Source organism: Erigeron canadensis, chromosome 1 (genome assembly GCF_010389155.1).
Source record: "Erigeron canadensis isolate Cc75 chromosome 1, C_canadensis_v1, whole genome shotgun sequence".
Taxonomy (NCBI): domain Eukaryota; kingdom Viridiplantae; phylum Streptophyta; class Magnoliopsida; order Asterales; family Asteraceae; genus Erigeron; species Erigeron canadensis.
Genome location: NC_057761.1, coordinates 28644212 through 28716300, shown reverse-complemented (window position 1 = coordinate 28716300; position 72089 = coordinate 28644212). Strand labels below are relative to the sequence as shown.

The 72089-nt window shown below is 32.2% G+C and overlaps 6 protein-coding genes across 8 annotated transcripts; 4 read left to right on the top strand and 2 right to left on the bottom strand.

Moving 5' to 3' along the window:
• The first annotated feature begins 6480 nt into the window (after nt 1–6480).
• Nucleotides 6481–8486, top strand: LOC122600868 (zinc finger CCCH domain-containing protein 29-like). Its single transcript, XM_043773650.1, has one exon. The coding sequence runs from the start codon at nt 6576–6578 to the stop codon at nt 8319–8321; it is 1746 nt and encodes a 581-aa protein (XP_043629585.1). The 5' UTR covers nt 6481–6575; the 3' UTR covers nt 8322–8486.
• A 6457-nt stretch (nt 8487–14943) lies between these two features.
• On the top strand, nt 14944–21015 carry LOC122600888 (N-(5'-phosphoribosyl)anthranilate isomerase 1, chloroplastic-like). Of its 3 annotated transcripts, none has more exons than XM_043773677.1 (6): nt 14944–15081; nt 15343–15405; nt 15853–16217; nt 16627–16790; nt 17268–17486; nt 20855–21015. In XM_043773677.1, exons 1-6 carry the CDS (start codon nt 15072–15074, stop codon nt 20871–20873), a joined length of 840 nt encoding a protein of 279 aa, XP_043629612.1. In that variant the 5' UTR covers nt 14944–15071; the 3' UTR covers nt 20874–21015. The 3 variants fall into 3 exon arrangements, with proteins under 3 accessions (XP_043629612.1, XP_043629604.1, XP_043629619.1); XM_043773669.1 differs by lacking the exon at nt 20855–21015 and adding an exon at nt 20515–20739; XM_043773684.1 differs by lacking the exon at nt 20855–21015 and having other exon boundaries at nt 17268–17703.
• On the bottom strand, nt 17874–20484 carry LOC122600878 (omega-3 fatty acid desaturase, chloroplastic-like). The gene is made up of 8 exons (XM_043773658.1): nt 19973–20484; nt 19793–19882; nt 19645–19711; nt 19443–19535; nt 19113–19298; nt 18873–18953; nt 18389–18526; nt 17874–18277 (listed from the first exon to the last, which is right to left on the bottom strand). Exons 1-8 carry the CDS (start codon nt 20458–20460, stop codon nt 18098–18100), a joined length of 1323 nt encoding a protein of 440 aa, XP_043629593.1. The 5' UTR covers nt 20461–20484; the 3' UTR covers nt 17874–18097.
• A 15376-nt stretch (nt 21016–36391) lies between the features above and the next one.
• Nucleotides 36392–49919, bottom strand: LOC122607576. The gene is made up of 24 exons (XM_043780587.1): nt 49623–49919; nt 47639–47754; nt 46919–47003; nt 46594–46647; nt 46420–46511; nt 46208–46311; nt 45096–45171; nt 44532–44988; nt 43521–43853; nt 42633–42842; nt 41847–41945; nt 41447–41519; nt 41195–41322; nt 40819–41104; nt 39879–40114; nt 39679–39803; nt 39381–39498; nt 38877–38932; nt 38666–38759; nt 38399–38591; nt 37936–38007; nt 37744–37853; nt 37589–37651; nt 36392–36859 (listed from the first exon to the last, which is right to left on the bottom strand). The coding sequence occupies exons 1-24, from the start codon at nt 49683–49685 to the stop codon at nt 36752–36754; spliced, it is 3351 nt and encodes a 1116-aa protein (XP_043636522.1). The 5' UTR covers nt 49686–49919; the 3' UTR covers nt 36392–36751.
• Nucleotides 49920–54050: 4131 nt separating this feature from the next.
• On the top strand, nt 54051–57311 carry LOC122585464 (gibberellin 2-beta-dioxygenase 3). The gene is made up of 2 exons (XM_043757592.1): nt 54051–54935; nt 56834–57311. The coding sequence occupies exons 1-2, from the start codon at nt 54141–54143 to the stop codon at nt 57161–57163; spliced, it is 1125 nt and encodes a 374-aa protein (XP_043613527.1). The 5' UTR covers nt 54051–54140; the 3' UTR covers nt 57164–57311.
• Nucleotides 57312–59253: 1942 nt separating this feature from the next.
• LOC122581956 (FBD-associated F-box protein At5g22730-like) lies at nt 59254–64113 on the top strand. The gene is made up of 4 exons (XM_043754291.1): nt 59254–59456; nt 60177–61091; nt 61509–61652; nt 63663–64113. The coding sequence occupies exons 1-4, from the start codon at nt 59424–59426 to the stop codon at nt 63966–63968; spliced, it is 1398 nt and encodes a 465-aa protein (XP_043610226.1). The 5' UTR covers nt 59254–59423; the 3' UTR covers nt 63969–64113.
• The last annotated feature ends 7976 nt before the right edge of the window (nt 64114–72089 follow it).

The following is a 72089-nucleotide window of genomic DNA, read 5'->3' as shown; positions in this document are numbered from 1 at the left end:
TTTAGCATGGTGAAACATTTCATCATTTTAGTTTGAGTATGACAGATTTACTTCAGATCATATGAAAAACATGATATCAATTTTAAATAATATCTTTAGATAAAACTCTTTGATACACTTTATGTTTAGCATTTAACACAACAAGAGATGGCTTTGCAAGGTTTTTTGCTCGACTCTTTTTTTTATGAAGAATTTCTTTCCCTATCTTACTTGCATTAGCCGATAAAATCATTTGATCGACGTTTGGAATGTCCTTGGTTGGGTTCCCTTTTTATCCTGAATAATTTTCTTGGATCTATATGCAAAGATGTTTATTCGATTCTTATGGTTAATTTGTTTGGGGTTTACTTTTTAAATTTGGATTAAATACATAGAAACACACTAAGAGAACTTACCATTTTTTTTCCATGTTTTTGTTTGCTATTTGCATGGCACTATTAGACATGGTTCGGTTAATGGTTAATGGGCAGAAAACTTTAGGAGTAATTTGACCGATGGAATGGCTATTCAGCTTGCAAATTTTCAAGTTGATTTCGGTAAATCTATTTAATATATTTGAATCCTAATTTTTTAACTTTGATTAATATATTTTGAGACTACCCGTCCATTGGACGGGACTGAACACTAGTATTGTATAGATTTGGAGGGGATAATTAGTTTAATTTTTTTCCATATAATACGGAAGATTTGAGAGATAGAATTTGACTAATATGTGTTTTATATAGAATTTGACTAATATGTGTTTTATATAGCGAATAATTAGTTTTTAATATATATAAATTAGAAGTTAATATGTAATAAAGTAGCAATTATCATTTCCCGCTATTTAATAAGGGGTGTTTCATCGTACGACAAAGAATAAAATTCATTAAATAAAACAACTATAATATTTACTTTAGGTAAATTAATATCTAAATATATAGCTACTGAAATGTATAACATGTTTGTCAAAAATTATAGTTATACTTTACATAGACTAAATAACACTACAAATAATGTTGCATTTGTTCATACTTTTAGGTAGTGTGAACAAATTAAAATTTGTATTGTAACACCTCATTTGTTCAAGCTATCTTTTTAATTAGCGTGAACAAATGGAGTATTAAAAAATAATTATGAATGTTCACACTAAAAAGTGTGAACTTTTAAATCTATACAATTTTTAGTGTTAAGAAATTTTTACACACCTTTATTTCTACATATTTTTATACACATAAAAGCGTGACAAAATTTTAAATTTGTTCACATTAATTAAAAGTGTGGATAAATGCAAAATTATTTGTAGTGTAAATTTTATATAAGTAGACATTTCTAAAAAAAGGCAGGGACTGAATAGAGACCTCGAATATTGACCGAAGATAAGTGTTGAAGGTAGTCAAAGTTCAAAATGGTCATCACTCGTTAAAAGTCCAAATGTTTGGTCTTTTGACCTTAATATCCGAGTGAGTGGCGACATTGTTGACTAAATCCAGTAGACACTTACCAATCCTCTATTTTCTTTCGTTTTTGTAATTTTGTGTGTGAAGTAATTTGTGAACTAATCTGATTTGAACGAGGGAGTGAGGGACATCATTAGCTTATAATAAACTTGTTATTAATTTGTTTTACATGAATTGTATAGTACGTAAAAGATGTGAATATATGATCTTACTATACAAATATGAATATTATCCGGACCTATATGGTGACTAGTCATGACAAGTAGCAACCCCACAATGACTAAAATGTTACCATATACATAAGAAGTTATGGTATTTAATGTTTATAGAGTAAAAAGTTAGTATTTTTTTTTTACATATATAACAAATTTACAACAAACTAAAAAGTTGTGATTTATGTTTACGTATCAATCACATAACACGACCGAATCGGTATAAGCTAACACACGGTACAACAACCGATATGGCAAAGTTATGAATGGGGTTATTTTTGGTACAAAAAACCGATATGGCAAAGTTATGAATGGGGTTATTTTTGGTCAATGCTTCTAGACTTCTAGTAGGATTTTTTTCCCCCTCAGTCGTCCTACTTGAACTACATCACTAAATATAAATTCGACCAAAAATACTTACCCTTTTAAAGTTTTATATGTGCCATCAATGAAATTATTTGTGATTTTAGTAATTAAGAGTTGAATTAAAGCTTAAAATAACACTAGAACTAAGAAGCTTCATTTTATTATTATTATTAACTCGATTTCAATACTACTAATGGAATTATTGGCCCAACCTAATTAACCTACTTTCTGGGTAATATTAGTAACTGGGAATCTATTGCACATATATAATACGGAGTAATCACGGAGTAATCAAGTATAATTAGGCATATGTATAATTGGTTTGGATTTAACTTAAAGTACATCCAAGTGATGATACTAAATTTTAAGCAAAAAAGAAAACGTGTTGATAGCTAGCTTCATCACACTCCGAGTAGACCACTTCCTTCTAGAATATATAGATATATATATATATAGATAATCCAATATATCACTCAACATATTGACCTTCTCAAGAATTATAAATAACAAACTGAAACTAATCATCGGACACAAGATCGATTTGATACGGGTTGATAGTTTTCAACTAAAAATCGATATCTAAAATTGATCAAATATAAAGAGCTTCCATTCAACTATGAATACAAACTGAAGTTGGAAGGAAACGATCGATCATATTAATTACCTATTAATTTCATAAATGTAACAAAGTCGCACTGTTTTGGTAAATTCCATGGGATGCAATCTAGCTACTAGGCCACTTTGTTGTGCAAAATAATGATAAAATAATTATATGTGGCATTGATCAATATTTTTCAAATAGCTTTTCATCATTGTTCAATAATTATATTGATTAATAATATGTGTGTGCGGCAACATTATTAGACCATTTCTACAAAGGTTTCATGGTGTATCGATTATTATAGAAACACCATTATAAATTGAACATCATTCAGATATACTCAATATCGTTAGAAATAATGTCGCGTAATCGTATGGGTTGTAATTAATCCAAATGAATATGAATGAGACCTTTTTATTTTTGTTCGATTAACTAAAAAATAGTTCACATACATATGGGCAAACATAAAACTTCATCACGAACACAAACAAGTCCCATATTCAACTAATATATAATAATAATGTAATGGGGATATGATTAGTATTATTGTTGTTCTTGTTTCATACCGAGTTGTTTGATTAATCACATTGAGAAAAATGGAGAGGATGTGTGAAATCATTTCCCCTGATATAATACTCTCCCGTCCCAATTTAAATGTCACGTTGACTAACTTTAACCGTAAATAACTTTGTTTGTACTATATAGTAGTTGATGAAACTTATATGAACGAAAAATACATTAAAAACTCAATCCATTCATATATTTTATATCAAGTGTTATATGACACAAACAAAGTTATTTACGGTCAAAGTTAGTCAACGTGACATTTAAATTGAGACGGAGAAAGTATATAGTAGAAACTTTATAACGTAAATTAATCATAATCAGATATCCACTAATAAAAGTTTTAAAATAGTAATAGTTTACAAAGAAGGACAAATATTTACGAACAAATAATTGAATGTTCAAATATTTAACCAACAAGCATTTTCGTATTTCATCTTTTTTGTTACATTTGTTCATTTGGTAATAGTTTGTACGTGAACGAGATGGGTACCCGCATAATGCGGTGGCGGTGGCGGCAACGGGTGGTGCTAGTGGCAGTAGTGGTAACAATGTGGTTATCTATACTCTATATTAAAGAAAATACCCCCCATGTTGAAAGTTACATGGGGGAAATGTCTAAAATGTCCTCCTATGTAATATTTTCACCTACAAGGCTACAACATCTCCATTAACCTTTTAAATCAATTACTTTTATATGAATTATCTACGGCACTCGACGTCGCATCCACCACCAACACTCGCCTCCACCACCACACCGCCGCATCGCGCGGGTACGATGCTAGTTAATCTAAAAGTAATTGACGTAAATGGTAGTATAGTTATTTTATGGTTAAAAAATGTATCTTTTGTAAATAACTTTATTATGAATATTATAGAGATATTAGGTGAAAATATTTAATTAATTAATAAAAGAGATATATAGTTTGGATAAATATGGATGTTAAATATTTTAAGGATATATTGGGTAGATTTAGTATGTGTGTGTTAGGAATGTATTGAAAATTAAGGGTATTTAGGGTATTTTAAAGGTATAAAATTGAAAAGATGGGAGGATAGTTTGTTTATTAATATAGTATAGATATAGATGATTCCTTGAATGTTCGATGCATTTATACCCTATTTGGCTATTTGTCACTCTATTTTTAAAAGTTGGTGATGAGTGATAGGTCATAGTGTGATAGGTCATAGAGGGTGATAGGTCATAGGGGGTGATCGCTGATGGGTGTTCTACCTATCGGGCTACTCCTTAGCCGCTATGGCTCCACCATGGACTGACGGGCCCCGCCTTTGGCTACCATGGCTCCGCCATGGATTGACGGGCTTCGCCCTTAACCTTTATTGTTGTGTATATATGTTCTTTTACTAATTTACATGTGAAAACAATGATCCTACACATGTGTAGGTACACAAGTACAAGAGGAAAAAAAATGAAAATTAAAAAGTCGTCAAAAGTATATCGAATTGGATCTCTAATGAAAGAGAACGAAATTTTAAGACTACCCATGATTTTTGTTTCGTCTAACGATTTACGTTTTATGAGATAAAGCATTTTGAATGATTTTGGTAAATTTTATTATTTAATTAAGAGAAAAAAAAAGAAAAAAATGTATGATACAAAATAATTATTAAGTTTTTTTTATTTGTGACTTTTTAAATAACCCTTCCTATGATGCGTATTTTATGTTTCCATATCATGTTCTTTATGTTGAGGTAACTTACTCCAACGTTGATTTCTTTTCGTTCATATTTGAATTTGAGGTTTAAATGGATAAGCATGGCATAGGGAGCATAACTTATGCGGAAAGTTAGAAGACTGTGGTCGCATTTGGTTCACAGAATTTGATGGAATCTGATAGAATTGGAATTGAATTTTATTTCTTAGTGTGTTTGGTTGGTTAAAGATGAAGGAATCACATTCCGTTGGAATGTTAACATTCCCTCATTTGATGAAATCTCCATTCCTTGGGGATGGGGGAAGGAATCTCATTCCGTCCCTCACTTGAATTTTCAAAAAATCAAAAACATTCCGTCAAATTCCATTCCTTCAGATTCCAATTCCTTTGAAAGATTCAATTCCTTCTAAAAACATTTCACGAACCAAACGCGCCATGAATGAAAGTTACAATTTTCTTAAACTTAAGTTCATTGACATATTTTTTCATATACCAAATTATAATTCTAGAAAAAAACTTATTTTGGAAACTCTCTATTTTTGAAAACATTTGGACTATTTTAAGATTTAAACTTAAGCCTTTATGTTGTTAAAGTTTATCCATATATCAATCCATTTAAGCAAACGTAGGCTTGGCCTCGAAAGCAAGAAGCAACGACGTTCGTGCTTGATGATAGTTTGAAGAAGAGATACTTTGGAGAATTTAGCTTTTAAAATACTAGAAAAGATAAATTGATATGAAGAATTTTATTTGAAGAATTTTTTTTCCTAACTTATCTAAAGATTGTTTCAATCTTCATATGAAATGAAGATTTCTATATTATCTATGTTCCATATTAAAAAATTATAACTTTGATTAAATCTTTTATATTTTCAGAAATGAGACATTATCTATTTATTCTTTCACTACCTATCCATTATCTTTTTTCTCACGTCTATCACTTATTTACTACTCACATGGTTGATCTATTACTTATCAATTACATCCGCTACACGGTGAGGATATTATGTTAGTTCATGTAAAAACAATTTCATCTGTCTCATCTATTTAAACAATGTCGCACTAATTAATTATTAAGCTACAGATCATTGACACGAGTGATCAATAATAAGTGAAATACCAAAACATATATAGTAAACCGGTCTAATCTAACCCCGAACCATTGTACCCAAAATTGATAACAACTCGATCATTGTACCTGAACCGCGTGGGGTTTCAAAGGATATCACAGCCAGATCCACCAAGCTAACTCTCTCTATTGACCTTGACCCACTACTCACCCATTAATTTAATTAATTGATCAATATCCACTCAAATGTTTTTTTTTTTTCTTTTAACAATAATATCCACTCAAATGTTACTAGAAAGAATCAAAGAAACCAACGCGCACTCCACCTTCCACTTTTTTGCATTTTAATTTCATTTGCATTTGCATTTGCATTTCAAGTTATTTAATTTGTAGTTTGGAAGTGGGTGATCCTCACTTCCACCATAGTTGAATGCTTTGACTTTTGACCAAAAAAAGGATACGTCACACGTTCCTTCCCCCCTCGTGTACTTCTTTTTTCATTATTAATTTATTCCTATTTCCACCATCATATATAAATATCAATCATTCCATTTCATTATTCTCATATCATACTTCACCTTAATTTCAACATTATTTTCTACAAATACTCATAAGTTCCATATATATAGTTGTAGAATATTTTAAATCATGGAGGGAGATATGTTACAAAGAAATAAATATAAAGTCCTAATGAAGTGTTCCAATTTGCTCGAATTAGCTGCTATTGATGACGTGTCCGGATTCGTAAAAGAAGTAGAAGGAAAAGGGATTGAGGTTGATGAAGCTGGTTTCTGGTATGGACGAAACGGCTCGTCCAAACCGAAAATGGGGTTTGAAGAACGAACCCCATTAATGATTGCTTCTATTTATGGAAGCAGTCTGGTTTTAAAGTATATACTCGGTACTAAAAAAGTAGACGTGAACAAGACGTCTAGTACCGATGGTGCTACTGCCCTCCACTGTACTGCAGCTGGAGGGTCAGTGACGTCAGTTGAAATAGTCAAAATGTTAGTTGATGGTGGTGCTGATGTGAAGATAACCGATTTTAACGGGAACAAACCTGGCGACTTGATTGCTCGTGGCATAAAATCGTCGATACGAAAGGGGTTAGAGATGATGTTGAAAGGTTTTGTAATCGATGATATCGTTGAGGCGAAAAAGGAGTACCCAACTGATATATCATTGCCGGATATAAACAGTGAATTGTATGGTTCGGATGAGTTTAGAATGTATACTTTTAAAGTGAAGTTATGTTCGAGAGCTTACACACACGATTGGACCGAGTGTCCGTTTGTTCATCCGGGCGAGAACGCACGAAGACGCGACTTGAAAAAGTACAACTATACTTGTGTCCCGTGTCCTGAGTTTCGCAAAGGAAGTTGTGCAAATGGTGATTCTTGTGAGTATGCTCATGGGGTGTTTGAGTCTTGGCTACATCCGGCTCAATACAAAACTCGTTTGTGTAAAGATGAAACTGGATGTGCGCGAAAAGTATGTTTTTTCGCGCACAAGGTAGAGGAATTAAGACCTTTGTATGCATTGACCGGGTCTGCAATTCCTTCACCAAAATCAGAGTTGGTTAATGAAACGGGGTTAATGAGCCCAGGAACGGGATCTGGTATGGGCTCTATTCAGAGCCCAAGTTTGATGGGTCGTAGTTCCACCCCACCCATGTCGCCTACTATTTCTCAGGTGAATGGGTGGCAGAACAAAATGAACCATTTGACCCCGCCCGTGCTTCAACTCTCCGGTAGTCGTTTAAGAACGTCTATAAATGCCCGAGATGTGAGGCAACAAATGATCAACGACTTGTCCGCAAATCTCTACACTAAAAGCTTTGGAGAAATGAATAGTTCTAACGCGGAAGACGTTTTTGGATCTTTTGATCCATCTTTATTGTCCACATTACAATCTCCAAATAGGCACCAAGAAATCCGAAATAACTCAAATCAGCTCCACGGAAACTACTCAAAACTCGCTTTTGACTCATCTTCCGTGGTTGCTCAAGCAGTAATGAATTCGAGGTCGAATGCATTTTCAAAACAACGTAGTCAAAGTTTCATCGACCGTGGCGCTACAAGAGCAACTAGTCCACCATTTTCGCAATGGGGGTCACCTAATGGGAAACTCGAGTGGGGGTTTAATAGCGAAGACGCTAATAAATTAAAAAAATCAGCCTCATTTGGGGTCAAAAATGGTATGCCTAAAAATGTAAGTTATGAACCTGATGTTTCATGGGTGAATACATTGGTAAAAGATGTTTCCTCAGTCGGAGTTGGGTTGTATAGCTCGTCGGAAAAGCAGAGATACGGCGGCTATGTTGGTGGTCGTGGAGAGAACATGCCACCGTGGGTCGAACAAATGTTTATAGAGCAAGAACATTTGGTGGCATAAAATCAAACCTAATAGTTTTGTTACCATATAACCTAAGTAGATTTGTGTCTATATTCTTTTATGACTTTTTCTAATATTATGTGTTCTTCTCTCCATACCTTAAAAATGGGGATTTTAATACTGAATTTTCTTGAGCTATATATAGTTTGATATATTTCATGACAATTTCTTACAAAGTTACAAGTAGATTCATTTGTTCACCAATCTTTTTGTGTTATTCTAAGCTCTAACCTTATTATCAGACAAAGAAGATAATACTATACAAAGAACATATATAAGTGACACACCTAACAAAAATCAAAGGAACTCAAGGGCTATACTGATATAAATAACCAGTATCAAACAAATGTCATATATAGACTACTTCAACCTATATACACATATAATTGATAAAGGAGCTAATTCTTGAGAGCATACTTTTGTCATAGTTGTACAGTCTCTTATCGCCATGGCAGCGTTAAACCAACTGAAGTAAAAAATGTCTCAGATAGTGATACAGAAAACATGTTTCTCTATTGATGATAGACACACGGATACGGCTAGCCGGGGAGGACAACTAGCTTGAATCTTGAAGGGAGAAAACCCAAAAGCATGTATGGGTTGCTAAAATTAATGGTAACTAGTGGGATTAGGCCCCACGCTGTTGGGTTTCATTTGTTGTGTTAATACAGTATTGTTATGTGGAAAAATCGGAATAACGATACAGGATATGATCACAAGAAATTGAATGGAAGTTTCGATATTTTATTTGAAAACCCAAAATGGGAAAAAGTGTGAAAAAAACCAAGAAATAATCTAAAAATTAAATCAATCGGGGATGCAACGTGGTGGAATACGAATATTGTTACTGTGAGTGACCAAGATAACTGGAAGTTTTCAATATATTAGTTGAAAATCGTAAAGTAAGAAAGTGTTAAAAAAAATCGAATGAAAAAACCTAATTGGGATGCGAAAGGGCTAATCGAAATCCGACATATGAGGCGGGTTACTATTCATAGCGCATGAATAAAAATTTCAATATAGGACAAAAATAAGAGATGAAAATAGCCAAAATCAAAACTATGCATTTACTATGTCAGAAATAAATTGATGAAGTTTATATCTTTTAAAAGTATATAGTATATTAACTTGTGTCCCAAACAAATAACTAATTTTTGTACGGATACGTAGTTTTTCGAATCATGTGGTGTATATACGAACTTTTGATTTGAATTTTGTAAAACTACGAAAATCGGTATCTGAGACGCCGGTCTTGCATTTTTGGGGTTAAAGCCGGTGTTTAAGAAACCGATTTATGTCGACGTGGCGCTGTAGAAACCTAAAGTCGGTGTCTAAGACACCGGTCTTCATTATTTTCAGGCAAAACCGGTGTCTCGGGTGCCGATCTTCTGCTTCACCATCAAGCTTGTTCGGAGGATGACTAAAATGGAGTTAGCGGCTGAGAATTTTTTCAGGGTTGTGTTGAAGAAGATGACATAACTTCTGATATTTGTTCTTTTAAGTTCTTTAGAGTTATTTATAGTTTCAATTTTAGTCCCTGGACTTTTAGAGTTATTACTTATTAGAAATAAAATTCATACTATTACTATTACGTATTAACTTGTTGGTTTTAAAGTTCAAATATTTAATTATATTCCTTTCTTAAAAATTCATACTATATGTTGTACCAGTATATTAAAAAAAATCTTTAGAGTTGTATAAAACTAAAATGGTCATTTAAATCTGTAACACATCTTGTACTTATTAATTTAATTTATAGAATTTAGTAATTAAAACTACAAATTTTGTATATATTACTGAATTGTTAAGTGTATTTTACCATAAAAGTAATTCATAATAAGGATTTACATCCTATTATTTAATAGTATTGTTAATTTTTTTTTTAAAAAAAAAAAAACAAGACAAAAAATAGCTTCTTATGCTCGATATATGGGAATTAGGAAAATACGGAGTAGCTTATTATAATTTACATATAGAGAATCACTTGGTGAGGTGTTCTACCAAAACTATTTAATACCATTATTCTTGTTTTTCCAAAAAACATTACCTGTATTAATTTGATTTTCTATAAATCAAATATGTAAACTTTAGATAAGTACCTTTGTCATCAATCAAATAAAAACAATAAACAGTAAAATTTCAAATATTCACGCGACTTGATTTGATAATACACCACTTTTGTAGCCTTGTAGGTATATTATAGGTATATTATAGAGATCTCTATATTATAATATTTATATTTTATATAGGGGCATACAGCCACTATTTGATATCCTATAGACTTTTTAATTGAAAACAACTACTCGTATTCCATACCTTATCTTTTTCTTTTTATTTCCCATTTTGCTCTTGTCTTCTCCATTCGACCCCCTGCACATAACCGGAGTTCTTCCCACCTCAAATACCAATAAAATTAAATGAAGACCGGCATCCGAGACGCCGGTTTTGCCAGAAGATAATGAAGACCGGTGTCTTAGACACCGGCTTTAGGTTCTAGCAGTGCCACGTCGACATAAACCGGTTTCTTAAACACCGGCTTTAACCCCAATAACGCAAGACCGGCGTCTCGAATACCAATTTTCGTAGTTTTACAAAATTCAAATCAAAAGTTCGTATATACACCACATGGTTCGAAAAACTTCGTATCCGTACAAAAAATTCGAAATATAACTATGAAATATAAGTACAACAATTTATTTCTATCTCAGATTCTCAAAGTCCCTAACCAATGGTAAATGAATTTCCAAAAGAAACTGCAATTTCAAATAAATATAATACTATAAAATATATGTGATGCCGTAAAAAGTAAAATGAGAATAACTGAATATATAATTGCAAAATATAAAAGTGGCCATAAAAATGAACAATGGATATTGATGGTGGGAATCGAACTCATCACGTCGACTAATAATCTTAAAAACTAATGAAATTATCAAAACCACTTACTCTATCATGAATTTTTAATTTATGCCGCGTAGTATATAGATAACCTGCAACGCTAATTTTTTCCAAGCAGCCAATCAAAAGGAAACACTGTTCACGCATATGTTTAAATTTGTGTTAATTATAATATGAATATGAATATGAATTTGGAATAGCTTTTGATAGAATAATCTAAAAAATGTTTCTAACAATTCTAGTGTATAGGTTGTTACTTTGTATTGGAATAGTTGGATGTTAGATATACTTAAATTATGGGTATAAGACCCTTTATATATTTTAGTATCTTATTTTAATCTATAAAACAGATATCTATACTATATTATTAGATTTAGACTCGTGTCCAACACTGTATACGGGGTTTACGATATCATCAATATTAGATTTTTATACATTTAAGTCACAAAGCTTATAATTTTAAAAATATATGTTTCTACGGCCTTTTACCGAAAAAAAATAATAAAGATATACGGTTCTAAGTGTTATATTTAAGTTGTAGTACTATAATCACATGTTCGTCACTGTAATTATTAGCTGAGACATATTAATAAAATTGTTTATCGTAGTCATTCCACAATGCACATGCTATAATAATTTCTCTATTATAAATTTTCTTGAAACCAGTACTCATAATGTGATATTATTATAAAAGATAATTAAAAATTAAAATATAAACATACTTGTGATGTTGTGCTTGACATTTAAGTATATGTATTTGATCATGAAACAAACTCATAACACGAATAAGTTTATTTTTAATCACATGTCCTAAGATAATTAGATAACAATTAGTATTGTTTTTCATATTCTTTGATAACAATTAGGACTCTTGATTTGAGTGATCATTGTAACTTTAAACATTTATACGCAAAACTAATATACAAAAAAGGAAAAAATTTATGTACCTTTTTTATTGAGCGATAGAATGGATATTGAATGAAGTTCTTATTGATTTGGATTTAGTATTCAAGAAACCCTCTGTTGTAAATTGTGATTTGTTCTGTGATCGGCCCATATTGAGATTGATTCCTATTTTGAAATTGAGCGGGGCGATTTCATTAGTTAATAAATCATTAGGTTTTGAAATATTTGTTTGTAGACAATATTTCATATGTTGAAATTATTTTATTTAATTAATTAAATGATTGTAAATTTTAAAAAACTCTTCTCAAGTTGATGCCTTAAAATAAATATAAATTAAGTGTTTAGGGCTAAAAAGTGTAAAGTATTCATGAAAAACAAAAAAATGTAAATTAATGAGACTTTTTCTACAAATTTATATAAATACTAATATAATAATATATTTGGATAATGATTATTAGGATTTTTAATTTATAGTTAATCTAAATGATGACATAAGCGAAATCAATTTGATGAAATTGAGCGATTTGATTGGTCAATAAGTCATTAGTTCAACTGTCTTATAGTATATAGTAATATATAAAATAAATAGGGTTTCAACTTTCAATTTCAACATTATTGTACATCTATATCTGTATGTATACTTATATCTTTATCTTTACTCTCTTATAAAAGAAATAACCTCTTTTTATTTTAGGTAATTCTATCTTTGAATTACCAGAATTATCCTTGACTTTTTATGTTTTGCTCTTAATGAATTATAATTTACACTCTAAACCTTTATTTTAATAATTAACACTTTAAGCCCTATCTTCTAAAAATTTTCACTATCACAATTACATCAACCTACACCACTTGACACTGTCACCAATAGTACCATCACTGACACCACTAGACCGCATTCCCCACCACCGCCTCCGCATTGCGTGGGTACCATGCTCGTACTATCTATACTATATTATTATTATTATTATTATTATTATTATTATTATTATTATTATTATAAAGCAAATGGGGTTTCAACTTTCAATTTCAACAATGTACACATGATGATACATGATGTACCATACATCAATGCTTACAACTTTCTCTCTACTCCATAAATCATTTTATTCCTCTAATTTTTTCAAAATCTTTTATCTCAAAAACCGTACATTGATAAATTATATGGGTGTTCTTAAAATTTCAAGCTCTTTCATTAGAGATGTCACTTCGATATAATTTCGACGAATTTCTAAATCTGAGGTCGGAGCCCGTACGGCTAAGGGATTTGGCTATGACACGACATATCACTTCCTATGACCTATCACACTCACCATCTCACCGTCGCAACGTGCGGGTACTTGCTCTCGTATAAATTAATGGGAAAATGATTAATCAACTTAACTCATATGCCTAAAAATCAACCTAAAACCTTAAGAAATGGCCAATTGAAATAAATAAGGTTTCAACCTAAAACCTAAAAATCAACCTAAAATAAATAGGGTTTCAACTTTCAATTTCAACATTGTACATCTATATCTGTATCTATACTTTTATCTTTATTTTTACTCTCTTATAAAAGAAATAACCTCTTTTTATTTTAGGTAATTCTATCTTTAAATTACTAGAATTACCCTTAACTTTTTATGTTTTGCTCTTAATGAATTGTAATTTACACTCTAAACATTTATTTTAATAATCAACACTTTAAGCCCTATCTTCTAAAATTTTTCACTATCACAATTACATCAACCTACACCACTTGACACCGCCACCACCACCAATAGTACCATCACTGACACCACTAGACCGCATTATCCACCACCGCCTCCGCATTGCGTGAGTACCATGCTCGTACTATCTTTATTATTATTATTATTATTATTATTATTATTATTATTATTATTATTATTATTATTATTATTAAGCAAATGGGGTTTCAATTTTCAATTTCAACAATGTACACATGATAATACATGATGTACCATACATCAATGCTTACAACTTTCTCTCTCCTCCATAAATCATTTTATTCCTCTAATTCTTTCAAAATCTTTTATCTAAATAACCGTACATTGATAAATTATAAAATTTATATGGGTGTTCTTAAAATTTCAAGCTCTTTCATTAGAGATGTCACTTCGATATAATTTCAACAAATTTCTAAATATGAGGTCGGAGCCCGTACGGCTAAGGGATTTGGCTATGACACGACATATCACACTCTATGACCTATCACACTCACCATCTCACTGTCGCAACGTACGTGTACTTGCTCACGTATAAATTAATGGAAAAATGATTAATCAACTTAACTCATATGCCTAAAAATCAACCTAAAACTTTAAAAATTTGACATGTGGATTTCACTAATTCTCTTTCCTAATCTTGCTCCATGATTTTTCCACATGTCATCATCTTGCTATTAGACATATCTTTAGACACATCAATTAGGTTCATTTATCATTATTCAAATTAATGTATCAGAGATAAACCAATTATTGTAATGAATCTCATAATTTATTAGTATTCAAAGATGAAATGATTTTTAGTTAAAAGAAAGAACAATTGTTCTATTTGCTTGTTTTACATTGGACTAAGAAATATTTGATTTCCAAAAACTAATTTAATACTGGGCCGCTTAAACCACATAGAATATGGGCTTCTCAATAAAAGGTTACTCTAAATTAGCTGTCACTTTCTTTATTCGAATATGGGCCGCTTAATATCGGGCCGCCTAGACCCGTATTATTTATCGATTCTAGAATTTGATTGAATGATTTCATGAAAAGTGTTGTGCAGTCAATACTTCAGGGACCATAATTGTCAACCACAAGAAAATGATATTACTCCACAATTTGAACCAAGCCAACGGCTTATTTTATCCCTTTTCACAAAATTTCTGATACCAAATTCCAAAAATTCAAAATACAAAATTTAATCTTCATTTGGGATTCAAAACATAATATGCTACCAGGTGAGTCTATATTTTGTATATTGAAGTTTTTTTATGGGTTGCATATCAAGTGTTTGATCAAATGCCTAAGAGAACATTCATTTTTTATTCAGTATAACCCATTGTTGTATTTTATCTTCTAGCACTTATATTGATTTAATAATGTGTAATGTGATCATTTGGTAGTAATGTGATGCGGGTTTATTGCCAAGCGATTATCTTTGACACTAATGTAAGCAGTAAGCTGATAGATGTAATTATCGTTGCGAATGTCGATTTCAGGGGCTAATGTGGGATGCCATTATCGACCTAACGGGATTCTGTTGCACAAATGGCATAACCCAGGTACGTTCAAATGATTATCGCGATGAATGTACTTACATACGCTAAAAGAAATGTTGGTGTGAAGTAGCAATAAAATGAATATGAAACTGAAGTTTTGAACTTGTTAATTGCCAGTATAGAAATTTGCAACCAAAGTTGCACAGATACTGTTTGAAATAAGTTCACAATATGAAGAAACGAAGAAAAAACAAAGACAAGTATTGTTAACATCTATCTTTTTTCACATAAAATAGATGGTGTTTCTTATCACTTTGTTAGTTTGTAGCTAACCATTTATTAGTATTTGAAATCTTTTTTTTTTTAAAGAACACGCTAAATCCATTGTACTTGTGGGTCAGTTAACTTCCTTATCTCTCAAGTGGCGTTTTATTAGGGTTTTAAAAGCACTTCAATGTTAGAAAGACTTAGCCAAAGTCGTAACTAATGTATTATTTTGTTTATTTGTAGGTTTACTGAACACAAAATTTCAGACATTACGCCTAAAGTGTCTGGAAAAGAAGTCAATAAGTTGTATGATAGACCAACCAACGGAAACCTCTCCTGTTACTAAGAGCGATGGAGATGGTAGACCGTTAGTTAAAATGTGTGGAATTACATCAGCTAAAGATGCTGCTCTAGCAGCAGAAGCTGGTGCCGACTTTATTGGAATGATCCTTTGGCCTAATTCTAAACGCTCAGTTTCAGTTTCCACTGCAAAAGAAATTTCTAAAGTTGCACGTGAATATGGTGCAAAGCCAGTTGGGGTGTTTGTTGATGATGACTCCAACTCAATGCTAAAGGCTTCTGATGATGCTGACCTCGAATTTGTGCAGGTAAACTTCTGAGCTTAAATGATTATGCATCATGATAGGTGGTTTAGGCCGAATGGACAGGACCAATCCGATATCTTTTCGTGCGGGTCAGGTTGATTTGGGTTGACATTCAAACCTTTTTTCTTCATCTCACAAAAAAAGGACAAGATTAATGAATTAGAAAAACATGATTAAAACTGCATCAATGTAACGTTTCAAATGAACAATTTAGGGATTGCTTCATTGCTTGTATCAAAAATTCTTTTGGCGACAATTGACCCGTTTCATATTTAGTTAATTAATTTTTATTTTACCCGGTTGAGATTACGCATAACCTGACTCAACCCATTCATAAGTGAATAGTACTAATGTACCACCTTTATATAGGATTTTTTTAAATCCAATTGATAACATGGTTAAAGTATAACAGCTTCATGGAGATGGATCACGGTCTGCATTTTCTGTTGTAGTGAAGGAGAAGAAAATAATTTATGTTCTTCATGCAAATGAGGATGGTGAGCTTCTGAACCACATATCAGATGGAGATTGTTCTTTGGTTGATTGGATTCTCGTTGATAGTGCAAAAGGTGGCAGGTAATCACACATATTGGCATTGTACTATACTGCTATTTAAGGGTAGCAAAATTATGGGGTCAGTTTAGGTCATAATTAGTAATCTGCTTTACGGGTTGAAACTGGTAGCCTCACTTTCTTTTGTCAAGATTTTATTAACATATTATAGATTTATGTTTAACATGTCATTGTGTTGAATATGTTAACCGAGCTTTAAAAGATTGTATATTGTGAATGTTTTTACAAACTAGTAACCTTTATAGACGTTTAGCAAACAAGTAACGTTGTGAATAAAACAATGTAGGACGCTGTATGCATTAAAAATATATCTTATGCAACTTTCGACCTGTTTGACCTATTCTCTTCCTCTATAATTGATTTTGATATAACCGTATTGATACAAAACATAGCCCAAATCTACTCATTTTGAACCAAGTAGAAAGGAATTAACGCCTCAACTTCTATACAATTAACAAGTGGTTTGGCGTAATTATTCAGTGGTAAAGGATTTAACTGGGCCCAGTTCAAGCTACCACCACTCGGGAGCAAAAACGGATGGCTATTGGCTGGTGGAATGAAATCCGAGAATGTAACTGAAGCCATTTCTATACTAAGACCCGATGGAGTTGATGTCAGTAGTGGTATTTGTGCTTCAGATGGGATTCAGAAAGATATATCACGCATATCCTCTTTTATTGCGGCCGTAAACTCTGTTCGGTATTAATCTTTATCCAGCAACTAAAAAGTATAACTGATTAACTGATAATGCTTATGTTCTTGATATTAGATTTCCTATTCATATTAAATCAAATTTGTAGGAGCATAGTGTACCAAGTTTGATATTAGTCAACTGTATGATAGAAATGACATTGCACCTTTTATCATTTGTCCTTTTACTCAACCTATTACAAAAAACATGGTTCAAATTGTTTCATTCTATTGGGTCCCCTTAAAATGTGTATTTGAATGTATATGCATTTTCATGAAAAGATAGATGGTTCATGTTGTATGCTTCCGATGGGTCCCATAACATGTGTATGTGAATGTTATGTAATTTATATCTAAGGATGGACAATTTTTAATGGTCACTTAATCATCAAAGGATAGACAATTCATGGTCCTTTAAGGTTGAGATATATGTGGAAAACAATAATTGTACTTATTTCTCTGCCTCTATAAAAAAAAGAAAAAAAAACCCTTAGGCCTTAACTATCAGTTACCCATGTTACAGTATAACCCATACTATTAACATATAAATTACTTTCTCCAATTTTACGGAGAAATGACCAAGAATGTTTTCTAGCATCCGTATCTTCTTTTTTTGAATCTTATTTTGACTCGCCTATGAGCTTTGAGTCCGTTTTGTAGTATACAATGTCCCCTTCATCACTCACATAATGATCTCTTTTCATGCTGCTAGCAAGAACTCCAAGTAGGTGGAACGGAAGTGGCCATGATTTCTTTGGCTCCCGGTAATATTTCCCGAGCACTGGCTTAGCAGCTTCAGTCTATATAATACAGAATTTTGAATCATTAAAACTCGGTTATAGTTGCTACTTGCTACGAAGTATATGAATATAAATCATGTATAGTTAAGACTTTCTACTGAAAATACTTACTGCCTCTATTAAGTGGTAGTGTGGGATTTGAGGGAAAAGATGATGTATCACATGGGTTCCTATGTCATGATGGATGTTATTTATCCATCCGTAGTCACGGTCAAGCGTAGTTAGCCCTCCTCTTAGATAACTCCATTCCTGTTGGTTCCATCGAAAATGATATCAGATAATTAATAGTTTTATCTTACGGAATGAGATATAGTGTGATCCTGATTAGCACCAAAGAGCTTCACCTAAAAGTTTGTGGAAAACAAACTACAGGTGGGCAAAATGTGTTCGTCGGACAGGTTAGGTCACAGGCCAAAGCAGGTTTCGGTTAACCCGAACAAAGGAGGTTTTATTTGTCAAAAAACACTTGCGTGACTTTTGACCTGTTTCCTTTTTTATTTCCAGATTCACTTACTTGACCCGTGAGAGAATACTATATAGTTGTATATTTTACATAACTACAAGTGAGATAAAAGCTAAAAAGTCGGTTTCGAACCTTGCCACGGTACCATGGGAGTTTATCTTCATGGCCATGATGATGCAAGTAAGTTACAAAATCGAGCCACATGACAAAACCCTGCATTCAAATGTAGAATTTAACAAACATGAACATAAATTTCAATTTAAATTTATTAAAACCGAGATTGGTTTTAGGAAGTTAACTAACCCAATACATGAACATAAGTTTCAATTTAAATTTATTAAAACCGAGATTGGTTTTAGGAAGTTAACTAACCCAATAGGGGATGCCGTAGAGTTTAAGTACTTGAAGAGGACCCATTACAAAGGACAAACCCACAAGCAGGGCAGCCATGGCTGACCAACAAACCGTCGAGGTAATCACATCTTTCTTTTCATTTGGCAGAAACAAATCGCTGTCTGGGTGAAAATGAGACCCTTTCTTCCCAGGACTTCGACCCCACTGTCATTTGAAACGCGAAACAAACATCAGGAAAGTTACAATAGTATACTAATACACACACACACACACACACACACGATCATTTGACTAGTTAATCACTCAGAATCACAACCCAAATCACAATAGAATCAAACGAACACTCACCAGATAGAAAGGGTATGCAAGCATGGGGAAAGGCACAGTGAACCTCAACAACCGAGTAACCGTGTCCAAACTTTTATAAATCTTTTCAGATAACTAGAAACAAAAATTTGTAGAAAGTTAGAACCCCTGTTAAATAAAGCTTAAACAAATTACTTGATTTCATGAACCATAATTATCCGGCTAAAACCGCATATAGACTTACTGGATGCCAAGATTCATCCTTCTCAACATGCCCATGGTTCTGATGATGAGTTCTATGGCTAATTCTCCTATAATCATAATCATTATATTAACAATTTTGACTTTATTTACAAGAATAATAAAATAGACTAGGAACATAGCCAACATACCATCCATGATAAGGCACAAGTATAGAAGAATGAAGAATATGCCCAACTGCACTATTAAGATTTGCATTATTAGAAAAGCTTCCATGTCCACTGCCAATTATTAAAAGAAAAAATCAAATTATAATCACAACAATCATCTACACAAACAAAAAAAGTTATATATAGAAAAAGTTGAATTACCAATCATGACCAAGAACAAATAAGGCCCAAAACATTGTTCCTTGAGCAAACCAATACAAAGGCCAAACCACCATATTATTGAAATAAGCAGCCACAGCTGCTAACCCAAAAACCACCACAACATCTCTCAACACATAGCTCATGGACCGCCACGGGTCCTTAACCCAACAATGTTTCGGTATCGCGGCCCGAATATCAGCCAATGTGAAGGGAGGTGGTGCACCAGGGTTGAACTCACTTTCTTCCTCTAGCTTAACATCATTCACTTTCTTTTCATCTTCATTTACATATTGAACACCAACTGGTGCACTGACTTTGAGTCCCCATTTTCTATCTCTAGATATCGAAAATTTCGAACAAGGTAAACTCTTTGATGGGAATGTTGTAATTGAACTAGGAAAACTTGAGACAGAACATCTTGTTCTTGGGTTAGAATATAGTTTAGGAAGTGGTCTTAAACCACATTCTGATATGACCCAAGTAGCCATTGGTTAATTCCTAGATTATCTAACTCACAAAGTTTGTGTGTGTTTTGTGTATAGATTTGAAGGCTTATGGAAAGTGTTGTTTTAAGGCTTATGAAAGCATGAGGAGATAGAATGACCACGTCCTCTATATGTTATAGATTTTTTTGGCCTTGTAGACTTTTTGTATTTTTTTCTACCTCTATTCTATATTTCTATAGATCTCATTTGCTTGTAGTTTAGATCTTATAATGATGTATATATATACACACATATAAGTCTATGTGTGTATCTATTGGTCTATTTGGTCTATATGTATGGTCTTATATAATACGGTATATGTTGTAGGTTCTCTATTTCGTACCACTTTCCTTATTGCATTAGATGTGATAGTGATAATTCCTTTTTCTTTTTGTAGGTGTGGGAATCAAAAGTAAAAACGTGATTTCTATGTGTGAAATAGAAGAAAATGCTAAATATGATTCTTGGTATGATAAAAGGAGTAATTGTTTTTATAATTCGTATACTCTGTTAGATTAGCGTGTGATTATAATATAATATTGTGCACTTTTTGAAGTTTATCTTATCATGGCATCAGAATTTGTAACACATGGGACACTGGTGACTAAAAAATGATGATACAAAAAACGGATAAGAGGATAGTTTTTTTTCTTTTTAAATCAAGTTTTACCAATATTCTATAAAGTCCTGCTTGAATCTAGTAAGATTCCGAAACAGGTAAGATGGATTTATATAAAAATACCTGATATTTTTTTAAAACTTATACAGAAGTCAATCAAGAATTTTATAAAAATAAAAAATAAAAAAGATCCACAAACATGTCATTTTAAAGAATCGAATCTAAAACCTATGAACAATATAACATTATCGTTTAAACAATATGATTAGTGACTTAGTGTAACAATAACACAATGGAGGAGGAACTTAGTACTTTCATAAGTCTTTTGAGTGATGATATATTGATATATGTCAATATCTTTATTATAATTCTATACTATATAATAAAGAGAATAGTCCCTATGTTAAAAGCTACATGGAAAGAAATGACTAAAATACCCTTAATGAGTATATAACATTATCAGCCTCTTTTCTTTTAAAATATTCACATTAACCCTTTACATCAATTACTTTTACACCAATTATCTAACATCACTCGACGCCTCACTACTAACAACAGCCGTCCCCCACCACCACACCGTCGCCGCTACGAAAACCACCTCATCGCGCGGATAACGTGCTGGTATAATAAAAAAGTCTTAATGAATTATTTTTAGAAAAAAAATTATGATATGGCATGTCTATAATTTTTTTCAAAAGGTTTTTATTTTGCTTACGATGTCATTTATCATATTTAATTAATAACATTTTTAAAATAAAATACTCATTAAATGTTTATTTTAAATTTATATACTTTTATTATGAACAAAGTAAGTTGTTTTATTATATAATATAATGTAATGTCCTTTTATGTTTTGTTAATGCGATAAGTACTACTCATATAAATTTATTGTGTTAGTCAATTTAATATCTCCAAATCGAGTTATAATATATAAATAACAGAATGTATGTACACACACACACACACATATATCTTAGATTTTTTCTCTTTAAAACTTTAATTAAAATGTCTGGGTTGAACCGGGTTGATGATATATGTCAATATATATGTACATATAACTAAAAATATTCATTGAGAGATTTCATAGTTAAAGCGTCAGTAACCCACATCAAGAATGTATGTGGGAAGAATGGGGTGATGTGAAGGTTGTTTGTAAAGATGGTGATGTGGATAGTGAGATACGTTATCCTGGTTCGTCTCCAATTTAGTGAAACTCTTCCTCAAGCAAGAGAGGATGTTTATCTTGTATATAGGGAAAGATGTGAAAGGATGGAGAGAGATAGTGTGTTTGTGTGTGTATGCATCTTAATTTTACATATATAGTAATTTGGTATTTGTGGTTAGGATGAATATATTATTATTGTGGTTAAGCAAATATTTGTGAGAAGGATGTATGGAAAACTAAAATAACATATTGATTAGGATATTTGTGGAAAAAAACAAGCTCAACCGTTACGAATAATTTGTCGAACCACATACCAACTCATTTCCAAAAGGTTGTCGTGTTAGACTGAAAGGAGTGGCTAACAAAAAAAGACAAACCACCCTCCACCTCAGATTAGGTAACCCCTTTCTGCTCCGAACACCACCCCCAAGGGGCGAACCACCCTCTAGGGGATCCTTTAGCATCGCCCTTTGTTACTTTGAATTCGCGTGGACCGAGATAAAAGTATTGGAATCTGACTTTTTTAATATATTTTTTTTCTTTTCTCCTTTGTATATATACAACACTTCCCTACCCCACATGACATATGGCAGAAGTCGTTTCACTCTCCAAAATTCACTCATTTCCACCTTTTTTCAAGGGCAACTATTTTTATCACACATGCCACATGGCGCAAGTCTCCCCTCCCTCATTCCATCACCACTCCTCATAGACTTAGAAACCACATTACACTGGCGATAATTATACTGAAACTAGACCGTACATAATACCTCATAATACTAAGTTAATGTTCAATAACGACAAAATTTTATTTAAATAAGAAAAATAGAAAAAATCAATCACATACAAACCCAACATAGATGTATCCATGGCGGCACCTCCACTGAGCAACCACGACTTCGACGTAGTGCTACATATCAATGGCCGGCGTGGTGTGAGGACCACAAGCCTAACCTCTTTGGCAATTAGCTAGTGATCCTCTTATCAATATTTAGTTATATCAGATTTGGTAACTGAAAGTCCAATATACAAACCTTGACTAGTAAATAAAATAATTAAATTTGGCAACTCTCAAGTAGTGATGTATCAAATAAATTAGTGTAAATATACTTTGTTTACCAAATGTTTAACTTATGATTTTCGGTAATCTTTTATATCTCTAATTTTCTATTCATACTTCAATTCTATTCTGACTTTTCATAAATAAACAATAGATTGAAAAGAAAAAGAACCTACTGGATTTAAATTTTAACTTTCCGAGATTAGTTGTAGAGAAACTTTAGTCTTTTAAAGTTAGGCACTACTTCATTTTCCTGTAGTCATCATCATGTACAATCTCATAAGATTATTTTGACCCTTATGATTTCTTTTATATATATATATATATTTTTTTTAACTAGCATGGTACCCGCGCATTGCGGCGGGATACCATGGTAAAGCCTTCTCATGTCGTGAGTAGTTTCTCTAAATGGTTCTTCACTCAGACTCCCAAATCGCATATTCCTCACCGGGGTCGGTTTCATAACCTTCGGCCCAACTCGGGACTTGTGGTGTAAGTCGGGGTTCCTCAGGGGGGTTGGTTTCGTAACCATCATCACTCAGTATTTCCATGTTATTCTGGTTGGCCTTCCGACCACGATCGCCCCCTCAATTTCTAGTCTTTCTAGGAGTTGTTGAACAAGGTAAATATCATAGGCCAGATTCAACTCTTCATATGTAAACTCGTCAAGTAGAGACGGGTTTGTGAGAGATGGTACGTTTGTCATGATTGGAGACATAGTGTATGTCAGTGTAGGGTTGGAAGGTCTTGTTGTATTTTTTTGGTAATGGATATTCAACGTGAAGAGATTCCCTCAAGTTATTTTCCCAACTTGACTCAAGTTGGGAAGATCTTGTCCTTTGATTTTCAATCAAGGGTCAAGATTACTCTAACATGACTAATCATGTTATAGTAACTTGAGGAAATCCTCTCCCATATTCAACACCCATGGGCAGAGAAGTGCAAATAAAAATACTATCATTTTCAAGCACAAGAATATGTAAACAACTAAAGTGGTGTCCGCGCGTTGCAGCGGCAACGGTCTATAACGTTTTAGACACCGTAACGGTTAATAGGTTCAGTTTACTTTCATGAGATGCGTCAATGCGGTATCTAACCATATATATCATTTTAAAAATAAGTCGCGTATTAGGTACAAAAAATAATGAAGTGCAAACACTAACCATGAAAAATAACCACTTATAATTGTAGGGGAGAAGACCAAGGCAATTAAAAAAATAAATAGTCAAAGATTAAAATTCAATACGAATATACAAAGGACATAATTGGTTCGTAATCTCGTGAGTTATAAAAAGGTAACTATTGTTTAAACATTTTGTAATATAATCTATGACAATAAAGATATGTTTTCTTATCCGTAGCAATACCTTCAGCAATAATTTTAGAGTTAATGGAGATTTTATAACAATAGGGGTTTTAGGTAATTGTGAGGTTTTTTTTTATTAAGGTTAATTTCGGAATTTCAGAGATAAGGTGTGTGGAGATAGTTTAAATGTAGAGGATATATTAGGTAATTCAAAGGTAAAGAATTGAATGGAGGAAGGGTAGATTGTTTATATAGATAGTATATCAAATGACATCTCTAATGAAAGAGCATGAAAGTTTAGGAACACCCATATAAGTTTATAATTTATCGATGTACGGTTTTTGAGATAAAAGATTTTGAATAAATTAAAGGAATAAAACGAGTTATGAAAGAGAGATAAAAAATGAGTGGTTGAGATTTGAGAAGAGACTAAAGAGATGAAAGTTGAAAGTTGTGGGGCATTGATATGATACATCATGAATTATCATGTGTACATTCTTGAAATTGAAAATTGAAAGTTGAAACCTTATTTGCTTAACATTTGTATATTTTATTAAATGCACTGATTTTAGCATTGAAAAATTCTTAATTTTGTTTACTATCTATATATTCAACTATATATATATGGATTTTGGTTAATGTTTCCATTTAGCTAAACATTCATTAGTGCTATAAGTATTTTTAAAAGAAGAAATATATGTGATTTTAAATTACTCTTGTTTGCCATGAAATGATTGTGCTTCCTCTATGCAGAATTTCCATTCTCAAAATATCTACAGTTTGATTTAATAATATCTTAGATTTAGAGTTAACTTTCTATTTATTAAAATTATTACAATGATAATTGTTAGGGTGGATGGAGTATGTCGATGACTAAACCGGCACCGGGTGGTCACCGGACGTAATACCGCTCCGTGATAACCGTACCTAAGAGGCGGGGAAGAGGGTGGGGAAGGCTGTCCCCGGGTCTGTCTCCACCCTTGTATTTTTTTTTAAAAATCTTTTGTTGTCTTTTGTTTTTATTAGAATGAGGAGAAATGGAGAGGTACTCTGAGCAAGTAGGGGAAAAGCAGGCAGGAGAAGAAAAAATGGGGATGGGGTGGAGATATTTTTTAATAATTAGTTTTCTTTAAGTTAGTAAAAAAATTATAAAAATTAAAAATAAATAAATGTTAATATCTTGATTTAAACAGCTTGATATGGTGACTTCTTTAGATTCATAATAATTTATCATTTTACATTACAACTTAATCAGCAGGTTATATCTAATATCATATACTATCTCATTGTAAACACACTTTCTTTGAAAAAAAAAAACCTATCATTTTCGTCTCAAATTAAACTTGCACTATTATTTCGTACGAGGTATAAACGCTACCAATGTTTTGAAAACCGGTAATTTAGTTATACCGGTGTGAAAAAAATTTCCCGGTATTACCGGTATCATCGGAAATACCGCCCGATACGACTATTTTAATTTACTTTTTTTTTTAAATTCTACAAAATTTGTTACAATTCCACGAAAATAGTCAAATTACAATTATAGTCCACTTAGAAATAATACCAAATAAGTACTCATAACAAAATATAAGTTTTAATGTTCACAACTAATAACAAAAAATAACATTAGAGTATCATAAAAATAATTTTAAAAAGAAACAATTTCTTTTTTTTTGAGAATACCGAAAATACTTGATAATAATACCGAAAAATACTGAGAATATCAAAAATACCGGTTGTTATTGAATAGTGAAAATACCGTAAAATACCGAGTTTAAAGTATCAGAATATCCTCTGATACCGATAATACCAGCTTGTATATATTGGTATTTAAAACATTGATCATTACGAGCTCAAAGCAATAAATAAAATTGAACAAAGAATGCTTTATGACCTTTATGCTGACTCTTAAAAATATGAAAGGGAAATACAAATTGTGTATCAAGATATTTTTAATCTTATCTTATTATTTTAATATTTTTATAATAACTAACTATTACTATCTAATTAACTCGAATTTAACGTTAGAGTCTATATATACAGTTAAAAAATTTTAAAACAAAATATTAAAGGTTTCTCAAATTTTGTATATATATTGTTTTAATTCATGTAACATTGGACAAAACATATCTCCTTCCTTTTGTTCATAAGCTTTGGTATCATTGTTTTTTCTTTAAGAAAATATATATATAGACAAACATGAGTTACAAATTGATCCACAGTCACCGTTTTTTTAGGTCTTTCATGTAAAAATTTTAAATGAGGGTTCGAATAATCTTGCTAGTCTCATACATTGGAAATTTATGGTAAATATGTATTTCACAATCATAATAACAATGCGGGTTAGTGAGTGGATACAGTAGAGATTAGAGGGTTCCCATTAACCTACTTTTTTTTTGCTAGACATGTATGAGCCGGGATCCTTTCGAGTTAGAATGCATCGAGATGATCTTATAACTAATCAAAATGTTTAAGCAAAAATAAAATAACATGGTCCAACGATCAAAAAGAAGATCCATTATTTTTTCTTTCTTTACAAAATCTCAATTTGAGAGACATAGAAATTGAAAGGATCTCGATCCGAAGAGTATTAATATTAATATTAATATAGCTATATACTTCTTTATGAACCAAAATTAAACAGACATTCTCAGTTGAATCACTTTACATATTTAATTTAATGAAGTATTTAAATTCTAATAAAACAAATAGTTCCGGTGTACCAAATCCACTCGCATCATTCACTTACCACCCCCTTTAACATATCATTTTGGAAAGGGATGATTTTTTATGCAGCTTTTATTTGGTTATATATAAACATGGGTTTTGCTAATGAAGTCTTAAATCTTTCGTTAATATGCATTATACTATAAAATGCTATACTTTTGATATGAAAAGATACATTTTTTTATGTACATTAAGTGAAGTTTAAGGACTTTATTTAATGTTTTTTAATATGGTAAATCTTTTTATATGGTAAATCTTTTTGTGTAGAGATCATTAATATTTTAGAAATGAAGATTTTAAATCATCCAATAGATTATGTTACGTTTCCAAACGTTTGAAAAAAAAGACAGATGAATATAATTTTTCGGGTTTTGTCTAAGGGTTTTCATCAAGGTGCATTAATTAGTTGTACACTTACCATAAAATTCAGAGGCCGACATTTAATACGGAAATGTACAATCTTTTTATGCACGTTAAATGAAGCCCTAATGGCGCGTTTGGTTCACAGAATGTTTTTAGAAGGAATGAAATCTTTCAAAGGAATTGAAATCTAAAGGAATAGAATTTAACGGAATGTTTTTTATTTTTTGAGAATTCAAGTGACGGAAGGAATCAAATTCCTTCCTCCATCCCCAAGGAATGGAGATTCCATCAAATGATGGAATGCTTATATTCATACGGAATGAGATTCCTCCTTCTTTGAACAACCAAACGCACTAAGCAATGAATTCAATTCCAATTCCATCAAATTTTATGAAACAAACACGACCTAAGGGTTTCCTTTAGCATTTTCCTTTATAAAAACACAACCCGCAAAAGGAAACAAAAGTAGTAAAATTAAATAAAAAGATGTTGCTTCAAGATTAGATATGCGTGTTAGTCAACTATTTTGGAGAGAAAATCCAAAATTCAACAAGACCACAATTTACATTTTCCTCCTGTGTTAGCGGCTGCTATACTGAATGGATCCAAACCGTGTGGAAGATCGAAGACCATCTCATTGAATCCTCTAATCTATAATATAATTAAAAGAGAGGGTTGGAGGTACACTTGGCACTCCTAATTCACCTTTTTGAGTCTAATCCTCTATCCTTATTAATCCTTTAAATTTTTAATATTAATCTAATTTAATTTACACTTTTTGGTTTTCCATCACCAATTTACACTTTAACCCCACTAGATTAATTTACATTTTTTGGTTTTGCATCACTAATTTACACTTTAACCACAATCTAAAACAATTGATTTACACTTTTTGGTTTTCCATCACTAATTTACACTTTAACCCAATTTAAAATAATTAACTTACACTCCTTGATTTTTCATCACCAATTTACACTTTAACCTAATTTATATTTAATTACACTTTTATATAATTTACACTTTTAAAATATAAGAAACTGTAAATTTTATATTTAACTAAAGTTGAAAAAAAAAGGTAAACTCGAATCAATATTTATATTGAGTTAATTTTCATATGTTTCTTCTTTGGGCGGATAATTTTTGGAGTATTTTGACCGATGGAGTACCTATTTAACTAGCAAATTTTCAAGTTAATTTCGGTATATCTATTTAATATATTTGAATTCTAATTTGTTAGCTTTGATTAATATATTTTGAGACTACCCGTCCATTGAACGAGTCTGAACACTAGTTAAATATATATGTAGACTGTAGACATACATCCCCTCCCTCCCTTGGTCAAATACATTAAATTAAATTATGATATAAAACATTGTTTATGATATTTGATTTAATTTGGAAGTCAATATTTAGAATCCATGCTTTCCTTGCATGGAATTCTTTCATGTCGTAGCTAATTTTGAATCGGTCACATAACTAACATGAAACAAGTTACTTCAAGAAAAGTAAAATAGTAAACACTTGATATTTAAATACTAATTAATATATTATCATATTATGTCATATTATTAAGTTTCCACTCTTGTGATGCATCATCATGTATGTCATGCCAATATTTTTAATAGAAAGATAAATAATTTGTCGTATATTTTGTCAATAAACTGGTATAGTGACGAATCTTGAGAACCAAGTTGTGGTGGAAGGCTTTAAACATTTAAACGCGGAAAAAGAAAGGCTCTAACTAAGCTTCATCCTTGAACCGATATACAATCTACTGATGATTATAATTATTTTAATTTTTGATGTAGTATGATCTTTTATATAAAACTGTAAATAATGATAAATATATTTAAAAAAATGGTGGTATTGATATCATTTCTTTTTTCTCTTAAAATATGTACATATTTTTTGGATATATAATTTGGCGCATTGCTTGAACTTAAAAGAAAGAAAGTTCAATTTACAATTACGTGATGTTAAACATTATTTTTAAGGCGTATGATTATATAATTCATCGTTTATAAGTCAAGATTTTCACCAATCTTGTAACTTACATTAAACTTCTAACTTATCCATTCGGGTATGCATTTTTGGTCATAAATTAAGAAATTTCTTTTAAAATATACAATATGTATGTTGTATCGAAATACATTTCCTCTTTTAAAAAATCGACTTTAGTACTTTTTGGGGAAAAAATGATCTATTTTTTTTCATTTTAGTTCATTAAGTTACAAATATGAGTTTCTTTCCGCCATTGACCTTAACCGCTAAAATACCACTTTTTTATAAAAAAAAAAAACAATTGTTCAATAGTTAAAGATACTTCATTTGATACAAAATTGAATGAATTGTTGTATCTTATGTTTCACTAAATTAAACAGATATGTTTTATTATCTTCGTTGTATTGTGCAGAAATCTGTAAATTTAATTTAGTATCAATTTAATTTAGTATAATGATAAAGAGGAAAAGAATTATCTCATTCTTTCATCTTTGAGTAGGACGGAGGAGGGTATCTAACCTATATGAAGAAAACGTTTTATTTATTTATTTATCTAAAAAGTAGTGTAACAAGAAGTCAACCAAGGATTAAGACCCAAAAGGTATAGAGTAGAGAATGATGGTTGCTTTGACTGAGATTAGAGAAAGAAATTCCGGTTTCTCATTGGATCTGTCAACATCACCGTCCACTCCCGCCAAATCTTACACCGTCCATTATTTTCAGTTATAAAGACATTTTACATTTTTACGAACTATACTATCACTCTCGCGTAAATACGTGTTTATGTAAGTCAATAATTTATACCTACAACATTGGTATTATATATATATCGTTAAATTTCTATTTTAATTTATGTTTCATCTTTTTTAAAGTATAAAAATTACTCCTTCCATTTCATTTTAAGTATTTTAGTTTGATTTTCAATTTTATTTTAAAAACTTTGACTGTAAACTTTTGGTTATGTTATGTAATAATTGATTTGTGTTAGATGATACATAATATAAATATATAAATAAATTGGATTTTTAATATATTTTTCAATGATATAAATTTGATTGACTTTTGTATAATACATATAAATATATTTATGTTTAAAATTTAAATTAAAAAAAAAACTTTAAAAGTGACACTTAAAATGGAACGGATAAAATATATCATTAAAAGATAAAATTACATTAAAAATGTATATAATTTCATTTTATTGACTCATAATAGCATTAGACCACTCAAGAATTTAATAAAAGCTATTGCCACCATTGCATCTCGTAAATATAATGTTTTATCATAAAATTTCTACGGATATCCAAATTTTGACTCTTATACAATCCAAAGTCCAAACCATACCAAGACCAGAACTTGGATAGTTGGATACTTGGATAGACCGACATGTACATATGTAACCACTACGTAAATACCCAAATTCAGTTTGTTCGATTCAATAAAAATACTAAAATATTTGTATCTAACCTACGTATTCAAAAAATCACCAAGTATTGTATTGACTAATACATCTCAAAATTTCAGGTGGTTGGTAGAGTCAGAAAAAGTACTATTATTACGTAATGAAACAACATTGCTAATCAATTAATGGCAGATTAGAAATTTTCAAGGATAACGAAGCACTAATATAGAATGTTAAGAAATGTAAAACTCATTTTGAAATAAGGTAAGCTAATGAAGACGTTTTAGGTTCTAACTTTAAGAATGTCGTTGTTACTTAAAGAAAGATCTTAGATACGATACATAACTCGTTTATAGTTAACCCACGCTAATAAGCAAGATAATCTTTGACTCGATTTCTTTTGTTTGTTTTGTTTCATGTAGGTCTGTTTTCAACGAAACCAAAAGAATATTAACTTGATAGATCAGCCAAACTTTTCTATAAATTGAAAGAAGTACACAACAAAAACGCTCGGTTCAAACTAGCAACTTGCTACCTAAAACACTCGGTTCAAACTTGGCCCAGCAAGTTTGAGCCACATAATTCAAAGTTGCCACCACATTCGATTCTCCATTTGCTTTGCAAGCTTGCCTGCCAATTAATGATGCAAAGTTTTCGGACTCACTTGCCAGTTCTTCTGAGTTTTCTTTCAGTTTCTATAACAAACTAAAAGGATATTTTAACAAGTAAAAACATTAGGAAAAAAGAAAGTATCAACGGTACATGGTCCTTGCTAATAAAACTTTGTTAATATTGTGATGTGAATTGTTCTTAATATTATTGATACAATTAAAGACTTTATAGCCAATGTACAACTTGTTTATCAAGTAAAGACAACTAATTATTAGGAAACTATAATCTACTAAATAAATAAAAGATATTAATCTACTAAATATAATATACTTGTAGTTAGGAAACTATAATTAAACTAGGTAATATCCTTCATAGTTAGCAAATATACCGCCCCAGAAAAATCCAATTTAATAAGAGAGACAAACTGTCATCCTAATTATATCTATATGACTATATATATTGACTGTCATACATAGTGCAAAATCGGTCTCCACATCCAGCATACAATTCTGTTATACTTATACCAAATAAATTCTGTTATTCAATTTTGACCGAGATAATTCAAGAAATAGTCTTTAATATTCAAAATATTTCTAATCAATTTAGCAAAGAGGCGGCTATAATGACAACAACAATGAAGTATCACAGAAAACATGTACTTAAAAAAAAAAAAAAGAGAGATAATTTACAACCACCAGCACCTCCAGGCAATGAGACAGGTAATGGCGGTAACAGTATATCTATCATTAGCTATAAGTGGGATTAGTCTCTCTGTTGTTAATGCTTTAGCTTTACATTATTGCTCGAAAAACTTGCTCCAACATTTACATAATGATGACAAGACATCAGATATAATTTGTTTCTGAAAGTTGTCATAGTGAGTATTCCATTTATAGGATATTTTAACAAAGGTCCACTTGATGTAAGCAAAAACAGATATGGGGCACATAGCCTGATCTCAACATCAGTGTCAATAATATTATTATTATTATGTGATCAATATTTCTTCCTTGTTTATATTAATAATAATAATGAAATAATTCTTGAGTTTATGTTGTTAATTAATGGCGTGTTCGTTGAAATGGATATTTTTCTGGTTAGAGTAAGTAAAGTGTAGAAAGCTTTAAACATTTTCTTTTTCGAATAAGGAGCAGGTTCATCAGCCCGGACTCGTACAAGTAATATGATATTCCGACCCGACATTCATTAGCATTTTTATCGGAACATCCATCGACACAGATGGTTTATGCAAACTCGACAAGATACCAGAACCTAAGACATAAGGAATAAGTTCCCCGTTAATTGTATAAAAACTTGACCTGAAGTGTTTTAAACTAGGCCCAACCCGATCCAAAAAAAATTTAACATTAGGATCTTTCTTGCGGTTCTTAAATTTTTTGTTTCATCCAATCATCCCTATAATATTAATTAGTTCAATTTTAGACTTTTTTGTTATGTTTGTTTAACATTTTTTGTTTTTTCTTAACAATACATACAATGGTGAAATCTTGCACGTAATCTAAACTACGAGATGTAAACCATGGATGGTGACACCACACCACGCAAAAAGGGGTAAGCGGTGGTGTATATGTATGGTGTCACACTTACCACTTGCCTATCTTTTATATGATGCAATCACTCTAAAAACCCATTTGGCTTATATTCTTATTGGGTTTAAATTATACATATATGCTATTTGTTTCATTATTGAATATAGTTATTGGTTGGTTTGACCACTAACAACTGTTCGATTATTAGTTGGCGATTTTTTATGTCTAAGTATCACTTAAGATACATCTATACTTATAAATGATGAAGCGGTACAATAATTCATTCGAACCTTTGAATCAACAATTCACTGTTATAGTGATATGTAAGAATGCATAAGACCAATCACAACAATGATATCTATATAGGTGATTTGTGATTACATGTGATCGACTTGCATACATGTGATCATAGCAATATACGTGCACATGTGATCAAGAATCCAAATCTTCACATATATGTATAACGGATGATAATCAATGCCTCAACACAATTATAAACTTTAAAATTACACATAAGTTATTCAGAAAACAATCAAAAAATAATTTTCATGTAAAGAACAATCATCAGTTGGACTTGATTTGAAAAGTTATCAAGGGTTCTCGCAAAAAAAAAGGTTCTCAATATAACTTCACCCTATATATATATATATATATATATATATATATGGGAAAAGTGAATAGATGTATTGGACATCTTCTTATATCTTAATATGGGTTTTGATTTTTTTTTTTTAATTTTGTGTATATAGTTTTGATTTAATATTTTATGTTATATTTAATAAAATAAATTACATTGGTTTGAGAATAAATAGAGGTTATAAGATAAATATTGTAAAAAAAGTATGGAGATGTCACGTAGGATACAATCCTATGTGACAATGTTTAAAGCTAGCTTTAGGTTGAAAAATGGTTTAAAAGGTTAGGATTTTTACTGTTTTAATATATATATATATATAGATTGGTATACGACAGAAGAATAACTTTATAAATTAAAAACCAATTGAAAAATACTTCATGATTATGACAAATTAACAACGAAGAAAACTGTGAAACATAATATATGTATAGATAGATTATTAAGAATAACTTTATAAATTAAAAACTAATTGAAAAATACTTCATGATTATGATAAACTAACAATGAAGAAAACTGTGAAACATAATATATGTATAGATAGATTATTATAAAGGGTTATGTAATTTGAGGTGTACGTGTTGAACATAATATATATAGTTTGATTATGAAGTGTATATAGTAAATAGAAAATGAAAAAAAAGGAAAGAAAAGGTAATAAAATATCATGGATTATGAATCATGAATTATGAAGTGTTTATATTAAAAATAAAAAAGTTAAAAAATGTCATGCAATGTTAGTCGTGATTTTTTATATATGTTTGATTTATATAAATATAAATTTTATATATATATGCTTTTTTATATGCTATATTTAAAATATATGTATAATTATATTATATTATTTAATGAAAATCTATTAGTGTGAAAAAAATATGGAGGTGCCACGTATGATAAATCCTATGTGGCATGTTTAGAAATAATTTTAATTTGAGGTGGATGGCTTTAAAAAGCCATAATAACTATTGTTTTATTATGAATATAGATATAGATATAGAGAGAGTTTTCTTATTTTGATAACCATTTTTTTTGTAAGAACTATGAGAACTCTTAAATTATATATTTGTTGTTCATTCACAAGTGAAATGATATAAAAATATATGATGTAGAAGAAACTTTTTCGGGATTCCTTCAAAATTTGCCTTTTATGAACTTGTGAATGAATTTGTTCACGTTTTTTGTTCACATGTGACAAACGGCTATATATAAGGATCTAAAAAAGAATTTCTTCTACAACATATGTTTTTACAACATTTCACATGTGAATGTAAAAAAAACATGTGTTCCAATATAAAATTTAAGAGTTCTCACGGTTCTTACAAACAAATGGGTTCTCAAAATAAAGGTCCCCTAGATATATATATATATATATATATATATTCTAGGTTAAATAAACATGTGTGTCTATATATATATATAATATATATACACACATATTAAAATATATATTAAAGTAAAACAAATATAACAATAGGTTTTTCTTCATTGAAAATAAATGTGTATTATGAAAAACATCGTGCATCAACATGAATCTCCATGCATCAATTTTACCATGATCTAAAAGTCAAGATCTTGTCCTATTTATTAAACTTTAATACAATACCTGTTTTACCATAACCAACCCTTATATATACAAAGTTCATATAATTAAACATAATCTAACTATGAGTAGGTTGGTCCTAGAAAGGACTTTTGTACGCATATTTGGTAAAAACAAATTTCAGACTTCGTGTTTTATTCGTATAGTAAATTCAATTCACTACAAAAGTTGACAAAATTATACACTGGGAACATAAAGATAAAAGAATTAACTAAGTATCAGATCGACCAAATTGAACAAATGATAGGTCAAGGTGTTTGCTGTTGAGTTTTGAAGTGAATATCTATCTTATAATATTATACTATACAACACTGTAAAACATACTTAGAGGGTGTTTGCTATTGAGTTTTGAAGTGAATATCTATCTTATAATATTATATTATATAATACTGTAAAACATATTTAATGGTGTATATCCTAAATTTGTGCTATACAAAAATCGAATCACTTCCCTTATTAATACAACTTATTTATCATAAATACTTTCCTTATTTTTATACTCAAACTTTTCTTTTTTAATACAAATATAAACAACATTATATGAGTTGTTAGTCTGTATCGAACTTCAATAACATGCATTGTATGTAATGAACTTTTATATCCCGGTAATTGTGTACCGAACCAGTAAAAAACTTGCAAACTAACGTGACTTTAGACATGACAGCTTATATGGTTGTCACATATACTCGAAATGCGTACGATAACCAGAATTTGAAAGTTCATTCAAAACAATGTATATCATTAAAGTTCAATATACCCTATTAACAATTTATATAAAGTTGTTTACATTTAAAGGTACTAAGCCCTTAAAATAAAGTGCTAACCTATAACCTTGGAGGCTATAGTTAACAAAATCCAAATAGATAAGGTAAGATAATGAAGACAGTTTAGCATCTAATCTTTAACAATCTAACCTTTACGTGAATATGCAATTTTGTATATGATACATAATAGTGTTCTTGTACTTCACTCATTTACAGCGGAACCATGCTTACAAACATGATCACCTTTGACACAACTGTTAGGTAAATAAGCGAAACATGCAACACAGCCGATTTCTTGTCTTTGATTTGTTTCATCTGGGTCTATGTTCAACAAAAACAAAAGATATAACCTAAATGAATCAACCAAACTTTTCTATAAATTAAAAAAAGTATACAACAAATGATGCAAGTGTTTGAGATATCAATCTGCCTTATCTGATCTGTACGCAAAACACTTGTTCAAATTAAAGGCCAAGTTTGAGGCACATAATTCATAATTGCCACCACTTCCGATTCTCCATTTGCTTTGCAAGCTCGCCTGCCAATGATGCAAAGTTTTCGGACTCACTTGCCAGTTCTTCCGAGTTTTCTTTTAGTTTCTGTAACAAATTAAGAGGATATTTTAACAGGTAAAAACATTACGAAACAGGAAAGTATTACGGTGCATGATCCTTGCTAATAAAACCTTGATAGCAAATATACCACCCCTTAATATAAGAGACAAACTATCATCCTGATTATATCAATTTTGACCGACCAAGTTCAAAGTCTGTCTCCATATCCAGCATACAATTCTGTTATACCAAATTTAATTCTGTTGCATCTATTTTGACCCACATAATTCAAAACTAGTCTTAACTCAAAATATTTCTAATCAACTTCACGGAGGCTGTTTTAATGACAGCGATGAAGTGCCGAATAAAGCATGTACATAATGATAAAATGAGAGAATAATAATTTATAAATTTTGGTTGACACTCAATCCCTCATATCTGCAATTACCAGTTTACCACTGCCACTGCCACCACCACCTCAAGGCACTGAGACATGTAATGGTGGTAACAATACATCAATCATTAGCTACAAGTGGGATTAGTCTAAGTTGTTAATGCTTTAGCTTTACATTATTGCTCAAAAAACTTGCTCCAACATATACATCATGATGACAATACATTTTTACATAATTAGTCTCTGAAAATTGTCATAGTGAGAACCCCATTTATAGGATATATAACAAGATCCACTTGACGTAAGCAAAAACGGAGATGGGGCACATACAATGAGGAATTATAAAAATTTAAATCAACAAAAGAGGGGAAGTCCAATACCTCAAGTTTCATTTGGCGCTCGAGAAGCTTGTCTTTTGCTTCTTGAGCCATAGCCGATGTATCCTAAACAATCAAAATTAAATAGGGTCGTTGAACAAAATGAGCCATTTTTCTTAAGTGATATCGAGTATAATACTTCACTTAAGTTAACTTACCCCCATCCCTGTCTTCCGATATTTGGCCTTGATTTCATCTGCTGTCCTAGCTTTTGGTTCTGCAATAGCAGAGCCACCTTCAAATAATCTCCCCCTCTCTGTTTTCTCATCTACATGGAGCAATAGAAATGCTTTAGTGTATCTGGAAGCCTCAATATATTCTGTAAAGAGCTCTCAGAAATAGTTTTATACTTTTCTCAATCTGACTTCGATTCTCGGATGGTGGCTCAGGGAACTTTGGTTCGACCTCAATTTTTTCTACAACTAAACACAAAGACAAATAGTTAAAAAAGAATAGAGAAAAGAAATGACGAGGGTGAAGTAGCGGTGACAAAATGGGCCGGCTAAGTAGGCCTGAGGGGTTGACCTGAAACACTTCTACGTCTATTAATAGAGAAAAAAACAATAAATAATTGATGTGTTTAATATGCTTACAAAAACAACATTATTACACTTATAATCTAATCTTTAAATGAAGTGATTTAGAAGGTTATCAGAAATGCTTAGACAGCTTTGGAGCCATTCATTCGCATTTCTTTTATAGCTACTTATAATTTGACCTGTTAGAGACAAAACATAACCCAGATTGACACGTTTATAGGTAAAAATGTTGGCATTGTCAAAACTGGAAAAGGTGAGAAAGACAATTTTTAACCTAATTTGACTGGCACATCAAAGTCATCTCTCAGATCCAAATCTAAATCTGAAACTGAAAACGGGGTCCTAGAAAACAAGGTTTCTAGCTTAGAAACAAGGATATCCCGAGTTTCTTCAATATGAGCATTGTCATTTTCTTTTTCTCTCCTTATGCCCTTGATGACACCACCAAGTATTCCTGCTGGTGCAGTCTGAAAAGAAAAGTCGCATAGAGTTGTCAGTGGTTCTAAAAGGCAAAAAAAAATGTTCTAGAACATTATGGAACCTGTTTATTCTTCTGGCTTAGAGAAAATTTAAGAGCAGCCTCTGCAGCTTCTGCAACATCTTTATCATGAAGGCGCGGTAGAGCCTCTGGGATCCTAAATTATGCGAAAAGTAAAAGTTAATAGGAAGGGGTGTGTGTGTGTGTGTGTGTGTGTGTTTATGCACATGTGTGTGTGTGTGAAAGAGAGAGAGAGAGAGAGAGAGAGAGAGACCTGAAGTCATTTTCAGAGGTGAAAAGAGATATAATAGCATATTCACAACCGTACACCTAGCAGAGAATCAAAACATCAAGGTACGTGAATAAATAATCAATGGACACAATTAGAGGTGGTAAAATGGGGTGGTTATGTCACTTCATCCAAAATCTATACAGGAGGTCTTTGTGCATAAAGAATTAAAGATACACTTTAGGAGACATTGACACATTTGACCTGCTCCATTCCAAGCAAAATGTTTAATATTACCCGTTTGACCCATTAAAGATAAAACATAGACTGAATCCATTCATAAGTGGAAAGGTCGATATTCCCACCTTCCATTCCAAGCGAAATGTTTAATATTACCCGTTTCACCGTTTGACCCATTAAAGATATAAACATAGACTGAATCCATTCATAAGTGGATAGATCGATATTCCCACCTCCCAGACATAGCTAAACACCAAAAAGAAAAACGTATGATAAGAATTAGATTGTTGAGATGAGAAAATAGCTAACCATAGTTATGTGCCCATTACCAAAAGAGCTCATTGTGTTTTCCATGTTATTCTTGAAGTTCCATCTGAGGATGGACATTAAAGAAGTTTCTGCCAGCACTTTAAGATCTGGCAAGGACCTGCAGAAAGATAAGTGCCTCAGTCAAAAAGATAATTTGCATGTCTATATATGACAAACCGGTAGAACCATAGTATCACATTATTGTACAGTAATCACATTCATAACCCCGCTACTTCTATATTGATATCTTCCACAATTGCTACCCGTAAAAAGGGGCCCTCAAAAATAAATACATCACCTGATCTCAACATCTCCGGTTGAATAAACTAAAACAACTCCAGATTCCATATCATTTTTCTTAAAAGTTGTCATCCAGGAGCATTGTTTCTCTAAATCAACCTTTCTGATGAAATTTGGTTCTCCCTGATATGTTATACTTCAGCAAAATGTGGTCAACATATATAATAAAACTTAAGATGGTATACAACCAAGTGGCACCTGAATTAGAGACTTGGTTGAGTATAAAAGCATTGAATCTTCACAACAAACTAAAATGAGTGAGTCTACAAAATTCTTCCACAATTCAGTGTCTTCACTTAAGGTAGTTACTTCAGTTTCAGTTGAATCACTTTCTGGCTCAGTACTGGACTGTAAAGACTCTTTTCTATCGGTCAAATCCTGTGCTGAGTTCACGGGATTCTCCTCAGATAATCCTCGAACAGAATATTTTTCATCTGCATGCAAGTAACATTAGAAACAAAAACTCAAATGCTTACACAAGGGGCAAAATGCGCAGGGCTGACGGGTTGGGTAACAGGTCAATTTGGATGAAATGTGCACAAAAAACTAGACGGATTAATGCATTTGTATGTGATGAAACATGTCTGGTTGGATAGAACTGAAACACTTTATGTCCAGAATTGTAGATATATACAAAATATTCAATATCTAAAACGATTGCAAAAGCTATAATATATTAATATTTTACTATTATCTAATATTTAAATAAAATGCTTTAAGGAGTTTTATGCATTAACAATAGCAAACTTGTTCGTCCCATTTGACACATTCCTGACAAACTATTGTTCCAACTTTACCCATCTGGTATAGAGCATAAGCAAATAGCTTGAGTCGACTCATTTATTAGAAAATGGATCAGTATAAATATTTAATGTTTAAAATGATTGCAAAACTGAATACATATTACTATAATCTAATTTTAAGTAAAATGATTTAAGAAGTTTTATGCTTTGACAATACACTTTAGGTGACCCATTTAAGTTGGTAGATCCATTTGACCCGTTCCTTTCAAGTTATTTTTTAACTTTACCCTTTAACATAAGTGCATAACTTTAATCAACTCAATTAAAAAAAATTGAATCGGAGTTCCATCTTTACTTTAAACATAAACATACATATATTATCTTACGCAACTTACCTAACAAGGATATTGATATTGCAGCGGACTCCTTCGGGTTTACCAATTGAGAGCAGATCTTATTACCACTACTACTATCCACAAGGGTGATATGTGCATCCTTGGTTAATATGAAAGCCATTTCCTTATCTGGATCACTAGGTGATGTGTCTCCGGATTGCTCATGATCATCAGTGTCAGTTGGTAAATATGTTTTCATGGCCACAGACACAACCGGAGAACTAGAACTGGCAAAACAATCGGTAATTAACAGTATTGATGATGACTGAACATCGAGTACAACAGCCTGATATGCAAAAAAGTGGGTCACAAGTGAGGTGTGAGTCTTTAAACTTTCTAACAAACTACAATTTTATATGACAGGGATGATGCTCACCTTACCGGATTCATGTCCAACAACAATTCTAGCAGCAGAAAATGTGTACTTCAGGCTTCGTACAGGAGAACGTATGAGAGAAAAGACGGCTGTTGATTGCCATCCATTTTTATGGTGCAATTCAATACCTATAAAACATACGCAGTATCTACAAGATTATATATCAAAAAGAAGGTGAATGAAATGAACTTTAAAAAAGGTCACCTGCTGAGTTTTAATAAGTATATCTTTAAAAAAAATAACAAATGGCACCTTCACGCTTGGTTTCTGTCACAAAGTGCATATTTAACTTTTCAGATTCTCCAACTAACTTAAGTAGATGAACCTGTACATATCAAACATACAGAGCATCTATCAAATGATAACTACACAAAGGTAGGCATTTATCATCTTTTAACTAGCTAAACTTCCTTCGTCCCATAAACTTAGCAACAAGTTCCTGTTTCGGTAAGTTTCCAAGTTCAAATAACCTATTTGCCCATTTTTGGACTACAAATAAATTGATTGTACTGATTTCCAATTTTCGGCCCACAAGATCGATTTTATATATTTGATAGATAGTCATACACTTCTGAGTAGTCTCAAGACATATATTATTATGTTACTACCTTCATGGATTGAAGGAATTAGTACCAAGAAAGAGAGTTTGTACCAGACCACAATCATTTCCGACAGCTAAACTAGTCGTTGGAGAGTGAAAATCCAATGCTGATATTGGTTCACTTGCACCAGGAACTTCGATACCTTCCACCTGGGCAAATATGATTTAATGATGTAATTACTGTGTTTCATAGTATATTGATGCAAACCAAATGCTTGTACCGATATAAAACTAATAAAAAGATAGATAAATATTGAGCCTGAGCCTCAGCAGCTCCACGAGAGTTCCTCAGAACACAATCATTAATCTCGACAATTAACCCTAATGGCTGGCAGCCTTATTTAAAGATAGGCAGGCTTGTTTCCCAAGCGATTACTAATAATAAATAATACGAGTAATAATTATCACTTAACCCCCCTCAACCCTTAAACCCCTGGACCCACTAGGGCCCATCTCAGCTTCATTCATACCCTGATCTGATTCATATCAGTTATCAGACCCTATCTAAAAAGATAAATGATTCATCTGGGTGGTAAATTCTACCCTTTTGCATACAAAAGGGTTGAGTTGGCATATATTTCTAATCACTGTACTTTTCCAAGCAGGATTATTGTTGTAATAATATAGCTTTAATTAGCACAATAATTGTTTAGAAATATAAATAAATAGATAAAAAGGTGCTTTTGGTCGGCCGGCCCTACCCAATGAGTTTTAACCCTTACTAATTAAAAAGTACCATTTTTGTCCCTGCATATCTTAAAATAGCTTGAAAGGAATGGGTAAAATGGTTAATCAAGCTCATCTGTATGGATTTATAACACCGAAGACCACACTAACCTGAATTCCAAGAACAAAAATCAGTGAGAAAACCGGAAAGGTGGCATCCCAGATTCTGACATAGCCATCTTGATACCCTGCAATATATATCCTCTCAACTCCGACATTTTCAGTTGAGAATAGTTGACTGGGAAAGCCACCACTCACAGGCCACTTTATAGTTCCAGTGGTTGAAGGAGATGCTAACTGAGGTTTTGCAGCCAAAACTGTCTTCAAATATAAAATGAACAAACAAAGAAATTAAGTGTCGACATACATTAAAATAAACGAGCATGGTACCCCGCGTTGCGGCGAATACCATTGACATAGAATACAGGTGTCATTTTCACTGGTGATTTGGGTCTCATGAAGACGTTCCGCGGCGGTGGTGGTGTTGAAGGAAAGTGGAGGCGATGGACGGTGGAGGTGATGGTTGGGTTTTGAGGACAGCGGTCGAGGTGTGTGTGGCAGGAAGAAAACAATAGAGAGAATAAATGTAGGGAATAAGGGAAAGAATAAGGAGGGGTAAAAGGGTAAAATTGCATGTCCCAAATCTTGTAAACTTTCAACAGGGGTTGATAATTTTTATACATTAAAATAAATATAGTAGATAAAGGTGGAATCTTCGACCCATTTACATATAAACACATCAACCCAGGGTGTGTTTTTTATTTCACGATTTGAGCGAATGAGTCAAATGGGTTGAAAATCGCAGCAATTGTCTCTTATAAAGCATAAATTAGCCTAGATCATTGTATTAAATAGAAGTAGTAGAATTAAAAATATATAACTTTCATTATTGTATTTGATAACTAATTCTTTATCATATAAACTTATTTTACCCAAAAGGTGTGTTGGGGAAACCCAGCCCAGCATTCCCAACTATACTGCTACGTATCTGATACTAACCTCCTTGAGAATTCTTTGCTGACCCTCGTCGTCATCAACCAAACAAAGCTTTGCAATGGTCATATAAGGTTCAACAGTTGGTAAAGTTACAGGACATTGAACAGCATTTAATGCATGCATTGTCTCTGGAGCCGACATTAATCCAGACAAGCAATCGTCATCGTAGGCATGCAATTGTCCCGGATTAGTCAGCACAAAAAGTGTAGTACTACTTCCCGCTGCCCCAACATTAGGAACCAATTCTATATCCGCATATGAACCATTAAGTGTAAGGTCTAAGCGCTTGACACATTTCAGAGCTTCCAGCCCCGATGATAAGTCAAGATTCAGGATCTGCGAAAGGTAGGTAATTAATTTACAGAACCTAAATAACAGTTGATGGGAATTGAATCATAAAACACTGCATCTCTTAAACTATTAGCAAATAATGGATTATTAGTTTGTGGGCCAGCAGATGAGGTGATCAAGCAATACAGACAAATAAAGATGAATAGATTATTTGATCACTAATACAGTTTATATTATCGAAGATAAAGAAAGGTTTTCAACACTGCTGTAAACACAGTTTCGTCAAAAAAATATGCTTATGGCATAAATTGGTAACAAACTTTTGCATATTTGTATTCCGACTAACCAACTTCTTTTAGGCCATAAAAAACCCATCAAATCTCTAACCTTTTTTATTCAAGGCTTACCTAAGATAGATAGTTTCAGGAACCAAATTTGGATATAAAGTCAACATGGTCAAAAGTTACCACCACATCAGTTGCCACATCATCATTTTGACCAGTTACAGGATCAAATTACCTTACATCCAAATTTTTGAAAGTTTGCTACTTTAAATCAGCTATTTTGAAGCTTTGACGGTAATTAATGGCCCAAAAAAAGTTGGTTACCTAAAGCACAAATGGACGAAAGTTGGTCACTTTGTAATGCCGTTTACCCATTAAACAAATTTATAACTGAAAAAAAAAGAACATGAGGGTCATGGAGTAGTAATGTGCTTGATACCGTCAGGACTTCCTCCGATCCAATATCATCACCTCCATACACAAAAAGTTGACCTCCAGAACCACTGTGTGTACTGTTTGACCAATGGAGAACAATGACTGGAAGTCTTCTGTCACCTGAAGATAATCTTAACTTAACAGCAATATTAGATGACTTATTTGTTTTCTGATCTTTGTTAGAGGTCATAGTTGGTACATTCCATAACATGATATCTCCATCAACATAACCAACAGCAAGTATTGACCCATCAGAAGAAACCCAACAGAGAGCACTTATCTCCTTCTCGGCCTGCTCTCCAACCAATTTATTATTTAAGCTCTCGGGTCTAACATCAATTGTAGAACGAACTATAATTTCATCCTTTACATGTAAATCATTGTGGCTTTTAGCAATTATAGCTTTATCTTCAAAAGCATCCCATAAAATAATCACTCCATTTTGATATGCAATCAACACTCTGCAGATAAAGCAAATTACTGTATAATAACAAATGCAAGTGCTACTTAACTTATCAGCTGACACACAAGAAAACAAAAAGAAAGATATGATTGATATTTTGCGTGCCTCTTTCCGGAGGTAAAAGGTTGGGAAAGCATGCCCACAACAGATTGTTGATCAGGTAATGAAATCCCAGCATCATCTGCCAAAAGACGATAAGATTTTGTAAAATATCGCTACTGACTTAGTTATTTAGGATGTCGCACACATGGCCTGTCATGTGTATACAACTTAGCCTAATTGTAACGTTTATAAAGGTATAGTTAAAGTATACTATTGTCTAATTCTGTTTTAACATATGTTGGGTTCTATACATTTAACTAGCCAGTGTCAAATCGTGCCCTCCTTGCCTTGCAAAAAAGGAAGGTGTGAAATCTTGCTCTGCCTGAACTTCAACCAGCCGAGTTTTGACAATTTCAACTCTCTTCTCGTAAATGAATTGGAGCATATTTGATTGATGAGAAAACAGGGTTGTTGATAACTTGATATACCAAACACATGACATGATATGTCAAACCATCAGCCCAAGAATTTGATTTACTAAGATAAAAAAAAAAAATTTAAAAAAAAAAACATTTAAGTTAAACTAAAAAAATTATAATATTTGCTATCTGAAATTATTTTGACTTGGATGTTGTCCTTTGAAATAAATTCACCGAAGCATGACTTTATTTTGCATTGACATTAAATTACAAAAAAACTAAGAAACGGATAGGTTGCATAGGAATTTGGATACCTCTCCGTTCAAAAAGGACATCAAATTGATTTTACTTTCTAGCATTTTGATTAATTTCAATGTTTTTTCTTACATTTCAAACTAACCTAAATAAACATTTGCTTGGTTCTTTCTATAAAATTTAAATTGTAACAGACAGTTACAGACGATGCTAAACATTTGACACTGTTATAACTTATAACACACACATCGTTCTCTACAGAAACAAAGAGACTAATAGTATAAAAATGAAAGCAGTCTTCTGTGACAAAACACAGTATCACAATTAATTCTGAAAGGCCTACTTCTGCATACTACATAAGTAGTTTTAAGAAGATTTGATGCAACAGAGAAGTGACATTTGAGTATGGTAATGATGTAATAACAGAAAACATAGTTCTTAAAGCAAAATAGTAATGAGTAATCAAAGATACCAAGAACTAATTAGTAGAGATTGCATTACCAGCTATGAGATCTACAGGAAGCTGATAAGGCATGTGTTGGATATTCCCTTCTTCGCTGTCATACTTTAATACAGACATGTAGCCATACTCATCTCCAACATACCTGCTCGCAATAGCCAACTAGTAATAAATATTTCAATCATGGACCAAGATGTGCCGTCATTGTGATCTAGATAGAAATTTAAGAAAAGTCAACATTAACTAAACTTACATGTAATTAGTGTTACATACTACAGAGAATGCACTTATATTAGATTCCCATTGTAAGTTAGAAGCGAGTTGCCTCTTTCCTAAATCCCAGACCTGTCACAAATAGCATGTGAATGGCCTCTTTGGCTTGTTGCTCGATACAAAAGATGAAGTTACACACATCTAGATATCATACCTGCACTACATTTTCATTTGAGACGCTGACCAGAAAGCCTTGGTTTTGTAAGAACTGAAAGGTAACAGATTAATGTTTGTTAAACAAGAGGTGATGTAATTTCTTTGCTAGCTTTACATGTAAATGCATTTATACAAGAGAGTGAATAATCCCTGGATATCTAAAAAATATGTTATTAGCTAATCCCTGAATCCTGTACAACTGATAAATAATAAAGTAATGAAAAGCAAAGTACCAGAGGATTGTATCCAATAAAATCTAAAGCACTAAATTCATCAGAAATGATATATAAATGTATAAAAGCCAAGGTGTTGAGCTCAATAACCTCTAGGTTTTTAAAGGGTACTGGCTTTGGAGATATTAAAAGACATTCAATGTTATCACCACCAATCACCTTTATCCTGCCATCCCTGTAGGACCAGAAGAATGAAAAAAATAAACCACAAACTTGATAGAATGTACAAAAACCATAACAGTAATTACCTAATATTAAAATGAAGCCATATTTAAAAGGTCACGGCAACATCAGGTTCCTCCATATCCACCATACCCATCTTTGTTTTCGGATAAGATATTAATATCCAGGAATAAGTATGAAGTGGTACTTTATTAGACAAGTTTAAATTCGATAGTTTCATTTAGATACAGATTAGAGTTATAATAGGGTGTAGAATAAGGCTCTATTATTGTAATTTGATTCATGGTTAAAAGTGAATCGTGATTCACTAAGAAGGCGGGTTTACTTCTCGATAGTAAACCATGGGAGTGTCACTTGACCTCTCAAATATGTATTCCTTTTATTCTACTTTTAGTTCATTTGCATTATATTATTTAGTCGGGTCTTATCATATTCATATCACTTCAAAAAGCATCTGCAGTTTCATTTTCATATCCAGGAATTCTGGGTTCTCTTATCATTCATTCAAATAGTTAAACCCGTGTATACCAGCATCAATTGAAGTATTTTCCAATAATAGCTTAGTGTTGGCTGTTGACTACTTGACTTGCTATTTCAATAGAAAATAGTATACTAGTATATACTCACAGTGTGCCAACAGCCAGTAGCTGTTGAAGGGGGTCAAAGGCAAGGATGGATGCGGTAGATGGGATCCCATAATGAACAACGACATGTGGATCAAAGTCCTTCAATTGTTGAACGTCCTGCAAAGGAAAGCATGTACAAGTATTTGAAAAAAACAGCTGGTTTAAAAATACACAGACATGAAACTTTTGATAGCTTTAAGAGGGAGTACAGCAAAAAAAAATTGTGGCTATGCTATTCGGCTACAAACAACAGGAAAATAAGTGCCAGAAGAGGCCACTGTCATAAAATAACCGTAATAACTAATAAGATATCTACTATTAGTAGGAAAATACAATCAAGCAGCCAGTGACAATACAGAGAGGATGTAAACTACATGGAACTGGCCAATTTTTGCCATGTGTAAACTATTAAAGAGTCGGTTTCACGTCTAATACAATCAATAGACTTAGCAATGAGATACCTTCAGGACTGTTATTCTGCAAGCAACAATGGTAACAGTCACCGTATTTATTTTTTTTCCTTTTTTGGTAATATTGATCGAATGCTAAGACTGTCCCACCATCATAGAGAATGAGTAACCAAAGAACATATGATCCATGAAAACCAATAATACATATACGTTCAGCACTAAGTATCTACCACACAAATCAATACTTCAACTCCACTTATCATTACGCCAAGGTGATAAAATATGTACTTTTATCATTGCCAGAACATAGTATTATATTTGCTAATGCTAGTAAGACACTTTAATGTTGGGTAGGTACTACTTCACCCAACTATAAGTAAACATACCTGAATACATGGATAATCTCCAATATAACTTACAAAACTACGTAATACAAACATCTTGCAACTTCAACAGGCCTAACAATCATAACTTGCCCATTTTCTATTCATATATAATATATGTGTGTGTATATATATATAATGCCTAATTGTCTGTATTTTAAGAAAAAGTTTATATATAAATACTTATTTACTAAATATTTTGTTCATTAGTGTTCGTTCGTTTGTGTTCGTGAACATTCGTTTATGAACAACTCATTATGTTCATTTATCCGTTCGTGAACACGACATTATGTTCGTTTATCTGTTCGTGAACCGTTCGTTAAGTTAAACAAACGAACATGAACAAGGTCTCATTCGTGAACCGTTCGTTAAGTTAAACAAACGAACATGAACAAGGTCTCATTCGTGTTCGTTCGATTCGTTTACAGCCCTAATTTCCATCATTCTACAAGATATACAAAGAATCTACTCCAAAACCAAACAATCATCACAGAGCTTCCCAATGGCTGTCTAATCATAGTGACACAATGTTTCTAAAGGCATGTTTAGGTTTAGAAAAGTGGGACGGTGTTTTTCAAAAAAAATTCATGAAAATTAGATAACGTGTTCAAACAAGATTTTTCTAGAAACCATTAACCGGCAACAAAAAACCACATTTCCTAATTTTCAACCGAACTTTGAAAACACACTTTTATATTTTGTAAAGATGAAAATGCAGACAACTAAATGCGTTATAAAAATTATAAACAGTCTTCGACCATTACATTTCATCTTTTAAACGAATGGAGATACCGTAGGGAAACTAGAATTATTTTCTGTAACTAAACGCCCCCTAAGTTACCGATCTACTACTACTACGTTTTTCGACAACAACATAAATGCACCGGAAAAACGAGATAAGTCCTTTAGTAGGCTGCAAATAACATTTGCTAAATCAAATCCTTATATTATCCCTATACTAAACTCAATTATAAGCAATAACTAATTTAAAATATGTGAATTATCATGAAATTAATAACAAATGAACAGCGATTATTATGAAATTAGTGAAAATGAATCGAATACAACGATGATTTATCGCAATATATAACACTACTAGCTATAAGGAGAGAAATATAATTATAATTGATATTAATTAACATATATAGAAAAGTAAATTTAATGAATTGAAATAATAATAATAATAAGGTACCTGGTGATGATCAGCACGTGGAGAAGATGGTTGAGAATTTCTGTTAAACAATTTCGTAAACATTATATATTGCACTATTAATTGTTATATGATCGATATTTCTCTTCCTTATTTATATTGTTGATTGATAATAATAAAAATGATGAAACAATTCTTGACTTTTTTTTTTTGTTAATGGCGAGTTGGTTGAAAATTGAAATGGAAATGTTTTCCGGTTGATCGAATCCCAGGTGTTATTTGGAGACGTACTTTATATCATTTTGACATTCTTCATTCCGATTAGGTACAAGTAGTCGTACAACGCATTTTTATGGGTTTGTCGACTTGCTCGGTCGTCGGTTTACTTCTCAAAATGTCACTCATCCTCCCTTTGTAAAATCGGTTCCTTGTAAAATCGGTTCCTCTAATCAATTAATCGATGAAAGGGGGTCGTGTCGATTTTTGACAAATTGACAAGTTTTGACAAATTTAACGGGCAATAAAAAATCATTATGTTGTCTATTGGGTTTTTTACCAAAAGTAATGATACAAAGTCAAAACTTGTCAATTTGTCAATGCCAAAAAAAGCAAAGGGTTGTTGAATTTTGTAAAAATGGTCGGAATATATAAAAATGTAAACTAATTTGGCCTCAGAAATTAGAGGTCGGAAATTTGGAAGTCGAAGACGCCATGGTTGTTAACCCGAAGCTTTACCCCGCTAAGATACACTTGGATCATCCGAGTCTCATTTTTACGAATATTTTTTATCATTAGCATCCATTTAACGTAATACCGGCAACCTAATTGTTTATTGATATCATCACCGACATAATACTACTTCGGCCGCATATTGCTTTAATGGAACAAAGTATGGCAACACTACAAGGAACAAAAAAATTCGGCAACACTACCGCTAAATTTACACTACCAAGCTAATTATAAACATACAATTAACGGCAATATTAAATATATATAAACGGAAACCCAAAAGGGGGTTGCCGGAAAACAAGGAACGATCAAACCAAAAACCATAAAAAGGGGTCGTCGGAAAAAACAACACCGACAATCAAACCAGGAACCCCAAAAGGGATCGCTGGAAAATAATGCAACAGTAGTCAACAAAGCAACCCAAAAAAAAACTGCCGGAAAAGTAAGCAGCAACAACACTAAACAAGAAACTCCCAAAAATGAAAAAGGGGATGTCGGAAAAGTGAACAACCATGGGAGGTGATGAAAAAAAACCTCACAAAGGGATTTTAGATCTTCCCAGAAAAAGGTGTATTATGTTAGGAGCATCGGCAAGTCAGTTCCAACATCGATTTCGACAATATAAGTCAAGAAAAACATACGGAGTAATAATATTAGCCTCAAAATCGAAAACCTCCATTTAAAAGGATTAGGTTTTCGGTGATGCAATAATTGGCACTACAAGCACGGAAAAAAAAAGTCACTTTGCACGCTTTCAACATTCACAAGGATCGGCCAAAAAAAGCCGATATTTATAATTAATGTTACTTGTTGATTTAAGCTAAAAGAGGGGGTGCAATGGAACCGCCTTGCCGATTTTTGCTAATGGAAGAAGCCGATAGAACTTGCTGACTACACCTTTACCGCTAACTTGTCAAAAATAGATCAATTTTGGCAAGTTTTCTAACTTATGGGCGGTTGCCAAGTGGCTAATATATTTATTTTTTTTCAAAAAGTTCAAAAAAATGCTAAATAGTAAAGGCTCTCAAAATGAGTAACTTTTTCTTAAAAACTTTATTAAAACATATAAAAACTAACATTACATTACTAAAAATATTACACAAACACATAATTAAATAATAAAAACCACTAAACATCAACGTCTACGTTTAGGCTCGCAATTTGCCCCGAAATATCACGATGGATGCAACGTGTAATGTGTTTCTTCGTTACATAAATGATTATTTCGGAAAGGTATTCGTTGTCAGACATTTTTAATGTGAAAATCAGATTGTATGAATTTATGTACCTTTATATGAAATGTATGTTTTTGTTTATATGGTAAGTTTTTTATCTTACAAGAAAAACGCTCTTCCAATGTAAACAAAGGAAAAAAAACGGCAAACTTTAAATCGTCCCAACCTTCAAATGTATCGGTTCCACTAGGCTGATTCTACTCACCAATGCTCCTTTGATCGACAAGACGTTGTAGCGGTATTTATGAATTTTTCAACTGTTGGCGTGTTCTTGTAATGGCCGGTTTGTAAGATCTTGTGGGTTACCTATTTTTATTCTAAGTATTAATTAAATATTTCTTAGAATTTAAGAAAATCACAAAGCATTTTGTGGGTTGTTTTCGATAAAATAATATCATGTTATTTTTTAAAGATAATACTTGAAAAATGTTTGTATCTATTTAACATTTTTTTTCTACATATATGACGTAACAAACTTTAAATATTTATATATAAAATTTACCTTTTATATTTTAAAACTGGCATTAGGTCTGGAACACATTCAAATGATGTCAAAATTGACTTCAATTGTGCCATAGTGCCTTATATTGAAAAGACATGGCGGTTACTAATCTATTAGGAGTAAGGATGTAGTGACAATATTTGGCAATTTACAAATTTTGGCTTGTTTTTTAGCTAAGAGGAGTCTGCCACGTGTCAAGCCAAAAACTTGTCAATTCTTACTAAATGGAGCCAATTTGTAGTGTTGATAATTTATACTCGTATAAAAGAGGTGACAAATAAAGCTCCCAACCTTCACTACAATTGGCCAAATAAAACGTCTATATTACTTGCCAAAAGAGCAATACTATTTACTAATTACTTGCCAATCTATCCTTCCCCATCCTCACTTTTGAAAATTAAAAAAAATACAATGAAAATGAACATTATACTTTTATGAGCCGCTTTTTTTGAGATGGTTATACCCAATTCTTTTTAATTAACTAATTTATATCTCAAACCACTATATTATAAAGTATATTCGCTATCACCTACATCAATTACATTACGTTAACCTATATCACTTGACGTCGTCACTACCACCACCATCAGTAATCGTTGTCATCACCACCAATAATCGTTGTCATCACCACCAAATGTTGTTTCATTACGCGAATACCATTCGAGTAATGCTTATTAAAGACTGTGGCACCCATATTGAAAATTTTATAAAAATAGAAGATACGATTTTACTTTTCACCTTTTAATTGCTTACCCATTTTCCTTTAACTCACGTTTACATCTAAAGTCATTACTCATTATCTATAATACTCGTAGTACTTAAATAACGTACATTGAGAGGGTTTTTTTTAAACAAAACCGGTTGAAATAAGGTATATTAGATATCTCTATATTTGTGATTTACTCTTTTGGATTAAAAATTTTTTAGTTATCATTGAAAATTGTAAAAAGAGCATTTCATTCTCTTTATTCCACCATTGAAGTTTGTAAACAACTAAACACACCAACTCCACCATACGCACAAGATTCCTGACAACATGTTACCAGATTGCCATTCCCCCGCGTAAAGTAGTGGTACTATATTTATTTTCTCCAGGAATTTTTTTGAACATTTTTTCTCATACATAATCCACCTTTACACTTGTATCCCAAATGGTATACTCTAACTTTATTCGACAGTATCCCAAATGCTACTCGTATAATTTAACTTTCTTTTTATTGCCATTCAAAAAATAGAAAATATAAAGTAGATAAAACTTTAAACACATATAGTTGACTTGATATCTGGCCAAATTATATTAACGATCGTATTTACACCAACGATTAATAATTAAAGTAATTTAAGCACATTGCACATATATATTTAAGTAAAAAACCAAACTCATGTAGTCAAATAGTTTAAACCAACTGGGTTGGAGAAGAACCTTATGTCCAGCAATGTTGGATGTTCTTTTCTATCTTTGATAAATACTAGAAGCAACCTCTCTATCTTTGGTAGGGATAAAATTGTCAACATCTCAACCTCCCTCATACACCGTCGAATACGATATTTAAGACCCAAAACCCGTAGAAGACGACATTGAAAGTTACTTTTATGTAGTCAAATAGTCCTCACATTGCATATAACTGAGTACATAAATTGCCAACATTCGTTGATATAAACGTATACATATTTACATGTGTGGATAACTGGATATATTGTCCATTTTGGTAACATTTGTCGAGAAAAACATACAAATATCGACATTTGTATATAGATTGCCAAAATTTGTTTAGGGTGTAGAAGAAGATTTGTGTCAGTGATGGTTTATGAGAGGTTTGAAACAAATATAGTATATACAGAATTATGTTAGTACAATAAAAAATAAAACAAGTCCACACTTATCTTAATCTACTTTGAAAATGAAAAGGTACGAATTTAAAACGTCATTAGTCGGCTTTTGATTTCCTAAGACTTCTATTATATAACGAATGAAATCATAACACACTACGCCAACATAATTCATCTCATATCAAAATCCCCCAAAAAAAACATATCCAACAAGCAAACCATTTTTCTCTCCATATCAAAATTATCAATCTGTATTCTCCAACCATGGCTTCATCAACTCATAATCGCGAAAATATATTTCACACTGTTACATCAGCACCACCACCGACGCCTTCTACAACCACGATCACCACGTCCGACTCAAACTCAATCGATCTCCTATCCCGACTTCTCCATCGTCTCCCACCAAATCTCGCTAACACTCCCACACTTCTTCGTCGTCGCTCTTCCCTTTCCACGCCCACGACAACATCTCCACTACTAATCCCTTACACAAACCTCGACACCTCCTTACCTTCCGCTTTCAAACTCGGTTTTTTCCAACTAATTGACCATCCTATTCCCTCCAAACTAGCTCATTTAGCCAAGATAGACTCACAAGCAATACTCAACATATCCCAACACCAAAAACAACAACATTTTCCTAGAAACTGGCCACTCGGTTTTGAAAACGACATAGAAGACGATAACAAATCGTTGTTTCTTGACTCGTCTTGCTCGACAAATGGTTCACTTGACTTTTCTATAAATTCGTTACGTGAGTTCACTAAAGAAATGGAAAAAGTTGGTTTATATGTCATGGAAGCAATAACATGTGCCTTAAGGTTACATAACCCAACTTTAGATGACCCGTCTAATGTTTGTTCTTTGATGTGGGTCTCTGATGGTTCGGGTCAACCCGTAGAGAAAATGATCGGGTCGGGTCAGATTTATCCTTATGTTATCGGGTTGCATTATCAGTTTGCTAGTGAAAAATGCTCTTTGTTGTCGGATTCGGGTTGGGTATCCGTTCAGTCGCAAAAGGACTCGATTTTGGTCACGCTTGGTGATATTGCTCAGGTAACAATATATATAAATACTAATGCTCAAGCCCGTCCAATGGACGGGTAGTCTTAAAATATATTAATCAAAGTTAAAAATTGGAATTCAATAATGTTAAATCCCTATGACCAATATCATAATTTAATTAATATGAAACTAAAAAAATGAAACATATGAAAATTAACTCCATATAAATATTGATTTCAGTTTACCTTTTTTTTTCCAACTTTAGTTAAATTAAAAATTTACAGTTTGTTAAATCTAAACTTACTACAAACAGTTAACTAAAAAAAAAAAAACCCCTAGTAGTCGACTATTTTTTGGTTTGATTGGACGTAGGTTTTTTTTTTTTTTTTTGAGAAGCATAATTAATTATTTTAAAATTGGATTAAAGTATAAATTGGTGATGGAAAATCAAAAAATGTAAGTTAATTATTTTTAAATTGGGTTAAAGTGTAAATTGATGATGGAAAACCAAAAAGTGTAAATTAATTATTTTAGATTGGGTTAAAGTGTAAATTGGTGATGGAAAACCAAAAAGTGTAAATTAATTTAGATTAATATTAAAAAAGTAAAGGATTAATAAGGATGGAAGATTAAACTCAAAAAGGTGGATTAGGGGTGCCAAGTTACTCCCAACCCTCTCTTTTAGTTTTATTATAGATAATTATTGTTATTTATGTTTTGTTGATAAAAATGTGTCTAGAACACTAAAACGAGAAAAATAAATTACAAAAACGTACGCGCGCGTTATGTCTACATATCATTTCTTATTATTTTTATACATATGAAGATAGTGTTTCGTTTGAAATCATATTAATGTTTATTAGTTATGACAATGCGTGCTATGTAATATTGAATTAAAATAAAATGAGTCTTAACTTGTGTGTCTAAAAACACAAATGATGATGTATTTGTTTATGATTGATCAATATTGATATAATGATAGTAATAGTAAATACTAAATTGATCGAATTAACAGTACTAAATTAAATAAATATTTGTTAATTATATAGACAAGTTAGGCAAACTCAAATAAAATATGTAAACACAAAACCAGTGTTTACGGGTTCTGACCGTTCTGTCAACCATGATGGCCGCCAAATGGACCCAAGTACTTGATAAGTTGATATAGTTTAAGTTATAATTGATTTAGTTTGATATTTATATTAAGTTTTTTTAATTTGTTCTAACCATAGTAAGGATTGCGTGTGTATATACAATGTATATTATATTTCTTAATTATTCTTATTGGGATATAAAGTCTACAGATTTGTTGTTGTTTGATACGATACGTAATGTTAGTTTCTAGGTGTGCATCAATTAATTTGATTTCGACTATATCTTTTGTCATTTTGTGTACTTATATCGGTGTCTTTTTTTGAACTGGAATTCGGTGCAATATGCCTCATAGGCTCATACGTTGTATATAATAATTGAGAAATTGTGTATGCAATTAGTATATGCAACTTAGGTATTGTAAATTTTGTATTATTTGCTGATTTGTATAACATAAAATTGCATGTAATCGATTGATCAATTTATGCAAGTTGCACAGATTGTTTCTCTTAAAAGTTTAAGGCAAGACTCATAGAGTATTTGTACATTTATCATAAATCAGGAGATGAGTTATTAATACGGAAAATATAAGTTTTTTATGTATGTTAAATACAGTCCTAAGGGCTGTAATTAACATTTCTCAAAGTTTAATTAACACATTTCACAAACAATAAATGTGATATCTTGCTGTTTTATAAAATTTGTGAATCATGTAATAATGATAATATACAGCTAGATGTGTATGGATGGATCACCTCGTTCGAGTTTTGATTAAAGCTTTGAGTGAAACATTTCATTTTTGTATTTTATTTGTTCTTTTTGGAAAAGTCACATTTTGTGGCATAATTGTCTATTAGGTATGGAGCAATGGAAAGTTGAAGAAAATAAGAGGAAACCCGACACTAAACATTGAAGAAGAAGCAAAAGACAAAACTACCTTATCGATGTCTCTCTTGGTAACATTGCCGTTAGAGAACACTGTATCTACTCTTCCTTCGAGGGCGGTGAGTAACGATGGGGACACCGACCACCACAACGACAAACACGATCAAGATGAGTTTGATAAATCGAAAGAAGAAGTTTTGTTTGATTCATTTTCCTTTGAAGATTATGCTTGGAGAGTGTACCATGAAAGGGTTCCTCTCAAAGATCCATTAGATAGATATCGCACCTCAAAGAATTTGTGATGATCGAATTAATTAATTAAGCTATTTTTTGGATTAATTGTGTGTTTGATAAACTAAGTTCATTTTATCTTGTAAAACCGTATGAATGTTGTTTTTTCCTGCCAGGTTTGAGTGATACATATATAAATATAATATATATATAATATAATGTATGCTCGTAGATCAAATTAAGTGTAAAACACACTTCGATTTTCATTGATTTAGTGACGCGATGTTTTATGGATATAGTTTTGTAAATATCAATTACACGATACACAACTTGTCATGAGTACATCTATAAAGCTACCCAAACACCAAATTCTTAATAATTTATTGTTTTTGACATAAACACCTATTCAGTAGTCACTACTCACTGCTAATCCAATCATATTATCTTTTCCAACTTGTTTTCATATGACATAACGCAAGCTCTTTAAAAAAAAAAATACTTGACGTTTGTTTTAAACTAGCCCAAGACTCCAAACTTGCAACAAGGCTTGGTTTTAGGTTTAACTTTTAAACCCAATCTGGCCTGACTATGGGCCGAATAAATAAAATCAACACAGTGATAGATATTGTCTAGTTTTGATTCCGTTGTAAATCAAATCAAAAGCGACCTATGAACTTATAAAGTATGAATTGAATATAGAAATACTTGTTAAACTCGTCAACTCTTACAACTTAGAGTCGATTTACACTAAAAACAAGTCAACTACAACATAATGTAGTATATAAAAATGTCTTGACTCTTACGAGTCGAGTCACGAATCGAATGATAATAAGTCGAGTCAAAAGTTATGAGTCGACAATATAATATCAAAGATTTTGATATTCATAAGTGTTAGATCTGTAATCTTTCGCCTCACCACCTTATAAAAATACTGCCACCTCAACGTTTCTTTCTCATTTTCCCTGTAACCCATCATTGTTAGTTTAGTACTGCAATACCCAAAAAACCAATCAATACATTTAGAAATGAGCCCAGTAAAGTTTTCACCACCCGGTGGTGGCTACTACCCTCATCCTTTACACCCTTTCTTTCATCTGTGTCATAACCCTTCTTCTACAAGGGGATCAGTGACCACCGAAGGCCACCGCTTACCTGCTATAGTTAGTCCTAACACTATGAATAATATGCAGTAAAATGTTATACATAAAAATAACTATATATTAAAAGTAATTTTCAACTGTTGTATACAACACTTTTTGCTAGCTTAACCATAGCCATAATATCGTATGTATAGCAAACTTCTAAATACCAAACCCTTCTTTGAAAATTTTAAAACCAAAACTGATGAAATATAACTACCATCAATAGATGAATTGATATATCAATAGATTAATTGATATTTGAAAAGATTGAGACATTGAGGTCTTGTTTTGTGATCAAAATACTCTTAAAAATAAAGACATGATTTTCTTATAATTAATTTCCTATAAAATTAAAGTTGGATATATAAAAAGTAGAGCTGACAATTTATGACACTGACCTCTTAACACGACACGACCTGATTTTAGCAAGTTTCGTGTTTGGCTTTAACATATTTCATGTCTTAACAGTTGAAGACACGAAAAGACCTATAATATACATATACACTAAATGAAACATGCTAAGATATATGTTAAAACATGTTAACATGTCTCTTACCAGGTTTCTTATCGTGTCTTAACAGGTTTCGTGTCTTTAACAGGTTCCTTAACAGGTTCGATGGTTTAAATTTAGAATTTTTGTTAACAAGTATTTTACCAGGTTTCTTATCGTGTAACTCGTTAAGTTTCGTGTCGTGTTCATGTTTAAAAAAATTGACATGATTAGTTATCGTGTCGTGTTCATATTTAGCCTAAACATGTTCGTATGTTTATCGTGTTTGTGTTGTGTAACACAACTCTATAAGAGGAATGACATTAGATCTAACTAAGTAAATAAATATACGATGAAAAGAACAAGAAAAATAAACTAATGGGACATAACCAAAACCAACTCAAGTGTGGAATTGAAACCCATCTAGTTCAAGCCCAATGACTCCACAAGCCTATATATATATATAAACACGAACACTAGTATAAAATCCAACTTCCTACATCTGGGTGTGGACTAGTATGATCTTTTTCGTTTCCTTTTATCGACCTATTTTTATGCTTATTTTATCATCATCATCACTTTCAGAAAATGACTAATAGTACAGTATCAGTAAACCCCAGATCATTTTTCATGAATTACCAATTAACAGCCACTTATTGATTATTATTATTATTATTTTTTTGTTTTATTTACTAGAAGATGAGGAAAAGGGCTCGAATCTCACAAAATAAGGTTATTTTTCTAGTTACTTAAATTATTTGGTTCTTGATTTCTTATTGTAATATGACCCTTAAATTATCTTTAAGAATAGTTTGCCTCTAATGAGTGTGATTATGGTTAAATTTGTGCTTTTTATTTTATTTGGGTAGCTTATCTTATTCAGTTAGTGTAACTTAGGGGTTATAGCATCCAAAATGTAATGAATTTTATCGAATTGTCGTTGTATGTGATGAATTGGTTCCCATTATGTTTCTGATATGACAAACTTTTCATTTGCTACAAATGTAACATATGTATGCAAGTAATATTCTATGAAAAGCCAAACTGGTGACATGACTCAAAGTTTCTTTTTTTAAGTGAAAGTGTGTGCCTTATTGCCGTTTTAACTGGTGTAGAAGGTCGTTTATATTGATTGGTATCGTATCAGAAGATTTTTACATCAAAAGATAAAAATTTGTAACATACAATGACAATTTGGTGAAAGTTTGTAATATTCTGGTACATTAGCCTTAGAATGTAACCCCCTTATGTAATTCTTGCTTATTAATGAGTATTTTATGCCACAACCAAATAATGTTCATTGGTGTTACTAACATTGTCATGTGTATGTGTAATAACTAAAAAAAAGGAGCTGCTTTACCTTGCCAAAAATTGTAGTCACGTGTAAGGATTGTTGATTTTTGGAGTTTAACTGATTTTTTCTTTTTTTTTTTTTTTTTTGAACTTGTGAAGGGGGAGAATTATGGTTTTAAATCGAATGATTTTATCAGTCGAATGCCGGATGATATTCTTGTCTCTATACTTTCTCGACTGTCTCTTAAGGAAGCTGTAACCACTAGTAATCTCTCAACAAGATGGAGATATTTATGGTGTCAAATGTATTCTTTGGATTTTGATGCCAATGAGACGCTAGATAAGATAGCACTTGATTATAAGTTGCGTGTTGTAGAGAGGCCTAAATTTATCAATTGGGTCAACCGTGTGACCAGACAACACAAGGGTCCTACCATTGATGAGTTCAAGATTTGTTTTGATTTAGATAAGAGTTCCAAAAGTGCCATTGATAAATGGGTTGAGTTTGCATTATCCAAAAGAGCTCAAAAGATTGAATTGGATTTGTTAGAGAATGGGGAGATGCTTCGCCAACCTCCTCGAAACTATGTTTTTCCGATCAAGGTTTTTGATAGAAGTGGGTTGACTGCTAAACGCCAATCTTTGCGTATTCCCAAATCGGTTTGCGGCACAGAGATGGGAATAAAGTCTCTTAAAGCTCTCTTTTTGAAATGTGTTAATGTGAGTGAAGAAGCATTTTCAACACTTCTATTCAATTGTACGGCTCTTCAAAAACTATCTATTCATGGTTCGGAGGATTTAGTAAATGTTAAAATTAGTGGCCAATCACTTGTTTTGAAGTACTTTGAGTTAGTTTTCTGTTTTGGAGTTAAATCCATTGAGATAACTGATTTGAATATCGAGTCATTTAGCTACTTAGGACCCGGGATTAGTATAAAACTCAGTAATCTTCCAATGCTTGATGAAGTTTCAATTGGTGAAGGGTATTCTGGCTTTGAGAATAATGTTTTCGGGCAGATATCGTGTTGCATTTCTTATCTTCAAGTTCTTACATTGGACATTTACCGACCAGAGGTTAGTATTGTCATGTTAATGGTGTTTTTTTTCTTGAATATTAGAGTTTGGTCAGCTTAACCTGCAAACATTAATAAAAAAGTAACTCCCAATGCCGTCTTCCATGAATTTTGGGTCCCAATACCGTCTTCGACTGTGTATGGGGGAGGTTGAGATGTAGACAACCTTACTCCTACGAAAGGTTGAGATGTAGACAACCTGCAAACATTTATAGTTTTCCCTTATTAGATGGTTAAAGTGTTAAAGTATGATTTACAAAAAAATTTGTAAGTAGAAAACTAATCTAACTTTTTAGGAATATACTTCGGGTCACTTTCCGGCTGTTCGACTTGTTTTCATTTGAGCTGAACTTTTCGATTTGCCACCTCTTATTAAACTCTTAAGTTTGCCTTTGATTCTTGCTGCTCTTCTCTACAGGAAAATATAAAGTTTCTTTCTTTTCCTGAACTACTGAAACTCAGGGAATTGATATTGAAAGTTGGAGCATGGGATGATGATAGTCTCCTTGAGTTTACTTCTTTGGCGAAGGCATGCCCAAATTTGGGTAGATTTGTGATACAGGTTATTGCCTTACTTCGAATTAAGACATAATCTAACTATAGAATTAGGCATATATATTTAAGCCACTTAGTTTTGACATTCATTTTAATCTGAGTTCTTTTGTTCATATAGAATGTTAGAATGCCAAAAACGTATGTATGGTAATCTCCTTGTTCCGTGAATTGAAACAATTCAGTTTTGGAACATTCTTCCCGTGCCAGGTTTTCAAGCTGAAATTACTTATTTACCCATCATCTTTTTAACAATAAGCTGTAGATATTGAATTGAGTACTTGAGATTTCACTATTTTTTCCTTCTTAATGGATCTCAGACATTTAGCTTTCTCAAGCTACTTGCCTTATAGTTCTTGTCTAGTGAAAACATTCAGTCTTCACTAGACATACGGATATTTTGTGGATTAGTACTTTGTTCTAGCTATAGCAAACCTACGGTTTTATCAACGTATGATTCTAAATGAAACATTACTTAACAGACCAACTTTATCGTGGGTCCCTGATATCTAGTGAGATGAGATGTGAAGATATGGTGATTGGTCCCATTCACTTTAATATGTGAAAGATGGAGACAAGACCTACCAAGGAAAATGCTATGAACTAATGAAACCTTACGAGTTTTCTGGTTTTAGAGAGCAAAACGATAGTGTGGATAAAGAAACCTTATATTCAATAATGATTGTGGATAAACTTTATATGCTCTAAAGAATAGATGACTCTTTGGAGGTTTTAGATGCAACCACGGATTTCAGTCTATACTTGTATGCTAAATTTATTTTTAAGTTTATACATATTATACGTGGACCAGAGTTCATGCCATTTTTGGCTATCAACATATCTGAAACACCTTTAACATATTGGACATATTACCTCAAAGGGTGGCAACAAGGGTGGATCAGGTAGGCTGGGTAACGGGTTTGGGTCAAAACATTTGTGTTTTAGTTTGGATCAGGTTAGATGGACCATGAACACTTTTTGTCAGTATAATTCTAGCAGTATCAATTATTTGTGTATTACTAGTAGTATGATGTGATAATACAAGCATAGTCTAAAATTTTCAAAATGTGGCTTGTTTCTTTTTTAACTAAATCATATAGCTTAGCCCGTTTCATATATAAACTATAAAGTACCCAACTTGACCCATCTGTAGGTAGTTGGGTCAAAATTTCCACCTCTAGGCTCTAGCACAAGCAAAGAGCTCATTTACAATCATTTGGTTTTGAGGGAAACTGGAATGTGATCCCAGTGTCTAATGATAATAGGGTAAAAACAGCATCTTTTGGTCCCCCGACTTCCCACAAGGTCTTAAGAAAATGTCTGACTATTTGTCAATAATTTTAAAGAAAGGTGTTAATGATATACGTAATAAAGGAAACTCTTGGAGTCAAATTGATGACTTCAGTTTTCTTGTAATGATTACAAAAGGTGTGCAACTCTTACAGAAGAAAAGTTTCAATTTTTATGGTAAAGAGGGAATTGTCATTGTACATCGATAGTTAGGATAAAGCATACATGCTTCAAATTAGAGTATTAGACAGGTTCATTTTCTTTATGAATAGAAGTTCTAACTTGGGCCAAAGGCACCCTGATATTCTTCATTTCGGTTTATGTCTTTGTTATCTATCTTTGTTATCTTCCCTTTTGATTTCTGCTTATTGGTTCCCCTAGTGTTATGACTTATGAGCAGCAATATGGGCTGGGTCGGGCTGGGCAAAATTGGTGCGTTGTGCAGCCGCTCAAAATGGGTTAGCACTGGTTGAGCCGCCCGGCAAACATTTTTTGTTCCCTCTATAAATCTTCAACAAACTATGCATCTTAAATATTGTTGCAAGAATAATCTTAACTAGGTGTTCGGAATTTGAATTCATTTCAAATGACTTTCACCTTGTTTGACCATCTGACCCTTTTCAGTTTAACCTATCTTTACCTATTAGAGATAAAACATAACCAATCTATATCCAAATAGGCAGGAACTGCCATCTCTAAACATCATGTATATTTGTGGCGTGTTTTGCAGTTAATTTGGATGTCACCAGCCAAGAGAAGAAGAAAAGTTAGGCGTGTGGCAAAGCATTCCCATCAACACCTTGAAGTCGTGGAAATCGTGGGCTATTATGGCCGTATCAGTGATGTTGAACTAGCTGTTTACTTCTTTGAAAATGCTGTTGCTCTCCAGAAAATCGTAATTGATCCTCGATATCAGGTTTTGGAGAGAATCTCAAATGAAAATTTTCGGTTGAAGAAGGAGAAAGCTGCTAGATCTTGCGCCAAGAAGCAGCTTGAATCAAGAACACCAGAAGGTGTTGAATTGGTTATACTCTAATTCAAAACCAATATGAAATGGTTGTGTGTTTTCATGTTGAATTCGAGTTCTCATGTAGCATTTTGTTTCTTTCTGTCCATTTTTATGACTTATTTATCTGAGAAATGTTTCATTTTTCGGTAATTAGTGTCAAACTTTTGAGCCATTTAGGTGTCCTAACTTTAATGATCTTGTTTAGGAAGGCAGATTCATCAAATGCTATGTCTTTCTCAATACGAGAAGGTCAAATCTGAGGTATTCTATACGTTTTATAGCAATCGGGGCATCGCATGTAATACTTACCTGCCACCGTCTTTTGGATTGTTTGACTTGTGAGGGTGTCATACGAGTACATGTCACTTAATTCTACATATATGAAATTTGTATTGGAATAATATGCATTGCAATGATCAAGATATTGAGACAATATAAATTGTTTTTTTTTTCTTTTTGTGTTCTCTTGTTTCAATATGTCAAAGAGACCATAAAAACTTGACAATTATAAGTGTCTCCAATTTCTTCAAGAAGTTGTTTAAGGGTGGTAATTGCGGGTCCTATATAACATTTAAGGGTGACAATTATAAGTGTCTCCAATTTCTTCAAGAAGTTGTTTAAGGGTGGTAATTGCGGGTCCTATATAACATTTAAGTTATACGAGTATAAGTTATTGAGTATCAACATAAGTTATATAAGTTATTGAGTATTCACTAACTTATAAGTAAAACGATATGGCAACAACTAGTGAATTCATTGTCGGTTTTTTGGCGCAGCAAGACCGCCACGAGAAGTGCTGCCCCTATGCCCTGGTATTTTGGTCCCGGGCTAACATTGGTTTCTTTGAGCATATGCTCACTAACCCGTATTTCCTAACCAATAAAAAATACAACAACCATTACACTAAAAAACATACCAAAAGCCTACTTAATATCCTTTTTTAATTTTATATATCGTCATTTTTGAATCATAACATAGTTTAAAACTTGATGTTGCTCAAATGGTTGTGTGTAAACCCTCATTCTTGCCCCTATGAAGTTCGGCCTTTGTCTATCATAAATGGATTGGATCACAGACATGTAGTTTTAAATCTGTTTTGGAACTATCAAATCAATTAATCATATTATCAACTTCATTAACCTGTTTTTACTTATCTATTTTTTGTTTCTTAAACGCTCATCTTTGTATCGATCTGTAAACATTCATCTTTGCATCGATCTTCATATCATCAGTGAATTAAAATGAATTTTCTACAAACTATATCCAATTCGTGCGTTTAGTCAAATCATAAAAGAGCGGTGTTTTGGAGTTAAAATTGGCTGAGATTTATCAACCGATTAAGTAAACATACACGATCGACTCAAAGATTAATCTAACAGTGAATAAATTTAGTCTCCAAACACAAAACTCTTACGTACATAAAGTTTGATTCAGATTTGCGATACAATTACTATACTTGAAAGACGCTACTATTGATCGATGATCGAACATACATATCTACTACTAAGATATAAAGTGATGGACGTATATTATTGCATGCTAAAAAATTTCAATCCCACATTAATTGCCGCAGATACAAGCCGTTCTCCATAAGAGTACCCCTTGCAGGTTGATGATCTCCGATTGTATTTGAGGTCATGGTTGTCAATATCCTTGTGATTTCAATGCATCATGACATCCATACGCCACGTGCTTATACGACGACTTATATTTTCCCCACGGACTAGCGTGATACGTTTTGGTTTCTCGATATCCTTATCAAGCACAACATCACCTTTTCAATCCCAAATTGTTTGTACCCGGCCCATATACTTTCTCAGCCAACGTCCGTAAATCCATCACTTGTGCCTCGAATCCAAGCCCATAATCGTTTCTTAGTTTCTTAATATCATTATCTACACCCACCTTAGTAAAAGTGTAGTTATATAAGGCAGAATGATGGAAGAACACATGATTTGTAAAATGAAAACGACTGCCAACACATATTTGCATGACAACAACTCCTAACTTCGTTAAAAACAAACTTTATTGGGGTGGATGTAGATAATGATGTTAAGAAACTGACAACAACTTCGTTAAAAACATGACAACAACTTTAGATTCGTTATAAGGCAGAATGACGTATATTTGATAAAAACAAACTCCTAACTTCGTGTTTTATGCATATAGTAAATTGAATATACTAAAAAACTAATTAATTGTACACTTTTTAGGTTCTAAATTCTCAAGTTTAACATAAAAAGAAAAAAAAAAGAAAAAAATCGATAAGAAAGGAAAGGAAAAAAATTATATTTATAATAAATACATTCTCGAGTTGAAGGGAAATTCAATAAACTAAAGGTAAAAAAGAGTTAATTTCATTCTCGATAATAGGAAAGAACAAAAAGTAAATAAGTTATAAAGATTTATCATTGTGTCCTTCCGAATTTGTCCAAAAATGACCGAAAAGTATTAAGGCTCAGAAATACTTACATTTCCTTATCCGTTGTAGAAGAAAATCAAAAATAGAGAAACTGAAGAAATAAAAAATTGAAAATCTATAATTTCCTTCCCATCCATATTTATAAAAAAAACTCTAAGAATGCGAAATGTTTTATTGTTTTGAGTATTAACCACTTTGTTTATAATTTGTGATTTTATTATGTTTATTACAAGTGGATTTACATATTATTGTGATATATATAGCATATATCCTTCTGAAAATGATATGGATGCTACCACCATAGTTATACAATGGGAATTCGGAATTATTGGTGTGGATTTAGTTAAAGTTCATGAGATACCCATTGATGTGGAATTTGGTCCATGTATAAAACAGTGTTATTGTAACACCCCGACAACGGCGGAAAACTCGGGATGTGAGATAAAGCACACGCGCAAATGGATGTCACATAGGAATACTAAATGAGTGCATACATTAAGCATAAATAGTCAATTTCATAACCAAACAAGCATAATAGTAGTCATCACACACAAGTTAAAACAGGCATTCAAATAGAGATGAGATAAGTTCCCACGCAGGGGAAAAGGTTAGGCATGTTGCCATCAAGCATAAACAAGAGTATGCAAACTTCAAAACCTAGCCTGCAGTCTGCTAAAAGTCCCATGCTACCAATCCTAGCCACGATTTGCTTGATTACCTGAAAGGAATACTTAAACGTGTCAACACAAAGGTTGGTGAGTTCATAGGTTTGAGTACATAAACAAGTTGTATAAATATGTTTTATGTCGTCGATAGAATGTTGTAGGACAAAGTAGTATGATGTGGCTAGAGACTAACTTTGCACATAAGTATGTGTTTGAGTATAGATGTGCACTTACGGTACCAGGCTAGCATATATTAATCGTGCACACACAGTCATCAACATGACCGGCAAGTATATCAATCGCGCACTCACAGTCATCAACATGACCGGCTAATATGTATCAATCGAGCACTCACAGTCATCAATATGACCGGCTAATATGTATCAATCGAGCACTCACAGTCATCAACATGACCGGCTAATATGTATCAATCGAGCACTCACAGTCATCAACATGACCGGCTAGTATGTCACAAAGTAGTCAAACAACCATAGAATAATAAAAGCAGTTACGGCATATAAAAGCATGTGTAGTATTCCTTTCACCCCAAAACATAAGTAAAGAAAAAGGGGCTACGAAGACTCACTTTGATCCGGTACAAGCGTAGTTTGCAAGCACAGAGAACAAGCACAAATATAAGTAAGATATATCTATTTGAACCCAAGTACGTCTTGATGTAAGCCTAATCACAAGTCATTCATCATAGATGAACACATGTATTAGTTCTTGTGATTAATTATTCGCTGAAATAACCTTGATGAACTGATGATTTGGTCCTCTGAAGATCTTTGAATGTTTTGACTCAAAAGAGTTTAATTGAACTTTAAGTACGTGAACTGGACTCGAACCGAACATCTTAGAACTCACACATAAGTACTTATCGTGTTAATGAGTTGAATCGTGTCTTTAATACTGAACTTTAGACTTAAGAACTCAATTTAGTTGTTCGTAGAACTCGTGCTTTAATAATCAAGATAGAACATGTCTTTGTATGCTCAATTAGGGTTTGCACAAAGTACGTTGCTTTAGATCGATTCATGAACTAGCTTTGATGTTAATAAGTAGCCTTTGGTGTGATTGATTGAGTGATAATGTTGTTATGAATTGGTTTGGTGATCATGTACATGATTAGATTGATTTAGGGTTAAGCGTGAGAAGCCATGGAACAAGTTCGTCTAGGGTTTGGTACAAGATCGTCTTGGCTCCCATGTTTCAAGGTCGTCCTAGCTGATGATGTCTCAAGATCGTCCTAGCTATGAAGCTCAAGATCGTCCTAGGAGCTAGGGTCCAAGATCGTTTTAGGTTAGGCTTAAATCAAGATCGTTTCAAGTACACAAGACTTCAAGATCGTCTCAAGGTTTCAAGGGCAAGATCGTTTTAGGGTTTCAAGTGCAAGATCGTTTTAGTTTCTACCTTAGCCAAGATCGTCTCTCAAGATAAGAACAAGATCATCCCATTCCAAGACAAGAACAAGACACATGATTGCTTGAATTAAACAAGTGTTTGAGCAAAACCAATCCAAAGGATCAGTTACCCATTCAACGTACCAACAACACAACACCACACAAGATCGAACGAGCAAACTCAAGGTACCATTAGGCTGCCTAGGACGATCTTGGGGACCAAGATCGTCTCACTCAAGACCGTCCCACCTCTCAAACGGGCTGAAACAACACATGAACAATATACGAAGATCTAGATCAATTTCCGGACTTGTTAGAACTTAAAACTAGTACATATATACATAATAACACTAACCAATAACACTTTTAACAATTTCAAGACCATCTATAACATAAACAAGGCGTGACACATCAAGAACAAGTTTTCCCTCATTTTCAAACATGGTTTTTGTAGATTAAAGCATGTTATGACCCAAATTTGTTCATAAAAAGGTTACTAGACACATTTAGACACAAACCCATTAGCTATTAACACGTTTTTCATTCAAAAATTTGGACCAAATCATCAAGAACATAAACTTGAAAAAGTACACTTTTAATTTGATCAAAAACTCAAAATTTGTTGTTGTTACCTGAGATTTGATTTCATAAATATGTTTTGATTATCACAAGGATGCTAGAAGTATAAATGATTTTGGTTTAACAATCCAAAATCAAAAGATGAATTTTGTGTGTGTGAATGTGGCTGCAACTATGTGTTTTAGAGTGAGAAAGAAGAAAGATGAAGATGATGATGAATAGTTGTTTTCTCTCACTAGGGTTCTCTATCCTTTCTTTATATACCTTTCCCATATTAAATGAACTCAATAAATACAAGGGCTATTTGCGAACATTTGAACTAGAACTTTTATGAGCACGAACGTTTACGACTCGAATTTTGGTATTTTATCGTATTAAATTATAGACTCGTCATTTAAATTAAGATTTAAGATCAAATGGGCCTTCATGTAAACACATACTTGAGTCTAAAATATATCAAGAACTTAAGTTGAATTGAGCCGTCGAATCGTTCTAATGGCGACAACACGATTCGAGGAATTTATTTAAACATTTCTATGACGGTTGTTACAGTTATTGTTAATATTAATATACTTACCAAGTTGCACTTCCTTGTACTGATGGTAAAATAACAGAAAAAGAGCGGGTATATGTGGTTTAGAGATTAACATGTATCCCAACAATGGGGCAGAAATGTATCCAGGCACTTTCCAAATAATATCTGATAAAGCATGGAAGTTCAAACATATTTCTTTTGTTTTTTTTAATAAAAATAAAAAAATAGAATTAGTTTAGAATCATATACCACCAATTTTGTCCTTTTGGTGTGGTTGACTCGTATTTAGTAGAAAATAAAGTCAAGGTATTTGAAGAATGAGGCAATCTTCTTGCCTGAGGCAAAAGAGTCGGCTACAAAAGAAACCGGCCACAAAATTTATATATATATATATATATATACACAAAATTATAAACAAAAAAATCAAATAAATAAAACATACCACTAGTTTCCTGCTGATGATACTCATGCTTTTTAGTCTGATAAAATAAAGTTGTTAAAAAAAGTTATGTATATTTATTTGATTTTGGTTTATATGAAGAATAAGAATAAATACTCAAAACTAGAAAACATGTATCCATATTAAAAAGTAAAAACCACTTGGAAACAAAGATTATGGCGTAGGCAAAACCACGTCCATCTATTATTATGAGTAGTAGAAAAATAGAGCAGTACAGAAATAGTTTTTTTTCTATAAACTATCGCATCTGAGTTTTTTTTTACATGTTTTAACAACAATATCACTATATAATTAGGAAAATGTTAAATGTGCATAAAAGAATTATAATTTTTTATATTAAAAGCTCACAACTGAATTTTACGTTAAGTGCACAATTATATAATGCATCTTAACGAAAGTCTTCGCTTATAATTATATCCGTATAAATATAATTTACCTCATTTGCTACAAAATTTATTTACAAAGTTTGTTTCTACAATTTTAAGTAGGTATAAACAACCATTAGCTAAGTACGTTTAAAACAACCATGGCATAATATTAAACTAGCTAAGTACGTTGAAAACAACGATGCATCAAAACACCAAAGATGGGAAACAAATAATTAAAATTGTTACAAATGTAACTTAATGTATTTTTTATATGTTGATTAGTTTAATCGTGGAATTAGATATGGAAGACCGGGCTATTAGAGAAGCTGTAGTAGAAAAATTCAAAGTGATGGCTGCCAATCACAGGAAAAGGGCTAAGAAGTTATGGGAAAGGATTGACCCAGGTTAGTTTTTTATTTCCCCGAAACTCCCTTTATTTTACTGTGTAATATATTATTAGTATTAGTATGACTGAGAAAGAGTAATATATTGGTTTATTTTATTTATTGTATAGTATTATACTTGGAAAGATCTGGGAAAGAGTAATATATATTGATTTACTTTTTATTATAAATGGTACACACAAGATAGATTTAGGAGTATTACTCATTATTTTTATTTTCATCTCTTAACAAAGGTGTGAAGAGGTAGGATAGCGATTTATGAGGTGATTATGTGTCTGACCATGATGGTGTCTATAGTGACATTGATACAATATTCTCTTTATGATTTTATTTTTTTTCCTTTGCTACACAATCTTGTGAGATTATTTTATCGTTTATTAATAAAATTTCACAGGGTTTTTACTAAGAAGTGTTGTAAAAGTGTAGATTGGCAACAAGGTGGTCGACAAGAAAAAAAATGATCAAAGCAGTTAACTAGCCTTGTTTCGCAAGGAAGTTGTGGAATTGACAAAAGAAATAGCAATGAAGAGTGCCCTAAAAAATAAAAAAAAACAAATAAATAAAACATACCATTAGTTTCATGTTGATAAAAATAAAAAGTTATGTATATTTATTCTATTTTGCTTTGTATGAAGAATAAGAATAAGCACTCAAAAGTAGAACACATGTATCCATATTAAAAAGTAAAAACCACTTGGAAACAAAGGTTATGGTGTAGGCATGGTGAGTAAGAACCATGTTAATAAACCACAAATAAGCAAGCAAAACAAGTCTATCTATTTAGCTAGTTAATGATAATTAATATATACATAAACTAAGAAACAAATCCTATTATTATGATTTATGAGTAGTAAAAAAATGGAGTAAAAAAATCGAGACTAAGGACGTGTTTGTTAGGCTGCTGGCTTCTGGGCTTACTCGTTTCGGATAACATATCGGGTAAAGTTATCAAAATTAAACCATCAATTTTTCTTGGTAGAAAAGCCTGATTGTTTAAGTGATTTGGTACATTGAGTTTGGCAGACACGCAAATAGAATTGTATAGTTTACAGGTATGAAATTCTATTTAAAAGCAAAATATAATTTGTATCAAATCAAGTATAACATGCTACTAGTTGGACCTTACATTATTTCATATGTAACAGACCAGTAGTATATGTGCTGAACTAGTTTTTTCTCTGATTTTGTTTTTTCAAATGCAGGTAGGTGCGGTTGTGTTGTAATCTTTTATATATTCGTTTGCTATTTTCCTGCAAATGATTTTTCCATGTAAAGGCCTTTAGGATCATGTAAGTACCAATCTTTGTGTTTA

What these genes read in the sequence shown, in the direction of transcription:
- LOC122600868 (XM_043773650.1), top strand. Translation starts at nt 6,576, where the DNA reads ATGGAGGGAGATATGTTACAAAGAAATAAATATAAAGTCCTAATGAAG.
- LOC122600888 (XM_043773669.1), top strand. An exon ending in CTGACCTCGAATTTGTGCAG is followed by an intron (nt 16,218 to 16,626) that starts GTAAACTTCTGA and finishes AAAGTATAACAG; the next exon opens with CTTCATGGAGATGGATCACG. An exon ending in GATAGTGCAAAAGGTGGCAG is followed by an intron (nt 16,791 to 17,267) that starts GTAATCACACAT and finishes GTAATTATTCAG; the next exon opens with TGGTAAAGGATTTAACTGGG.
- LOC122600878 (XM_043773658.1), bottom strand. Translation starts at nt 20,460, where the DNA reads ATGGCTACTTGGGTCATATCAGAATGTGGTTTAAGACCACTTCCTAAA. An exon ending in CTTGTGCCTTATCATGGATG is followed by an intron (nt 19,712 to 19,792) that starts GTATGTTGGCTA and finishes TTATGATTATAG; the next exon opens with GAGAATTAGCCATAGAACTC. An exon ending in TCCCATGGTACCGTGGCAAG is followed by an intron (nt 18,527 to 18,872) that starts GTTCGAAACCGA and finishes TGGAACCAACAG; the next exon opens with GAATGGAGTTATCTAAGAGG.
- LOC122607576 (XM_043780587.1), bottom strand. Translation starts at nt 49,685, where the DNA reads ATGTTTACGAAATTGTTTAACAGAAATTCTCAACCATCTTCTCCACGT. An exon ending in CCTTTTACCTCCGGAAAGAG is followed by an intron (nt 44,989 to 45,095) that starts GCACGCAAAATA and finishes CTTTATCTGCAG; the next exon opens with AGTGTTGATTGCATATCAAA. An exon ending in TCGGAAATGATTGTGGTCTG is followed by an intron (nt 41,520 to 41,846) that starts GTACAAACTCTC and finishes TGATATGTACAG; the next exon opens with GTTCATCTACTTAAGTTAGT.
- LOC122585464 (XM_043757592.1), top strand. Translation starts at nt 54,141, where the DNA reads ATGGCTTCATCAACTCATAATCGCGAAAATATATTTCACACTGTTACA. An exon ending in CGCTTGGTGATATTGCTCAG is followed by an intron (nt 54,936 to 56,833) that starts GTAACAATATAT and finishes ATTGTCTATTAG; the next exon opens with GTATGGAGCAATGGAAAGTT.
- LOC122581956 (XM_043754291.1), top strand. Translation starts at nt 59,424, where the DNA reads ATGAGGAAAAGGGCTCGAATCTCACAAAATAAG. An exon ending in CTCGAATCTCACAAAATAAG is followed by an intron (nt 59,457 to 60,176) that starts GTTATTTTTCTA and finishes GAACTTGTGAAG; the next exon opens with GGGGAGAATTATGGTTTTAA. An exon ending in TGGACATTTACCGACCAGAG is followed by an intron (nt 61,092 to 61,508) that starts GTTAGTATTGTC and finishes TCTTCTCTACAG; the next exon opens with GAAAATATAAAGTTTCTTTC.